This window comes from Coregonus lavaretus (assembly GCF_964263955.1).
Source record: "Coregonus lavaretus genome assembly, contig: HAP1_SCAFFOLD_1037, whole genome shotgun sequence".
Classification (NCBI taxonomy): Eukaryota; Metazoa; Chordata; class Actinopteri; order Salmoniformes; family Salmonidae; genus Coregonus; species Coregonus lavaretus.
The window spans coordinates 9581-81669 of NW_028162998.1; the positions used below are offsets into that span (position 1 = coordinate 9581).

The following is a 72089-nucleotide window of genomic DNA, read 5'->3' on the forward strand; positions in this document are numbered from 1 at the left end:
GGAGCTGGAGCCTAGCAGCAGAGTATTGGAGACTGGAGCTGGAGCCTAGCAGCAGAGTATTGGGGACTGGAGCTGTAGCCTAGCAGCAGAGTATTGGGGACTGGAGCTGTAGCCTAGCAGCAGAGTATTGGGGACTGGAGCTGTAGCCTAGCAGCAGAGTATTTGGGACTGGAGCTGTAACCTAGCAGCAGAGTATTTGGGACTGTATCACAAGGAAGAGAGTGAGAATATCCTTTAGGCCCAAGATAATATACAGGAAGTATTTCCCTAGGTGCTACAAGACAAAAAAAAACGGGCCTGACTGACTGATATCTGATAGAAGACATATTGGTGAGATTAACATCTAGGGTACAATCCCTGACAAATCAGAGAGACCCGTAGGGCTATAGATGGTTGGGCCCATGGGAAAACAAGCTAAGTTAATTAGCTGACGTGACTGCTAGCTTGCTAGCTGGTGTCAACGGGAGGTCATGTGAAGTGAAATACTCCCACCAAAAAACACTTTGTCACTCCCACTGTTGTGTTGCTTTTATGAGAAAGCGCTGTCATGATGGACGATGTTTTGAACATGGTCTCTGAATGCCCGTGGGATAGAGTACACATAGGCACCTGTACAAGCTAGCTTGTATTGGGTTTCATAGTGTGGGTGTCAGTCAACTAAACAAACAGAGACCAAGCATGTAACTCAGTTAGTAAACCTATTTGTTTTGAGGAAGGGGCAAACAGGATTTGCATGTGTGTGTGTGTGTGTGCTTTTTTACGTTTGTGTGTTTGTGTGTGTGTGTGTGTGTGTGTGTGTTTGTGTGTGTTTACGTATGTGTGTGTTTACGTGTCTGTGTTAGAGTAGACCTCCATCGTCCATCGCTCACACATACTGAAAGCTGGGAATTAAAGTCAGTAATCATTATAATCATGTAATTGAGCATGGACAAAACAACACAACAACTAAGAGGAAACCTTTACAGCCTCTCATCATGAGGGTGTCCATTTTAGAACAAATACCCTTTCAGACTGAGGGGGATGCAAACAACAGTCCACACCTACACACACACACACACACACACACCTACATACACACACACACACACACACACACACACAGACAGACACACACAGACACACACACACACACACACACACACACACAGACAGACACACACAGACACACACACAGACACACACACATACACACACTGAGGGGTTGAACAGGGTCCCTGTTAACAACACATGACAGCCAAAAGAGAAAGAACAGAGTTGATTTACACACCTGTTTGAAATGGGGTTTGGGGTCAAAAGGGTGTAGGGAGTATGACACTAAAACAAAAGAGTACTTTTGAGGGCTTGTGGGGGGTCAAAGATAGGAATTTAGGGATGTAAAAAGGCCTGTAGAGTGAAAGCTCTTTATACGTCTCAATTGTAACAGAGGTGAATCTGAAGGGTAGTCCATGTTTTAGATCAGAAGACTTTAATGCAAATCAAATCAATCCAATTTTATTAGTCACATGCTTCATAAACAACAGGTGTAGACTAACAGTGAAATGCTTACTTACAGGCCCTTCCCAACAATGCAGAGAGAAAGAAAATAGACAAATAAAATAAAAGTAATAACACTGTAGATACACAATGAGTAACAATAACCTGGCTATATACACAGGTACCAGTACCGAGTTGATGTGCAGGGGTACGAGGTAATTGAGGTAGATATGTACATATAACTAGGAATAAAGTGACAGATTGTAAACAGTAGCAGCAGCATATGTGACAAGTCATGTGATGAGTTCTCTCTCTCCCTCACTGTCTCTCTCTCGCTTTCTCTCTCTGTCTCTCTCTCCCTCTCAGTGAGTTAAAATCTTGGTAGCTAGCTAACGGACAGATGTTAGCTAATTACCCATGAACACCCACTGCTGTATGTGTCCTCGGAGGAGAATGATGTGAATCGCTGACATTTACCAAAATGTCACTGAGGTTTTGCAGGGAAGTAATAATAAAGTTTGTTTTATATTGTTTCAATGTATCTCTCTTTCTCTCTCTTTCTTTCTCTCTCGCTCTCTCCCCCCTCTCTCTCTCTTTCTCCCCCCCCCCCCCCCTCTCTCTCTCTATGTATATCTCTCTGTGTATCTATCTCTCTCTCAGTTGAAGGTTTCATTTCATCAATGCTTCTAATATGTCCCTTCCATGGAGACACTGAAGTGTGAGGATGACAAAAAAATTACGCAAAAACGGGTCAGGAAACAAGAGGCTTCTGGTAAATTCACCAGCGGTGGCCAAAATGATGGGATCCTGGCCTCCCGAGTGGCGCAGCTGTCTAAGGCACTGCATCGCAGTGTTGCGGCGTCACTACAGCCTGGGGTTCGATCCCAGGCTGTGTCACAACCGGCCGTGACCGGGAGTCCCATATGGCGGTGCACAATTGGCCCAGCGTCGTCCGGGTTAGGGGAATGTTTGGCCGGGGGGGGCTTTACTTGGCTCATTGCGCTCTAGCGACTCCTTGTGGCGGGCCGGGCGCCTGCAGGCTGACTTTGATCGTCAGTTGAACGGTGTTTCCTCCGACACATTGGTGCAGCTGGCTTCCGGGTTAAGCGAGCGGGTGTTAAGGAGCGTGGCTTGGTGGGTCATGTTTCGGAGGACGCATGACTCATCCTTCGCCTCTCCCGAGCCCGTTGGGGAGTTGCAGAGATGAGACAAGATCGTAATCACGAAATTGGGGAGAAAAAGCAGGTAAAAATTACACACACACAAAAAATGATGATGGGTTCCTGAGACTAAATGCCAACCACCTACTCAGACATTAACAGCGATTGTTTTCCCAACATAATTACTGAAGGTGTATCATGTCCCCAGTTTCCATTACAGCCTACTGTTTTTAATCAAAACAAGTTAATTGATATGGCGTTGACTCATTTAATGTATTTTGACAAAAATTCCGGTCTGGAAATTTCTTTTTTTTTTTTTACTAATATCCCCAATTGAGATAGCATTTAAACACTTTTAGGGCCAATCTGAAATGGCCCCCTATTTTCTAGTGCAATAGTATAATCCCTATAGTGCACTACTAGGATGCCATTTCAACAGTCTGAGTCTGTCCTTAGGGCTTGCTATAAGGGATGAGCTGGTTGTTATGGTCGCCAGTTAAGCCTTGAAGAATGAGCTGTAGTTATTGGAATAGTTGACCTGGGTTATCCACTGGTGCCCTGGTGTTGGGGGGATCCACCCTGCATGGTTTGTTAGTCATCTTCCATGGCTTAAGGCAAGGGTGTGTGTGGGAGTGTGTGTGTGTGTGTGTGTGTGTGTGTGTGTGTGTGTGTGTGTGTGTGTGCGTGTGTGCGTGCGTGTGTGTGTGTGTGTGTGAGTGTGTAAGCTAGGATCCCTTGTTTTGACACAGGAATTACCCTTTAATTAAAGAACATAGAGCTTGTTTTAATTTAAATGATAACTTGAAAGGGAACGGTTGACCCGTGTCATAAGAGGAGGGCTGAATGGTTGTAAACGGCATGATTCCACCCCTTAATAATATAATAATAATACGCCATTTAGCAGACGCTTTTATCCAAAGCGACTTACAGTCATGCGTGCATACATTTTTTTTTTGTGTGTATGTACCCCTTGGTGGTGGGTCAGTTGTGTGTGCGTGTGTGTGTGTATGTGTGTGTGTGTGTGTGTGTGTGTGTGTGTGTGTGTGTGTGTGTGTGTGTGTGTGTGTTTTGTATACGGCATGGGTCCACACCTGAGTGAGTCAGTGGTGTGTCTTTGGCTTCTTCGGGCACCACTCAATCAGCCCCAAGCTATGGCCTTCTCATAAGCCTTTCTCCAACACTGGGAGAGTCTGTCTGTCTGTCAGTCTACTCTACCGATTGAAAGTCTGACTCCTATGATTTGGGATATTCCATTGTTCCATCTTGGATACCTGATTGGTCAAACATTGGACTTTATATTACAATGAACAAACTGAACCTATTTACCTCGAAACACAAGGAAGTTATACTCATAGAATTAGGAATTAGAACTCCTATATAGGCTACTCATATATAGGCCTACTAATATTATGGAGCGTTTTTTTATAGATCCATTCATTTTGCAAATGCAACACCTTCAAACAAGGCCACTGAGGCAGACCAGACCAGGGCAGGGCAGCTAGCTCTGTCCCTCAAATGGCTTCCGTCCTTTCCTTCCTCTTTTCCCTCTACGCAGCAGGCGGTGATAGAGAGGGGACGGACACTGTAGTGGTTCCCTTGTGCGTTGGACTTCAACGTTTTCTCTGTGAACCTTACTTCAAACACCCATGGCCCACTGCTGCTGCTTTGAAGTGGTGTGTGTGTGTGTGTGTGTGTGTGTGTGTGTGTGTGTGTGTGTGTGTGTGTGTGTGTGTGTGTGTGTGTGTGTTTAAAGTAGATTTCAGAGAGGAGAGAGCTCTGTCTCAACATGTAGGCTACGTACCGGTAAAAAGAACTATCTTGTGCTGTAAAAAGCTAAAAGGCTACTGGGAAATGGGGAAAGAATCAAGGGTAATCAGTTCAATCCATTCCAGGCAGTCACACACAAAAATTGAGTAATTTTCCCTCTTTTTCAAAGGAATTCTCCTTCCGGGTTGAAGTTCAAGAAGACTGGAGTTTTTTCTAGCCTATTCATTTACATTTTAGTCATTTAGCAGACACTCTTATCCAGAGCGACTTACAGTTAGTGAGTGCATTCATTTTTCAGACTTATTCAGGCAGGCAATACATGTTATACACACCTGGACCTGGTCCAGAAAGACAACAATAGTCTGAATGTAGACAATATGAATGGGTGTGTGTGACCTATCCTCTCAATTGCTGATAATATTAAAGTAATCCTTCATTCACATGACCTTAGTGATGTGAACAAAACAAAACAGCCTACATGAGTCACAAAGAAGATGAACACCAAAATATAATCGTATTACATACAGTGCTTATAGCCACCTTATACACCAACTCGAATAGTTTTCATTCTGTTGCTATCATAAAGAAATATTTCAGTAATATTGTCTGTAGTCCACAAAATATGGGGGCCAAAGAAGAGACGTAGAGACAACCGTTGGCAGGAACCTACCTTGAAAGGCCGGCGTTAGGACCATGCGGCATGCATCAGACAGAGGCAGGCTTTCCGTGTACCCAATGCGCAACAATCCTCCAAGCACCGTTTCGTGCAATATAACCTGCGTTCATAAAAGCCCTATCACCACCAACAAGCAAAGCAGGCTCTACTGCTAGCTGCCTTTCTGTTTATTTTCCTCCAGGAAAAGTAGCCAGCAAAGCAGCCTAAGTGAACGAAAATGGCCAGAAGTGATAGGCAGAAAAGAGAGTTGAAGAGCGAATATGTGTTTTTGGACTCCGAAACGTCTATGGATCAGCAAGATTTTGATATGTCTAGTTGCTCTATTAATGACGTCTTCAACTCCAGAGACGGCGCTTCTTCTCCATTGAGTCAGATTGATACTTTTCTGAAAAACGTTCAAGTTTTGCTGGAAGCAGCAAGTTTTATCGAGAACGCCGAGAGGAAGGATGGAAGTAAGTTTATTTGTGTAACGGTTTTCTCCCAGTAATATTCAGGGAAACAAGAGTTTCATTGTCAACAGACGCGAGACAACAAAGGGCTGAGTTCATTCAACTGATCTACTTATTATTCTCATGCATGCATTATTATGCACGCGCACTGATATTGCACTAATAGCCTAATATTATGAATGTAATACATTATCTATTACTTTCCCTGTAGTCTAGATTTCTGATATGATTAAGATATATAATTTTGTGTATGTTTTTCTACCCCTCAAAAGCATAATTTGCTTTGCACCTGCTCACTGGAACAATTTAATTATTTAACCTAAATTCCTATTTCACCATATATTCCTATTTGACCATATAGGCCAGGCCACTGACGAAGCCTAGATTTATTAAACCCCATAATGGTTTTAGGTGTGGGTGCACAGAACATTTTGTTGGCCACCACTTTGAGAGTAGATATATTTTACCACAGCATCGCAGCGCCCTCCAACTCATTTTGGGGTGACGTCATAGTGCCCCCGCAGCCTCCTCGGTAGTCTAAACAGCTCGATTGTTTGGGGGGAGAGATAGGCCTATTGTTAGATGTTTGTACATATTTCAGATAGGATGCTTTTTCTCACTATTATGACGCTAGCCTAGAGCACCTGGTTTCAGTTGTATTGCTTTATATTTCTGTTCATTGTGCAATAGTTGCACAATCTGTAAATCTCAAGAAAGGGATTTTGTTGAATAGATGCTTGCATGCTTTATTATATTTTCTATAAAAAATACTTTCTTTAGTACACCATTTACGTATCAGGTTATTGCAAAAAGTTTAATATAATAAGTAAGTTTCAAAGTTAGAGTAAATTGATTACTATTCTCTTATTATCTAACAAACAATGATATCTTTCGTGCAACATTTTCATCTCTCCTTTTTTTCTACCCGATTGTTGTTGCTTCCTGATACTTGCGGGTTTTCCACATGGCGCGAAATCCCTTTGTGATTGGTCAAGTGCAAGTTCGCATGAGATGCCTGTCACAAGGTATCACCAATCGAGCGTCTCCTTTGCGGTGATGTAATTTGTTGCTGGGCCCGGCTTCAGTCAGCAGGTACACCCCCACTCTGGTGTTGATTCATGGGGCTTGCAGTCTTTTTTGCTAGAAATGAATGCGAAAGGAGATATGATCATCGGGAATAGCATACAGACCGGTTTTCAACTACAATCCAGTGGACAATATTCATGTTTGATGTCTTTAGTCTGGAGTGATCTGTAGCCCATTCCTGCTTTTAGACTCATTATAGGCCAGTTAATAACGTTTTAACATAATAACATAGGAATATCAGGCTATTAAAATAAGGCTTATTCATATAATGTAGTCTCTTTCCTTTACATTAACAATTAAAAGTAATTATTTAAATAACATGAAACATTGGAGGTGGACAGTAGTACATTGCAAAGTAGCATAGCAGCCATAGCATAGGGGTAATATTTTCAGCTTAGAAATCAATAGAATAAAGACTCAATATCCCATATAGCTTTGCGTCGAGACCAGCCCCCAGCTCGAGCTAGGTCTCCGTCCCTCAGCTGTGGAGCTAGGTAAACAAACTGGGAGGAGTGAACACAGGCAGCAGCAGGGACTTTGCAGGCTTTGGGCTTTCGGTGGAAATGTTATGTAGTTTATATCCATTTTGTAACATTTTTAACTGTTTTTCCTGAATACTTTTAATACTTTGCTACACTCGTTTTTCGATTTTTTAACGGCTGAAAACCTGACTGAATAGGCTGCAGCTAGCTAGCTGTGTTGTATAAGACTAGGAATATTTTTTTCGACAAGGCTTTTAATTCCAGATCCAGCAAACAAATTAGCTAACAAACAAGACATTTCTGAAGTAACGTTTTGTGTTATACTCAACGAGGAACAATTATTCCGATTTTGGATCGTGAAACGCAATAATACCTGTCTTTGAAATAGTATCACAAGTTGTAGAAACGTTTAGCTAACGTTCGCTAGCTCTAGCAGAATGACGGCAGTGCAGTTGATGAACATCCAGAGGTTATTGGAAGCAGCAGAATATCTAGAAAGGAGGGAGAGAGGTATGCAAAAAATAAAATAACGTTAGGCATTTGTGGTTAGATTCGTTTAATTTGATTATGTAGGTTCATTTGTGTATTTTCAGAGTTTTAAAAACATTTGCTTGTCATGTTTGACAACTTTAAAATACACCACAGACAAATGTAGCTAGGCTATGTCAGTGACAGTGTTCTGTGTGTGTTGTTGCTGTTTTCAAGCGTCATCACCGAAAACAAACGATTAATTCCGTTAACGGTAGATGTGTGGTGGGTGGCAAGAGTTGCACAATTTATTCGGATGATCTAGCACCAACATTGTATATTTTTTCCCGTTGTTTACAAAATGTTGCATATGGTGGGGGACGGTCCAACTTGCCTTAACCACAATTTTATTTCAACAGAGTGTGAACACGGATATGCATCGACGTTTCCGTCGTCCATTCAGAACACGAACTACCAGAGGCAAAAGAAATTTCGAAACAAGAAGTTCCACAATAACCATAACAGGTAAGAAAAACGGCACTTTTGTTGATCAATAGCTTCGAGCTTGCATGCCATGCCAATGTGTTATTTGCCTGGGTATTTATGTTGATCTAAACAAATGAATTAACTGTCATTCAGTTGCATTTCTCTATAATAAGCTGAATGATCGATAACAATGCTGCCATAATGTGTTATCACTCGACTGTCAGTGCAACGTTGTAGCCTATTGACTGGTAAAACAAGCCTAGATGTGGTTGCCACAACACCACTTGAGGGTCTTAACCTACTTCTGCCCTCTTTTGCAGCATGTAAGCCCACTTATAGAACATCATGGCATGTTATATGCAGGAGTTAACATGTATTCAGAGAAATTGTCCAAGCATAAAATATACACGTGGATTAAAAACCGTGTAGCCTACAGAGAGTGAATGTTAGGGCACTCTTTGCTTTGGGCATGGGGTAGCACTAACAGCTGGAGCTCGCTATCATCAGCTGATTGTCAAACTGATGGAGGTTAGGGACTGGGAGAAATTTGCAGATGGAAAAACCGACTAACACCATGGGTTTTGAATTATTTTATGTACAAAACAAATAATAATTGGTTATAATATAGTCGTTATTACAGTCTTACAACTGATTCCCATTTACAGTGTCGAAACATTTGTTAATACTATATGTTGTTATACTCTTCCCAAGCTATAATATTTGGTTAGTTTTGTCCCCAACCCTGATGGAAAAAAGCTCCTATTTGCGGCTGGTGTTGTATGCAGGCACGAGCAAGGTGAATACATAGAACCTTTTAAAAGACTGTCGATGTGGCTTTGTGATTTTTTCCCCATTTGTATGTGTAATCTGATTATAACAAAAAATCTATGCAGTTTAATCTAATGTATAAACGTTAGCCTGCACTTCAATAGCTGATGTATTTGAGAATGACGTTCTACAAAGCCTTAGACAAGATTGATACTACTGCCGTAATGCTCTTTCAGAGGAAAATGCATTGAAGGCTAGATTCTGTATAGACTATAATAGCGTAGGTGGTCTTATCGGTTAAGACCATGGACATACTATTGTCCTCTACTTATACAGTCGTCTTACCATAGACAGCCAGCCGTGATTCAATCCGACTGAGAGACTGAGAGCCTTTTTCATCTTAAACTTGAGAGGAATTAAAAACAGGAACAAACATTTTACTCACAGCTATAGTGTAGCCAAGTTATGCATGGCAATGATAGTGATCAGATTGGCTGATCTCACACTCTCTGTCCCTCTTTCACCCTATAGAGCAGGGCCATGTTTATCTCACCGTTGTGTGTGGCAGGGATCCTCCATTCCTCCATTCAAGTCATCTGCATCTGTTGAGCTATTGCTACAGACATTCTGATCGCACTCTGATAGCTGATTTGATGTGTCCTGTAGCCTACCGTAGAGGGTGATTATACACTATTGTCTACTGTATAGGCTAGTGCAGCGTTTCCCAAACAGGGTCCTCGGGACCCAAGGGGTGCATGTTTTGGTTTTTGCCCTAACACTACACAGCTGACTCAAATTATCAAAGCTTGATGAATATTTGAATCCGCTGTGCAGTGCTAGGGCAAAAACAAAAAAACGTGCACCCCTTGGGAAACCCTGGGCTAGTGTGTTTACGAGTGTTAACCCATATAGGAGATCTAGGCCTATCTGGCTTGATCTCTTCTAATCAAATCAAATCAAATTTGATTGGTCACATACACGAGTTTAGCAGATGTTATTGCGGGTGTAGCGAAATGCTTGTGCTTCTAGCTCCGTCAGTGCAGTAATATCTGACAATTTCACAACATATACCCAATACACACAAAACTAGTAAGGAATGGGATTTGAGGATATATACATATATGGACAAGCAATGACAGAGCGGCATGGACTAAGATACATTAGAATATTATAGAATAGAATGCAGTATATACATATGAGATGAGTAGTGCAAGATATGTAAACATTATTAAAGTGACTAGTGTTCCATTTCTTAAAGTGGCCAGTGATTTCAATAGTAAGCAGCAACCTCTAATGTGCTAGTGATGGCTATTTAACAGTCTGATGCCTTAAGATACAAGCTGTTTTTCATTCTCTCGGTCCCAGCTTTGATGCACCTGTACTGACCTCGCCTTCTGGATGATAGCGGGGTGAACAGGCAGTGGCTCTGGTGGTTGATGTCCTTGATGATCTTTTTGGCCTTCCTGTGACATCCGGTGCTGTATGTGTCTTAGAGGGCGGGTAGTTTACATGGAGCAGCTCCAGGTCTCCATATAAAGATGTACTGTGGGGTTGTTGGTTGATCCGTGGTCCTCTGTAGCTCAATTGGTAGAGCACGGCGCTTGTAACGCCACGGTAGTGGGTTCGATCCACGGGACCACCCATACACAAAAAAAAAAAAATTATGCACGCATGACTGTAAGTCGCTTTGGATAAAAGCGTCTGCTAAATGGCATATTATTATTATTTATATTTATCCTTCCTCCACGGGGAGGCTGCTGCAGACCAGGGTTCAAATACTATTCGAAACCATTTATATCGTTTTAGAGTTTACTCTAACCTGCTTGGAGTAGGGATGGGCATTTGAAATTATTTCACTATTCAAATATCATATCATGATTTATTTTCCTCAGATATCCTGATAGTCGAAATTCTAAATAATCTTCACCAATCAGAATGATGCAAAATGCCACAACAGCAGAGAGTGCACAGTTGTTTCTTAAAAATACTATAAGAGAAGTAGTCAATTTCTCCTCAACCATGAAAGACTATAATGCATGTTGTTGATGTTAGTTCTATGTGTGTAGTTAAAGGGATACATCAGGATTTTGGCAGAGGCCCTTTATCTACTTCCCCAGAGTCATATGGTGGATGCCTGGTGCATACCATTGTTATGGCTCTGTGTCTAGAATGAAGGAAGTTGGAGGTAGTTTCTCAAGCCAATGCTATCTAGCGTTAGCAATTGTGCTAGCGCTAATTAGCAACTTCCATCAAACTGCACACAGAGACATAAAAATGGTATCCATGAGTTCATCTGACTCTGGGGAAATAGATAAAGGGCCTCATTGCCAAAATCCCAAAGTATCCCTTTAAGGGCAAGGCTTGCTACTGTGATTGTTCATCTGGGGCTGTGATAAATTGTGCCAACCCTGTAAAACACATTCCAGCTCATCTTTCATCCCCCTGTAGGGAATATCTGACATTAAGTAACATCATCCAATTATTTACACTTTAACCCATATGATTGGTGGGACGGTAGCGTCCTCATAGCCACCATTAGAACAACGCAACAGCAGCAAACACAGAGTTTGTCTGCACCCCTTTAATATCTCTCCATCATTTTTTACAGGGGAGAAATAAACTTGCAGGAGCATGACGTTTTAACATTGTATATGAGAAGGCTTTGTACAGTTTATGAGCTGAGCTGTAAATTGTGTGGTATTTACACTAATAAATGGTGGCAGGCTCTGGCTCCTGGCTGGCTGGTGGTCTATTGGCTCTATAGATAAAAACGGTTTAGATTAATCAAGATAGGCTTGTGGGTGTAGGGTAGGGTGTGGTGGGTGTAGGGTGTGTCTCTGTGTGTGTGTAGCCTAATATACGGAGTCCGGCACGGTTGTTTATTTATAGCACGGAGTTGCAAAATGTTTCGGAGGAGGATGTCGTTTTTCTACATAATTATTTACAGTACAGGAAATTGGTTACATCTTAGGTCCTTGCTAGGCTGTGATGGCAAGCTTAGCAGAGACCGGCTTCTCTGGTCCTTGTTAATGAGAAATGACTGTCACAGTTCAGTTGTTAACCCAGTCTTGCATACACAATAAGCACAAGAGCAGCAGCGGTGGTAATGTATTCTAATGGAGACATATGGTGTTTTTATGTACATTAATAATTAAATGTAAAATAAAATAAAAAGGATTTGGAGTCGCTCTGAAGAGGCACCAACTCCCAGAATCCCTTGTAACCTGGCAGCGTCTCTTTTCCTCCCTCTCTGTCGTTCTTTCTTTCTCCTTACTCTCTTCCTCATCCCTTGTTCCGTGTAGCTAAACAGTGGTCTATCCTATCAGGTCAGCCTCTGCAGGAGGATGCCATTTTTGTGTGTGAAAATTTCGCAACAGTAATAGTTCCCCTCCAATAAAGAGAAGTGCCCATATGACCTGGGAACCAATAATTGGTTCCTCCCTGCGGCGAGTGGGTTGAGGAGTTTGTTTAAAAAGACACACACACACACACTCTCATACACACACACACTGGGCGGGCAGGCAGGCCATTTAGGCCGTAGCAGGAGGGCCTGATTATCTTCAGTGTGTTGCCATACAAAGAGGCTCTTAGGGAACCAGATGAATCACTTTGCATTATTAACACAGCACTGAGTCTGAGGCCTGACACATACACACGCCACACTCTCAGGCAGCCATACACATGGGGCTACATGGGGCTATGCAGTGTTGGAGGAGGAGGTTGAAGTGTGTGACGAAACAGGCCCTTTGTATGGGACTGAAGCCTGGCCGGGCATATCAACCATACTCACAGTGCATAGTGCACACTGACTCTCAGGCACAGTCTTAGTATTGCACCTCGCAGTCCAGCCAATCTGTGTGTGTGTGTGTGTGTGTGTGTGTGTGTGTGTGTAGGAGTTTAGTACAGTACCTCTCCATTGGGATTAATTGATCAATACAATTCATTCTGATCAGACCAAGTCAAAGTAAGTGCAGTGTACCAGCAATATACTGTTCCCCTCAACTGAATCCATGGATGTTTGTTGAAATAGATACGCCTATTGACTTCTGAAATGAAGCTTTTGTAATTATTGATGTGTTGAAATGTCACAGGTCTTTGCAATGTGTTGGTTCCTTGGTTAACAAGTTCCTTTCTTGTTTTTCTGTTTGCAGGTCCACACATAATGAGTTGGAGAAGAACAGGTGAGTTGGTCTTTCATTTTCATACTTATTACACTTAAAACAAAAAGTCAACTTGTCCAAATATATACGGAAAAGTCCAACTAGCCCTTCAAATTGCACTGCAAAATCACTTGCTCTTAGCCTGCCAGTTTGTAGCTTTCCACCAGGCAACTTTCCCCAGCAACAGGTTATTAAAGCAAAAGGAAGATTTGACCTAGTTCCTCTTAATCTAAGGATATTCTCTCTCTCTCTCTCTGCCTCTCTCTCTCTGCCTCTCTCTCTCTGCCCTCTCTCTCTCTGCCACTCTCTCTTTCTTTCTTTCTCTCTCTTGCTTCCTCTCTCTGTTCTCTCTCTTTCTGCTCTCTCTCTCTCTCTCTCTCCCTTTCTCTCTCTGTCCTCTGTCTCTCTACACTCTCTCTCTCTCCACCTCTATCTCTGCCCTCTCTCTCTTTGCCCTCCCTCCCCCTCTATGTTGAGTCTCCACTCTACAATACATTGGGTTCACCACTCTACAGTACATTGGGTTCACCACTCTACAGTACATTGGGTTACGCAATGGAGCCATTGCTAAGGGCTTTGAGTTACACGGTTACGGCCAGGCAGGGCAGGGTAGGGTGCAAGCACAGCAGACTGGGCCCGAAACCAGAGACATTTTCAGTGTCTCAAATGGCACCCTATTCCCTACATAGTGCACTACTTTTGACCAGGACCCATAGTGCACTATATATGGAATAGGGTGCCATTTGGGGACGCAAGCCAATTGTTCAAATAGTTTCTGGAGTGCATGTTATGCAAGTTTCTTATTTTTTTTGCTCGTCAATTGCATAGAAGTTAGGCTTGCTAGTTTACACCGCAACAAGTAGGCCTAGCTATTTGAAGTTTCACTCTCCTGTCCTTTCGCAGGGTAGGTGTTTTCAACTGTCTAAGCATATTTGGAGAAACTTCTGCTATTTTTGGCATTTTCCCAAACTCACTCACCACTGATCTGAAGCAGAGGAATGTGGGGCATTGGAGGTTACTGAGGGTGAGAGCGGCTGCGTCTGAAATGGCACCCTATTCCCTATAAAGTGCACTACTTTTGATCAGGGCCCGTAGGGTACTATATAGGGAATAAGGTGCAATTTGGGCCCTGGTTTAAAGTAGTGCACTGCATAGTGAATAGGGTGCCATTTCAGACACACCCAGGGTTTTATGGCTGCTTTGTACAGACAGAAGACAGTGGATTCTTAGAAGCCCTTATCAGATTTGGAGTTCAACCACCCACATTGGAGTGTTTAGGCTTCATCAATCGCCTGAGAGGAGAGGAAGGTCTGAAAGGGTTCACTTGGAAACCATCAATAATACAAGGCTAGACTGAAGGATTTATAGTCAAAACAAGCCCACTCATTTCCTAATGTAGCCTCTCTTTAGTCTACGCACAATGAAAGGAATGAATCCATTTCATTACATACCACCTCGTTATTTATTTTGTGACTTTTCTAAATGACAGGGACATTGGGAGAGGAGATGTGTTGGTTGACCAATTAACTAGTTAAATATAGACAAGGTTATGATGTGTCATCTCATCTCATGACTGTTCTGTGTTCTAATGACACCATCCTGCCACAGAGACTGGTTCTGGCAGATAGCGCCCTAATGGTTTTGCATCGTCAGTGCTGACGCATCGTGTGGCACTGGTGGCTCTGTGTGGGTTGTGGCCGAGATAAGTGATGAGGGTAGGAGGAGCGAGGAGACGTACAGATGTAGAATCTTAATATGAGCCAGCCGGAAAATAATCCTGCAGCAACCGAAAATGTGAATTATTATGTGGATTATAATTAATGGACGTTTTTGTAGGGGAAATCAAGTCTGAAATGTCAAAGTGGAAATGACAAACTTCAGAAGCCATTTTAAACCTCAAATACACTACAAGTAAAAAAATGTCCTGCGTTGCAGGAAAGTTCTCCTGCAAAAGGTTGATCAAATGAAGATCCTACATCTGTAGGCCTTTACTGATGTAACTAACTGCTGTGCTTGCCTAGCTGGTTGGGAACATCCCGTGCTTAATGCATTATGCTAAAACAGCACTGTAGCAGCCAAGTGCACCTGTTAGTTGCTGTTGACAAGGTTTTCAACCTACCACATGACATTTAGACCTAGGCCACAGTGAGTGGTGTTGTTGCTGGGCAGATTAAACCTAAAACAAATCAATATTAGAGAAATTAGTTTCATTCATGGAGGAATCATAATCCGGCCCTTTAAGAAAAAACATTCAAAAATCTGAATCACAAGCATACAGTTAATCTCATTTGCTGTAAGCAAATACCATACTTTATATGTCACGGGCCTACTAAACCCGTTTGGCATTGAATTGTCCAAGCCAGCCCTGCTGCACTCTGGTTTCTGGAATGGAACACTCACCAGTTCCATTCCATTTTGTCAAGTTTATCAAATGGACTAGTTCCATTCCATTGTTCTTGCTACCGCAGCAGGCCCGTGAGGTGATATCCCTGTAGTGACAAAGCCGTGCTGCAGACAGAGATGACAGGGTAGAAGATGAGAGACCTGAAACCCAGAAACCACATTCCAGATGCTCACATACCATCAGGCCTCCACTGCCACCAGACTAGATAACACGTCGGTTTCACCCTCTTTGATTATTTAGCAGTCTCTTATAAACCAGGTCGCTCATACATGAAGACGTGAAATTATAGCCTACTGCATTAGAGCTAGAGTTTACACTGGTTGGTTTAGCTTGTTTGTTAGTGTATGCTGGGTGCTTCCCAACGTCCATTAACATTACGCAAAACAAATAGTACCTAAGACAAATTATACCATTAGATTGTTTGTGGGGTGCTTCCTTGCTAGAGCAGTATGTGAGTGAGCATTTTGCTAACCAAATAGCCTAGCCCCTAAAACACCACTTAGTATTTTACTAACCAAACCCTACCATTAGCTTGTTTCCTATGCGTGATGCTAGGCTAAGTATTGTATGTACAGTATACATGCTGCTAGTGAGGGATTCAATGAGCGTAGTCCCTATTGAACCAGCTGTGTGTTCAACTGGCCATGTTGTTTTATGCTGTCTCTGTTTATGGGTAATCAAGAGGGCCAGGCTTTTACTCTGGGACATAAATCTAGAGATGCCGTCTCCCTCACCCCTCACTATTCTTTTAATAGTGTGTATCAGGCCTATAATACACAAGACAATAATACAACTCCTAAATTATATTGCTGCTGGTGGTTGGGTGTCTCTAGTCTCTCTGCCGCTGATAGAATTATATTAGTTTTTCCGCTCGACACTCTATGACAAGGGGTTGTGCAAACAGACTCTCTCTTAAACACCTTTCAGCAAGGGATGTCTATGATATATTAAGGGTACAATCTGCAATATTTAGTGCAGTTCGATTCCAATTTCAATTACCCACTACCCATTGGGCTCTATGTGTTCTCTGGAAAATAATGCAACTCCGTGAAAGGTGAGTTCCACTCCGCTGGCGCGTCGTGTCGTGGAACACACCTTCCACGTCGTTCATTATTTTCCATAGAATGCATAGCCCCTCATTGATTATCCCTTACGTATCAGAAGGTGAATGCACCAATTTGTAAGTCGCTCTGGATAAGAGCGTCTGCTAAATGACGTAAATGTAAATGTATTGCATTCAATTGAACATAACTTCAGAAGAACCTCATGTCTTCTCTCATCTGATCATTCTGAATGACTTTAGAGGAGCAGAATAAGACCATGAAACACAATACCAAAGTCGTGACTTCACTCTGAAAGCTGTTTTGGTTTTGGCCCAGGCTTTAGGACCCTGAGGTGCTCAGGTCTACATCCTTCATGGTGTGTGAGAGCGGAGTTTGTCCCAATTCTCCTCCGACCATAGCAACAACAATACCCACCCCACCCTCCCTGTTGTCAGGCCTTGCAGCCAGGCCCAAACTGGACCCAGTTGGGGTTCGTCCCAAATGGCAACCTATTCCCTATATAGTGCACTACTTTTGACCGGCTCTGGTCAAAAGCAGTGCACTAAATAGGGAATAGGGTGCGGTTTGGGACTCATTCGTTCTTAGCCAACCAACGTGATGCCTTGTAAGCTTTTCTTGGCTCAGAAAAGCAGCTTAAGGGACTTGATCTTTGGTCTGGCGAGCGCAGCAGAGCCAGAGTGGAGCACAGCGGAGCACAGCGGAGTCAGGGTGGAGCACGCACACGTGCTGGGGGCTGGAGCACGTTCCCCTCTGGTCAGCCAGATCCGCTACGCTAGGCGAGGCTATGCTAACCGCTAACTTCTATTTTGGTAAAAGCGTTAACTAGCTGTTTGCTAGCAGTTAGCATTAGCGACGCTAGCAGTAATATTCCGTTATAGGAGTTAGTTAGCGGTTAGCATTAGCATAGCGTAGCGTTAGTTGATCTGGCTGTGAGAGGGTGCAATAGTAACAGTAACTGGGTGAGGGTGAATAGAGACGGAAAACACCTGTCTCACGAAGGGCCTGACTCTGAAGGACACATATTTAGCCAACCGCGTGCACTAATCCACTCACATACACAAACCTAGATGTACTGTGTACACACGGTCCTACATCAGCTCATTACACACTCCGTGTAGGAGACACAAGAGAATCTCTAGGTCATCCTCGTTACGCACGTCTTCCTAACTGTCCTATATTCTCCCTCTGCTGAGTCGTTCTGTAAGAACACACTGGTTTAGTGAACACACACACACCCTCCAGCTGGATTAGGTGCCGGTCACTCGTCCTTACCTGACCTTTGACTCAGGATATCTTTGCACATCCTTGTTGTGCCCTTATACAGGGGATGTTTGTGTTTATACAGGATATTTGCATTAGCACGTACAGCATTCCAAGATGTGCAGGATATGGGAGGGTCAGTTTGTTTCGGGGATTACACACTCATGTTTGTTTAGAAGGATAGAAATAGAAGTGTTTTGATTGTATTTGGAATATCTCCCTGATAAGACAGTGCTTTCGATCAAATCAACATCTCTCCCTCTTTACCCTTTTACCACAACTAATAAAACTCCTTATGTGGTGGTATTTTCTCACCCACCCCATAACGATAGTGGGTCACGCTTCTTGACAAACGAAACCCACATCCCAAGTGGCTGTTTAGTAGGAGTGTTCCAGGATGGAATGCACTAATGTTCCGTCCTCTCCCCTACTGCTGCTGCTGCTAGTCTAGAACTTTGTCCCAAATGGCACCCTATTCCCTATGGGCCCTGGTCAAAAGTAGTGCACTACATAGGGAATCGGGTGCTATTTGGGACGCACCCTAGAGCAGCGTGTCAATCGGTTAGCATTCCAGCTAACCAAATCATCCAACCTAAAAGGAAGAACTAGAAGCCTGTTGGAACTGAACCATCTCGATTACATTTGTCTGGGGTCTATATTTAGACTGCTAGAGGGAAAACTGCTCAGTTTCGACCAATCATGGCTTGTTAAGGACGGATGCCCTCCAATCAAAATGCGGTATCTTCTGACGACATCATATCCTTCCTGGTTGGTTTGTGTGGATGGTGGAGTGTCATTGTTTACAGTTAGTGTTCCGTAACAGGGACAGAGCTAGCTTATAGGGTCCTGGGTTTGTGAACTACTGTACCTAGCCACTGTTACAAGGCATGGTTAAGTGGATCTGCTTTTAGGATTTGAGGCGGGGGTGGGGAGACAGCTGTGTGTGTGTGTACAGTATTAGCATAAACCAGAGCAGAGTGAGAGGAGAGAGGATATCAGGGATAGCAGAAGGACAGTCGTGCCCCAGAAGCCAACATCTGGTTGGTTGGATGTTGGAGGGATCTCCCTCGGTTTTATCTGTTTCAGCCCAACGTGGTGTTTTAGGACAGTAAAGCCTTCTGGTTATTGGAGTTTAATCCAATGCTCCTCTGACCTCAGGTCACTATAGAAGGGGGGATGGAGGCATGGGAAGTGATGGAGGGATGGGAAGTGATGGAGGGATGGGAAGTGATGGAGGGATGGGAAGTGATGGAGGGATGGGAAGTGATGGAGGGATGGGAAGTGATGGAGGGATGGATCATGGATGGGGAATGATAGAGAAAAGAAAGAGATGAAGGGGAAGCAGGGAATGATAGAGGAGGGGATCCCCATGGAGGTAGGGACTAAGGAGGGGAAGCAGGGAACGATAGAGGAGGGGATCCCCATGGAGGTAGGGACTAAGGAGGGGAAGCAGGGAACGATAGAGGAGGGGATCCCCATGGAGGTAGGGACTAAGGAGGGGAAGCAGGGAACGATAGAGGAGGGGATCCCCATGGAGGTAGGGACTAAGGAGGGGAAGCAGGGAACGATAGAGGAGGGGATCCCCATGGAGGTAGGGACTAAGGAGGGGAAGCGACACTTCTTGTTTTGAGTAGTAGAGAGTCATCAAGCTTTGTGGACGCCAGAATCACATGATTCTGAGGTCATGTGATATTGGGGTCTGCTCTCTCTTTCTCTCTATCTCTCTCTCATTCTCTCCCCTCCCCCTCTCTATCTCTCTCCTCTCTCCACCCATCCCCTCCATCCCTCTCTCCAGTGGACCAGATTAAAAGCTACAGAGCAGAGCGATTTTAGGCACGTGTGAACTAATCCATGTGTGTGTTAGTTATGAGCCCCCAGTCCCAGTCTCACTGGGACCCTGCCTGCTAGAACCTACTGGACACTGCACAGCTGGCATAGCCTGCATAACCCCCTCCTCTACCTCCTCTTCCTCCAGTCATCCCCCACGCTGACTATTTCTAACTCTCTCTCTCTCTTTCTCTCTCAATTCAATTCAAAGGGCTTTATTGGCATGGGAAACATATGTTTACATTGCCAAAGCAAGTGAAATAGATAATTAAACAAGTATCTCTCTCTCTTTCACTCACTTGCTTTTTACTCTCTATCCATTTCATTCCACTCTCTCTCTTCTCTCCTCTCGCAATGCTTCCTTTTTAAACTTCCCCTCTCATCCCTCCCTCCCTCTCTGTGTTGCTGTGTTGCCATGCATCATTGCAGATGCCGCTCTGTGGTTTGGCATGGGTTCAGTGAGCAGGCGTGACGTGTAGTAGGACAGATCGACTACAGTGTATATCTGCCCAGCAATTATCGTACAATTGGATTTATTTACCAACCAACCCTCGTGTGTGTGTGTGTGTGTGTGTGTGTGTGTGTGTGTGTGTGTGTGTGTGTGTGTGTGTGTGTGTGTGTGTGTGTGTGTGTGTGTGTGTGTGTGTGTGTGTGTGTGTGTGTGTGTGTGTGTGTGTGTGTGTGTGTGTACGCCTCCTGAGTGGCGCAGTGGTCTAAGGCTAGCTGTGCCACTAGAGATCCTGGTTCGAATCCAGGCTCTGTCGTAGCCGGCCGCGACCGGGAGACCCATGGGGCGGCGCACAATTGGCCTAGCGTCGTCCAGGGTAGGGGAGGGAATGGCCGGCAGGGATGTAGCTCAGTTGATAGAGCATGGCGTTTGCAATGCCAGGGTTGTGGGTTCGATTCCCACGGGGGGTATGAAAAAATAAAATAATAATAATGTATGCACTCACTAACTGTAAGTCGCTCTGGATAAGAGCATCTGCTAAATGACTAAAATGTAAATGTTGTGTGTGTGTGTGCCTGCGTGAGTGAGTGAGTAAGTAATGTGGTGCAGGGTTCCCTGATATTCCAGATATCCCATGTTGATTTAACCCCTTTATACACCAGCTGGTTTTGAGTTCCACTGTGGTTCTAGACTAAACAACCCAGTGGTTGTCTGGATGGATCCACAGGATGTGCTGCTCACGACCAGACAATCATATCTCAAAGGAATGAAGAAGGAACTGATGTTAGTCCATGGAAGTCTAAAAAGGGCATTACTGAGAACCAGAAAACGAGAGAGAAACACACACACACACACACTCACACACACACTGAATACCACCATACCTACCCACTCATAGTGATAAATTCCACCCCCACAGAATAGCTACATCCCCAATGTTTCTCTGTCATTCCGACATGGAATATGGGTCACCATCCGACTTCATTCCGAGAGGGAATTCCGACTCCCCAGACTCACTAATCAGTCTCTAGGATCCCCAACGAGTGGAGTGGGCTGTCGCACACTTCTAGAGTGAACACATTCCACATTCCTTTCATTCTTCAGTGCTGTTAGTTACATATAACAATTGCCTGTCAGTTGTCTGCCTGTAGTGAAAACTCAAAGGACGATTGTCCTTATAGGATGTCCCCCACTCAGAAGAAGAAGACAGCGAAGGAGGGATCTCTCTCTCTCTCTCTCTCTCATTTACTCTCTCAAGTACCAGTCTAAGAGTCCCAAATCGTTTCTTTCTGTCAATAGCCAGCTAGACACGCTTCATGTCCTTGTGTTTCTGCTCTTTTGTCCTATTGGCTTATTGAGGGTTGTAACTATACAAGGATGTTGTCTATGTTATCTCAACCACTAAGAGCTGGAGCACTCTGTCTTTAGTAGCTAGCCCAGCTAGCAGCGCAACATTTCATACATTGCTGTAGGCTTCAGATGCTAGTTTCTGGGCAGATTACACAGAGATGGAAGAGTTAGACCTTTAATGACGGTCTCTCCCCGTCCCCCCCTCGCTCTCTCTCTCTTTCTCCATCTCTTTTTTTCCCCTCTCTGTTTCTCCCCACCTCTCCCTCCCCCGCAACGTATTGTATGCCACCCCCCCCTCTCCCTCTCCCTACATCCATCCCTCTCCCCCATCTGTCTATGTCTTATAATAGACAACAGCAAAGCGTCCTCCTGTCCTTTAGTGTAAAGACGCCATCGGCAGGACAGGCCTATATTCATCTGAGAGAGTAGTGTGTGTGTGTGTGTGTGTTTGTGTGTGTGTGTGTGTTTAAGCCCAGAAACGTGGCAGATCACCATGTCAACACTCACTGCTCGGCAAGATATTACAATCCACCACTCGCCAAGAATATCAATGTATTTCTTTATTTACATTCACCCCTGTCACTCGGATTTACATCCAATTTGCTTTGAGGGGGGACAGTGACACATCCTATTATCCTATGGGAAGGTGGCTCTGTGTCGATCAGCTGTATGGTCTGTTATTGGAATAGAATAAGTAGCCTATAACTAGGGAATCAAATAAGAATCCCAAAGTAATGAATTGAATCAAATGTTTAATTTGCTCTTTGATTATCATGGCAGTATGGTTCTTTAGAACATTTCGTTCCCTTTAGAAAATCATGTGGTTGCTACAAATAAAACATTTTATAAACTGGGTGGTTCGAGCCCTGAATGCTGATTGGCTGACAGCCGTGGTATATCAGACCGTATAACATGTATTTTTACTGCTCTAATTACGTTGGTAACCAGTTTATAATAGCAATAAGGCACCTCAGGGGTTTGTGGTATATGGCCAATATACCACACCCCCTTGTTCCTTATTGCTTAAATATAGTATTGGAAAAGGTCAATCTAGTACAGAACCTTGAAGTGACACTGACTGACTCTTCCTGGTGGGGTTGTCCTATGGGAAGGTGATATGTTGTGATGATGTTGCTTTTGGGAGTTAACCATGTGGGTGCTTTAAAAAAGACTAAGTGGGTGTTACTACCATGTGCTTTAAGCATCGAGAACAAACAGACTATTTGACCCCAGTCCAATAGGCTACATGACCTGTTCAGTCAGTTAGTTGGACAGGTGCTGCTGGTAGAACATGTGACCTGCACCATAGCAGTCATCATGTGACAGCACAGTAAGCAGTGGGCCTCATGAAAGAGAGAGGGAACACACACACACTGAACCACACAGGGCATCCTTACCATAAAAACAACATCTCCATTGTGTTGCTAGCGTAGCTAGATTCAACACTGGAGCCTGTGTTAGTGTGCATGTGTGTGTTTGTGACTGAGTATACAGTAAGCTATGTTAGTTGTGTGTTTTTATAAGACGGGTGGGCGTGCACGTGAGAGACAGCAGTGTTCATGTACTCACACGGCTGCACCGCCTGGTATGGCAACTGCTCGGCCTCCGACCGCAAGGCACTACAGAGGGTAGTGCATACTGCCCAGTACATCACTGGGGCCAAGTTTCCTGCCATCCAGGACCTCTATACAAGGCGGTGTCAGAGGAAGGCCCTAAAAATTGTCAAAGACTCCAGCCACCCTAGTCATAGACTGTTCTCTCTGCTACTGCACAGCAAGCGGTACCGGAGCGCCAAGTCTAGGTCCAAAAGGCTTCTTAACAGCTTCTACTCCCAAGCCATAAGACTCCTGAACAGCTAATCAAATGGGTACCTGGACTATTTGCATTGTCCCCCCACCCCTCTTTTACGCTGCTGCTACTCTCTGTTTATTATCTATGCATAGTCACTTTAATAACTCTACCTACATGTACATATTACCCCAATTACCTGGACTAACCTGTGCCCCCGCACATTGACTCTGTACCGGTACCCCCTGTATATATGTCACGTTCGTCGAGGAGTGAAGGAGACCAAGGCGCAGCGAGTGAAAAGAACATGTTGACTTTATTACTTAAAGCAACCAAAAACAACAAACCAAAGCGACGAATGTGAAGTCCAATAGTGACAAAGACTAAACAGGAACAAAAACCCACAACCCTCATGAGAACACAAACAGTTTAAATATGGCTCCCAATCAGAGATAACGAGCCGACAGCTGACACTCGTTACCTCCGATTGGGAGTCACACGACACCACAAATAACTCACCCAAAACACAACCAAACGAATACACCCTATACAACAAAACCCCACAACAAAACCCCACAAAACAAATACACCCTGGCTCAAATACAAAAGTCCCGGAGCCAGAGTGTCACAGTACCCCCCCCTAAAGGTGCGCACTCCGGGCGCACCAGCATACAGTCTAGGGGAGGGTCTGGGTGGGCGTCTGTCCACGGTGGCGGTTCTGGCCCTGGTCGTGGTCCCCACCCCACCTTAGTCACCACCCGCTTCCCTAGCCTCCTCCACATGACCACCCTCCAACTTACCCCACCTGGATTTAGGGGCAGCACCGGGCTAAGGGACCGCACCTGGCTAAGGGGCAGCACCGGACTAAGGGACAGCATCGGGCTAAGGGACAGCCCCGGACTCAATGGTGGATCCTGGCTGGCTGGCTCTGGCGGATCCTGGCTGGACGGCTCTGGCGGATCCTGGCTGGACGGCTCATGGCTGGCTGAAAGATCTGGCTGCTCATGGCTGGCTGACGGATCTGGCTGCTCATGGCTGGCTGACGGATCTGGCTGCTCATGGCTGGCTGACGGATCTGGCTGCTCATGGCTGGCTGACGGATCTGGCTGCTCATGGCTGGCGGAAGGCTCTGGCTGATCCTGTCTGGCGGAAGGCTCTGGCTGATCCTGTCTGGCGGAAGGCTCTAGCGGCTCCGGTCTGGCGGACGGCTTTGAAGGCTCATGGCAGACGGAAAGTTCAAGCGCCTTAGGGCAGACGGGCAGTTCAGGCCCCGTTGGGCAGACGGCCGACTCTGGCCGTCTGAGGCGCACCGTAGGCCTGGTGCGTGGTGCCGGAACTGGAGGTACCGGGCTGAGGACACGCATCTCAGGGCTAGTGCGGGGAGAAGCAACAGGGCATGCTGGACCCTGGGGACGCACATAAGGCCTAGTGCGGAGAGCAGGAACAGGGCATGCTGGACCCTGGGGACGCACATAAGGCCTAGTGCGGAGAGCAGCAACAGGACGCACAGGACTCGGGGGACACACAGGAGGCTTGGTGCGTGGTGTAGGCACTGGTGGGAAAAGGCTGGAGACACGCACCATACAGCTAGTGCGTGGAGGAGACACAGGGCTCTGCAGACGTACAGGAAGCCTAGTGCGTGGTGTAGGCCCTGGTGGTACTGGGCTGGAGCGGGGAGGTGGCGCCGGAAATACCGGACCGTGCAGGCTTACTGGCTCCCTTGAGCACTGAGCCTGACCAACCTTACCTGGGTTGATGCTCCCCGTCGCCCGACCAGTACGGGGAGGTGGAATAACCCGCACCGGCCTATGTGGGCGAACCGGGAACACCATGCGTAAGGCTGGTGCCATGTACGCCGGCCCGAGAAGACGCACTGGTAGCCGGATGCGTTGGGCCGGCTTCATGACATCTGGCTCAACGCTCACTCTAACCCGGCCGATACGTGGAGCTGGACTGTACCGAACCGGGCTATGCCTGCGTACAGGAGACACCATGCGCTCTACTGCGTAACACGGTGTCTGCCCGTACTCTCGCTCTCCACGGTAAGTCCAGGGAGTAGGCGCAGGTCTCCTACCTGACTTCGCCACACTCCCTTTTAGCCCCCCCCCAAGAAATTTTTGGGTAGTACCCACGGGCTTCCAGCCTTGACTCCGTGCTGCCTCCTCATACCGCCTCCTCTCGGCTTTAGCTGCCTCCAGCTCTTCACGAGGGCGGCGATATTCTCCCGGTTGTGCCCAAGGACCCTTTCCAGCCAGTATCTCCTCCCATGTCCATGAATCCTTTATAGGCGTCCATGAATCCTGTTGCCGCTTGACACGCTGCTTGGTCCTGTTACGGTGGGTTTTTCTGTCACGTTCGTCGAGGAGTGAAGGAGACCAAGGCGCAGCGAGTGAAAAGAACATGTTGACTTTATTACTTAAAGCAACCAAAAACAACAAACCAAAGCGACGAATGTGAAGTCCAATAGTGACAAAGACTAAACAGGAACAAAAACCCACAACCCTCATGAGAACACAAACAGTTTAAATATGGCTCCCAATCAGAGATAACGAGCCGACAGCTGACACTCGTTACCTCCGATTGGGAGTCACACGACACCACAAATAACTCACCCAAAACACAACCAAACGAATACACCCTATACAACAAAACCCCACAACAAAACCCCACAAAACAAATACACCCTGGCTCAAATACAAAAGTCCCGGAGCCAGAGTGTCACAATATAGCCTCCCTACTGTTATTTTACTGCTGCTCTTTAATTATTTGTTATTTGTCTATTTTTCTCCTTTTATATTTTTTACTTATCAATTTTTTACTTAACCAACAATGCAGTTTTAAGAAAATTAAGTGTTAAGGGCTTGTAAGTAAGCATTTCACTGTAAGGTCTACACCTGTTGTATTCGGCGCATGTGACGAATACAATTTGATTTTATGTAATATTTATGTAACATGTATGTGGGCTGTGTGAAGAGTGACTGCCACATGCATATTGAATTTCACCATCTGCAAAATGTACGGGGGTGGATCAACGCGCCGCACGTTTGGCCCATATATGAATTATATATTATTCCATATGATCTACAGAGGCATAAAGCGATTTCCCAAGAGTACACAGCTAAGCCAACAAGTCCTGTTTGATATTTTTAGAGCTTAAATTATAGATTTACCCTACACTTGAGTGTACAAAACATTAGGAACACCTGCTCTTTCCATGACATAGACTGACCAGGTGAATCCAGGTCAAAGTGATGATCCCTTATTGATGTCACCTGTTAAATCCACTTCAATCAGTATAGTTGAAGGGGAGGAGACAGGTTAAAGACAGATTTTTAAGCCTTGAGACATGGATTGTGTATGTGTGCCATTCAGAGGGTGAATGGGCAAGACAAAATATTTAAGTGCCTTTGAACGGGGTATGGTAGTAGGTGCCAGGCGCACCAGTTTGGGTGTGTCAAAACTGCAACGCTGCTGGGTTTTTCCCGTGTGTCTCAAGAATGGTCCACCACCCAAAGGACATCCAGCCAACTTCACATAACTGTGAGAAGCACTGCAGTCAACATGGGCCAGCATCTCTGTGGAATGCTTTGGACATCTTGTAGAGTCCATGCCCCGACGAATTGAGGCTGTTCTGAGGGCAAAACGGGTGGTGCAACTCAATATTAGGAAGGTGTTCCTAATGTTTTGTACACTCAGTGGATATTTCAATACCTTTCCGCTTCATTGAAATCATAGACAACATCTGTGTATGTTTGGTGTGTATAATCTGATTAGCTCTCAATATTACTGTTCAGAAAAATACCAATTTAAAATCTATTTGGATTTAGGCTGTGGCTTTTGTGCCTCAAATAAGGCAAGATAAAGCTGGAAAGAAAAGTGGTTGGATTTTATTTTTCTTCCTATCCCTGGAAAGAGAAATGGTGATATTGGTCAACGTAATGCTAACAAGACCATGTTCATAATGATCATGTGTGCGTCGCAAATGGCGCCGCCCTATTCCCTATGGTGTGCACTTCTTTTGACCAGCGCCTATAGGGTTCTGGTCAAAAGTAGTGCACTATGTAAGGAATAGGGTGCCATTTGGGGCGTAGTTCATAATGACCATGATGTCTCCATTTCCTGACTGCCTTGTCAGCTTTGAGATTTACCACCGAGCTCCACCAAGGATCTGTAATTAGTATAATATCATTGGATGCGTGCCAAATGGCACCCTGTTCACTACATAGTGCACTACTTTTGATCAGAGCCTGGTCAAAAGTAGTGCACTATGTAGGGAATAGGGTGCCATTTGGGATGCGGACTATGTGAAGGATCTGTAATTAGTATAATATCTATGTGAAGGGTCACGTGTCAGCTCGCTACATCAATAACTAGGTAATATGGGAGGTGGGGTTGAGGGGTTGAGGGTGTGGGGCCCAGTAGCGATGGGATCTGTCTTGATTAATGAGGAATTAGTGTTTTAATGACATTACCCTCTATTTATAGGCCTACATCATTGAAATGGACCTACCGCTAAACCAATATATACCGTCCTGATCACATCCTTCAAATGTATGGAGTGCTATCTGTAAACAGGGTCTGAACTGCCCCTTTAAAGACCTATGAAATGTATATCATACATCTTGGATGGCCCGTGCCATAAAGTCATTAATTATTTAAGACTTATTCAAAAGTTCCAGGAAATCTAGGCCAGCTATAGTGTATTGCTCCTTTCTCTCTCTGCTTCATGATGTGTGTTCCACAAAATACTGTATAATCAGAACTAGCAGGACTTTGTCCTCAGCCAGATCAGTGTTTTACCCATGAAAAAAAGGACATTTCTACAATAAGCTCTTTCTTGTTTGTTTTGGGGTTATTAGACTACACCTTGGCTCTAGGTTTTCCCTGTGTTTGTTTTGGGGTTATTAGACTACACCTTGGCTCTAGGTTTTCCCTGTGTTTGTTTTGGGGTTATTAGACTACACCTTGGCTCTAGGTTTTCCCTGTGTTTGTTTTGGGGTTATTAGACCACACCTTGGCTCTAGGTTGTCCCTGTGTTTGTTTTGGGGTTATTAGACCACACCTTGGCTCTAGGTTGTCCCTGTGTTTGTTTTGGGGTTATTAGACCACACCTTGGCTCTAGGTTGTCCCTGTGTTTGTTTTGGGGTTATTAGACCACACCTTGGCTCTAGGTTGTCCCTGTGTTTGTTTTGGGGTTATTAGACTACACCTTGGCTCTAGGTTGTCCCTGTGTTTGTTTTGGGGTTATTAGACTACACCTTGGCTCTAGGTTGTCCCTGTGTTTGTTTTGGGGTTATTAGACCACACCTTGGCTCTAGGTTGTCCCTGTGTTTGTTTTGGGGTTATTAGACTACACCTTGGCTCTAGGTTGTCCCTGTGTTTGTTTTGGGGTTATTAGACTACACCTTGGCTCTAGGTTGTCCCTGTGTTTGTTTTGGGGTTATTAGACTACACCTTGGCTCTAGGTTGTCCCTGTGTTTGTTTTGGGGTTATTAGACTACACCTTGGCTCTAGGTTGTCCCTGTGTTTGTTTTGGGGTTATTAGACTACACCTTGGCTCTAGGTTTCCCCTGTGTTTGTTTTGGGGTTATTAGACTACACCTTGGCTCTAGGTTTTCCCTGTGTTTGTTTCTCAAACAAACCCACCTTTAATTAGCCTAAGCTGCAAAACATACTAAATCTACTATTGAAGCTATTCTATTAAACTGGGAGACAACACCCTGTGCTAATGCAGATAGAGCCAGACGTGATGCTGCAAGCCACAGACCAAAGTGAAACAGTCTACAAAAAAAGACCACTCACTACATCTAACCTCCCAAAGACCACTCACTACCTCTTCAGCCCCTAAAACGCCAGTTACCTCACAACCATAATGTAACAGTCTATAGAAAGACCACTCACTACCTCTACTACAGCCTCCGTAGCTGGAGAAGGTGACGGTTCAAAAGAGTGGTGGTAAAAACTCCAACCACATTAAACGCTTGCTGCCTGTCGGTATGCACAGCTGAGCATCCTTTCAACCGGCTTTTTCAAGCTCTCTTCAAACCATTTTTCAACATCTTGTCAAGGCAGTTGTTCTTTTTTCCTTTCAAACTCTCTCTTGATCAGATGAAAGAGAGAAGGGTAAAAGAAGAACCTGTGGTGAGATGGAGGGATGAATAAAGGGAAAGAAGGAGTGCGTAGGTAAAGAGCTGTGAGCAGTGCTCGGGTCGATTCTGCCGTGTTACAAAAGAGGGTTTTGAAGTGCAGATGGCCTTTTTCTCTGAAGGGTTATCCCTTGTGTTGGAGGCAGGTTTGACGCATAGAAAAGAGAGCGAGATAGAATGGAGAGAGAGAGAGGTGGAGGTTAGAGAGCATGGAAGACCAACTCTCCACACAATTGTTTATTTTTACCATCATCATGCCATCAGGTTCACAAACTCCAACGTTATGCATCCATTTACCTTTGTTGTCATTCAATATCCTAGCTTTGATTTCCTGTGTGTGGGTTCTGAGTACAAGCCTTCGTGGTAGCATCAGCACGCTAGCAGCACATGTTATGTAATCTGCATGCTGCAGATGGGAGCCCCATTCACGTAAAGCTAACACTAGGTAATGCTATTCATAGGATGGATGACATGGAGAACAGGGCCCTTTGGCAGGCTAATGTTAGCACGTGTTCCAGGCTATCAATAGCTAAAGCAACAAGGCTCATTAGTGGGCTAATGCTAGCAAGCGCTAGGCTATTCATAGGAGTGGAGCTAATGCTATCCAACCCCCTGCAGTGCTAAATTAGCTTAGCAGGCTATCTATATCCAGCACACTACTGACACTGAGGTTAGCGTCCTGTCATGATCCTTCCTGTAGCTAACGCTGGTGTGTGTAGTGTTGCAGTGTCCTACCACTGCAAATTAAATCCATTGCCATTTATGTAACGAGATATGCTTTTCTAAGAACCACTAAGGAAATACAGCTAGGCCTAGCAGGGTTGGGGTTCATTCCATTGCATTCAGGAAGTAAACAGAAATTCTAATTCACATTGTTACTCATAGTATTGGACATGTTTGCTATTTTGTGCTCAGGAGGCCCCAAAGGAGATTATGGTGCAGAATGCCTATATTTAAAGTCCCACTCAGGTATTTAAGCCCACAAACAACTCATTCATTCTTTGTCACCTATTAGGCCTTAAGCCCAGGTCTTTGACCCGACCGATACACAACCGCCCAGCATGCTTTAGGAATTACGACCATTAACTCTTAAACCTAACTGGTAAACAACTGTGCTCTAAAGGCTTAGGACCATATAACCATTGGTGGACATTTTGTATGGACAGTGACATAATTATAGGGACATACTTCTCTATCTCGTTCTCGCTCACTCTCTCTATTTCTCTCTGTTTGTCTCTGCCTCTGTCGATCTCAGTCTCTACCTCTCCGTCAATCTCTACATCTCTATTTTCTCTCTTTCTCCTTCCTCCTCTCTCGATCTCTCTGTCCCTCTCCCTCCCCCCATCTGTTTCCATCTCCATTGCTCTCTGGAGGAGGGGAGAGAAGAGAGGAAGGAGAGGGACATTGACCTTAGTTACATTGACCTTAGTTACATTGACCTTAGTTACATTGACCTTAGTTACATTGACCTTGCATGTGTAGAAATCAAGGCTGAGAAATGTGCTTTGAGATGTCATCATATTGGTGTGGAGGTGTCTGTGGTTAGCTGCTGTGACACGTATCAGAATAGGCCTATGAATTCAAACTACATCCACACATCTTCTATGTGTGAAAGAAAAGGAGGCCATGGCTAAATAGGCCTACAGTAATTGTGGTTAACTAGCCTAGCCTACTCATGAAGATTAACCTTCACTTGAGACAGATAGACAGATAGGTCTGTGAACGGTGCCTGCTGTCTTCCCCTCCCTGCCTCCCTCCTTCTCTCTCTCCTCCCTCCTCCCTCCCTCCAGTAAGTGAGGGTTATCTAGGGTCAGCTGCTGAGACTGCAGTAGGGTGCATGGTTGTCTTTATCAGTGAGAAGTGAAGTGTAGAGCGGTGGAGGATGGGGAGGATGGGGAGGAGGAAGTACAGGCCTGTAGAACTACTGTCTGGAGGAGCTCCATTCACCTCACACACTGTAGCCTGACAGGCATGTCTAGACTTGTCTAGGATACCTCTCCCTCCCTCCCTTATTTCTCTCAGTGAGTTGATCAATGAGATTGTGTGTGTGTGTGTGTGTGTGTGTGTGTGTGTGTGTGTGTGTGTGTGTGTTCAGCCAGCTCAGCCTTACTGATGTGCCACAGCCATCTTCCAGGTCAAATAGTGTGATAACCCAGAGGTCTCCAAACCTGTCTAACTGGCTTTTAACACTATACAAGCAGCACTCTCCCAGCCACGCTAGCCTGACCCTCATGTGGGTGCTAGCAAGCGAGCTAAGTAGTGCTACGTATCAACAGCCATTGTCAGCCAATCCAGTAGAGGTTGGAAGCTATGGTGAGCTTCGATTGGTCACTCACGTCGCGATATCCTAGAGGATATGAATAAAGTTCAGCCTTTCCCAACTTAAGTCCCGCCCTGTTCGGTTCCCTCGCCCATGCTCGCACCATTCAACGTTCCCCCCGCCCTGTTCGGTTCCCTCGCCCATGCTCGCACCGTTCAACGTTCCCCCCGCCCTGTTTGGTTCCCTCGCCCATGCTCGCACCGTTCAACGTTCCCCCCGCCCTGTTCGGTTCCCTCGCCCATGCTCGCACCGCTCAACGGTCCCCCCGCCCTGTTCGGTCCCCTCGCCCATGCTCGCACCGCTCAACGGTCCCCTCGCCCTGTTCGGTCCCCTCGCCCATGCTCGCACTGCTCAACGGTCCCCTCGCCCTGTTCGGTCCCCTCGCCCATGCTCGCACTGCTCAACGGTCCCCTCGCCCTGTTCGGTCCCCTCGCCCATGCTCGCACTGCTCAACGGTCCCCTCGCCCTGTTCGGTTCCCTCGTTTTCCTTCCATTTTAAGTGAATGGCTTCCGATGTTTCACCGTGCGATGCTGCTTCCTAGTGGAACCTCGGAGTAAGGCCCGAGGCACCGCTATACAGAGGACACCCACACACATGCTATAGATCAGAGAACAGAGATTCATCTGGATCGTAGTCCATCTCTGTGTAGACCTGCAGGGTCTGCTCTAGGATAACCGGGGGACTGATAAAGACTGAATGTGGGCTGGCATGCCCTGTGAATGGGGCTGATTACAGACTGAGACAGAGACAGACAGATATTTATCATATATAGAGACGTGTGTACGTTTGTGTGGGTGTGGGTGTGGGTGTGTGTGTGGGTGTGTGTGTGTGTGCATGCACCTTTATTATTTAAGTGCTATAAGCAGTGCTGCCCTCCCATTCCAAACACACATCCTACCCCCACACAACCCAGAGGCATAACGTTCACGTTCTTCACATAGTTGAACTCACACACAGAAACACACACACACACACAGAGAGAGAGAGGAGAGTCATTTCTGAGTAATTGCTGCAGTCTTTAGGTTGTAATCTAGCCTTAGGGCCGAGACACTTTCAGTGTCCTAGTCTGAGTAGCTTAATGCCCTAGGTTAGCTAGAAGACCCCTTCACTGCAGCTTAATGCCCTAGGTTAGCTAGAAGACCCCTTCACTGCAGCTTAATGCCCTAGATTAGCTAGAAGACCCCTTCACTGCAGCTTAATGCCCTAGGTTAGCTAAAAGACCCCTTCACTGCAGCTTAATGCCCTAGGTTAGCTAAAAGACCCCTTCACTGCAGCTTAATGCCCTATGTTAGCTAAAAGACCCCTTCACTGCAGCTTAATGCCCTAGGTTAGCTAGAAGACCCCTTCACTGCAGCTTAATGCCCTAGGTTAGCTAGAAGACCCCTTCACTGCAGCTTAATGCCCTAGGTTAGCTAGAAGACCCCTTCACTGCAACCCAATTGACAGGTTATTGTGTTACACCCTCCATGATCTCTCTCTACCTCTCAACTCACCCATTACCTAGATGTACTGTACAGTCCGACCTTCAGTAATGTAGTCTAGCTAGCTATCATTAGAATGAGGAAGAGGGGGAGGGAGAAATGAAGTTGGAAATGCCATTACACCTCTCTGTGTCATTTGAGATCGTGTGTGTTGTGGTGTAACTACGGCTCAGAGAATTTCATTTACATTTTAGTCATTTAGCATACGCTCTTATCCAGAGCGGACTTACAGTTAGTGCATTTATCTTAAGATAGCTAGGTGAGACAACCATTTCATGGTCAGGTCATGTGGTCAGGTTGACCTGACTACCTATAGGTTCCTTAGACACTACAGGAGTCTACAGCGATGGAGGGGGGAAGTAAAACTGAGTAGGGTGCAGGAAACACCATTACACCTCCTCTCTCTCTCTCTCTCTCTCTCTCTCTCTCTCTCTCTCTCTCTCTCTCTCTCTCTCTCTCTCTCTCTCTCTCTCTCTCTCTCTCTCTCTCTCTCTCTCTCTCTCTCTCTCTCTCTCTCTCTCTCTCTCTCTCTCTCTCTCTCTCTCTCTCTCTCTCTCTCTCTCTCTCTCTCTCTCTCTCTCTCTCTCTCTCTCTCAGTATCATCTGGACCAATGTGTTGTCTTGTTATCCATCTACTGTATCTGGCTCCTGAATCCTGTAATATCCTGTCTCTAACCTCTCTTTCTCTCTCTCTCTCTCTCTCTGTGTGTTCCTGTCTTCTTCCAGACGAGCCCACCTGCGTCTGTGTTTGGAGAGGTTGAAGGCCCTCATCCCTCTGGGAAAAGACTGTAACCGCCACACCACCCTGGGACTGCTCAACAAAGCCAAATCACATATTAAGGTAGCTATACTGCCCGGACACATGCAAACTTATGACCTCTTCAAATGCTTTAAACATGTATGACAAATGTTTGACATTTTCCATTGATTGATTTGAAGTTGTATGAAGCTTTACTATTGTAACACAAACAACACATTTGACTAGTAACCAATGATCCCTCTAAGCTGCATGTGTGCCCCCGGGACTGCCGCGCAGAAGAAATATCACCCCGCGCAGAGAAGCACAAGATTGAATTTCACTCAACTTTCTAGAGTTCTCCCCGTTAGTTTACACTCAACGTTTCCCTTTTTTGGGGAATTGTGATCGAATCAATGCAATTATTATTAGCCACTTTCATTGCAACATTATTTGGAGACGGTCTTGAATAAGCTAAGTAGCCAATAGGGTAGCATAATTTGTCTGATTCTCTGTAATAATGGTATGGGAATAATAATGCATTTTATTTTGTAAAGTGGTTTCTTGCATCAAACAACACATCAAAATGTTCAGGATAAACAGGTTAATGTCGAGCCCTGCATGTTTTGTGTTCAAAAGTCTCATGGAATGTTGGCCTACGTTGAACACCACACATTGGCTGCTACTGTAGGCTGAATGATATGATGTTATGTGATGCATATTCTCCATAGTTTTTTATGGTAGTCCTACATTATGATCAAATAGCCTCAGTAGCCTACTTGGCCACTGTTAAAACTGTAACCTAAAGCAGGTACAGCCTCAGTGTTCACAATAAACGCGCGCTGGAAGTTGCACAGAACTTTCACAATGTTTAAGTTTGCGCTCAGCAGACCTGAAATTTGCTCACTGGCGGAATTTCTTTGGAGGAAACCTTGCTAGTAATGACAAACATGTTGCTTGGGTATGAAACTATGGCCGTGCAGCTTCCCCACTACTAACAGCCACCTGAATGAGATTAGTATGGAGATGGAGATCAATGACATTGGCCCTGACAATGACACAGAAACATGGAAGGAATGGCTGCATTGTTGTTGCATGTCTCTCTTTCTCTCACTCGCTCTTTCTCTCACTCTCACTCTCTCTATCTTTCTGTCTCCCCCCTCTCTCTCTCTATCTCTTTCACTCCCCCCCCCCCTCTCTCTCTCTCTCACTGTGCTCTAGCTGTCAGCTCTAGTCTTTATCAAGTATTGACGTGACTCTGTGTAACAGCAGTAGTAAACAAAACACTGATACAAGATAAACAACGGCAAGTCTGGAAAGACAGATAGTTGGTTCTGTGTTGGACTGTTGGGTGATTTCCCTTCCAAAGGTTAGAGTTAGCCTAGTTCAGGAGACAGGATACTAAAGCCTGTTGCTGACATTGTTATAGCGTTTGGAGAATTGATTGGAGGTTTCATTGACTCCTCTATCTCTCATCCTCTTCCCAGTTTTTTGACTACTTCCTTATTTATATTTACATTTTAGTCATTTAGCAGACACTCTTATCCAGAGCGACTTACAGTTAGTGAATACATATCTATTTATACTGGCCCCCCGTGGGAATCGAACCCACAACCCTGGCGTTGCAAATGCCATGCTCTATCAACTGAGCTACATCCCTGCCGGCCATTCCCTCCCCTACCCTGGACGACGCTGGGCCAATTGTGCGCCGCCCATGAGTCTCCCGGTCGCGGCCGGCTGCGACAGAGCCTGGATTCGAACCAGGATCTCTAGTGGCACAGTTAGCACTGCGATGCAGTGCCTTAGACCACTGCGCCACTTATCTCTATCTCTCCCTCCACCCCCCTCTCCCACTGTCACTATCCCTCTGAGAATATCTTCTCCATCAACCTTGCCCGCTAAAATAAACATTCAAATCAATTCATAACCACATTCATCTCTTTCTTCTCTCCTATAGAAACTTGAACACACCTGGTAAAATATACATTTTAAATAGATAAAGGAACACAGAGGATAGCAACTCGTCATCGCTCTGTGGGTGTGGTGGGGGCGGTGGCAGGTGCTCTTTGGAAACGGGTATACAAATACATTTTGTTCAAGATAAATAAACACACTTTCTCTCTCCCTTCTCTTCTCTCCTCTCTCCCTCCTCTCCTCTCTTCTCCCCCTCTTCTAGAAACTTGAAGAGGCGGAACGTAAGAGCCGTAACCAGCTGGACAGTCTGGAGAGGGAGCAGAGGCACCTCCAGCGCCAGTTGGACCTACTGCAGGGGGGCACTGGGGCCGGGGTAGGAGGCACTGGGCCGGGGGAGGGAGAGAGGATACGCATGGACAGCGTGGGCTCCACCATCTGCTCCTCCGAGCGCTCCGACTCTGACCAAGGTGAGCGACCGTGAACGCCAATAAGGATCTTTGTCAGATTTGAGTTTTTATTTCAATGTATCACACACATAAGCACAGCAGTTAAAGAGACATTTGGACTTTGCACACTAGTTCCCTATTCTTAGGATAACTAGAATGATTTGTTTCTGCACAGAAATCCACCAAACTTCTCAGTTTAGTAGTGTTCCTGTTAAGTTCCAAGAAGCTCTTGTTTAGAGTGTATTATTCTAACGTTCTGCTCTTCTCTCTCTCTCTCTCTCTCTCTCTCTCTCTCTCTCTCTCTCTCTCTCGCTTTCTCACCTCCCTCCCCCTCGACAGAGGAGATTGAGGTGGACGTGGAGTCTACAGAGTTCTCGGAGCACGGGGAGCTGGACTCGGTTTCTACGGCCTCCACCAGCGATCTAGACGACCACAGCAGCCTCCAGAGTCTAGCCAGCGACGAGGGCTACTCCAGCTGCAGCATCCTCAAACTCTCCTCAGCCTTCTCAGGATCCTCCTCATAGGAGATGGCTGTTGGGTGTAGACTCCTCCCCCCCCGGCTCCAATCTGCAACCTCGGGGGCTCCACCAACATCCAAAGTCCAACCACCTGAACCTTGCCAGCGGCGAAGGTTACGAGAGCGAACGTTACTCCAGTGTCCTCGTCAAACTCGCCGCCTTCTCCGACCGGCCAATTAGAGTTGTCTCCACCCCCGGCTCCAACCTGCAAAAACCTTGGCCTTCAAACTCCATCCACCTGTTGTGTATCGTCATGTAACCCATCTACATGTATCATCGCCGACTACGCCATCGCCATGGCATCCCTCAAGTGGCGCCCTGACGTCCTTCTAACTTCCTGCCTTTTCAGGCAACTACTTCCTGTCTGTAACCCCTCCCCTTCGCACCATCCGTCGCTCTGCTCCAACTCGCTGCTGAACCAACAACCCACAGTCCGAGATGAACCCCCCTTGGAACCCCTCAACCCACCCTCCGTCCCAAGCAGAAGGTCCAACCCCCCGCCTCGTCCTGATTAACAGGTACATGAAGAACAGAGATGGATCCAAACACAGAACCAACCAACCTTTATTTTGATGATCTGAATAAGAGCAATGGTTTTAAATTAGATTTTTACTTGAGTGGCTTTATGAATGGTTGAAAATGAAGATGAAAAATGATTTATTTTCACGAATAAGCTGGGATCAGCATTATCTTGATTTTATTGCAGACATAATCGAAGGGAATAGATCTCTTTTTTTAAATCAAACAATTGATTAAGTTATTTTAGAACAAAAAAACAACCCCATATTTTAGCATCAGAAATGCACTTAAATTTCTAATATATATTAGAATGTTTTATGATGAGTTTTATGAGTTTTAAAACCCTGTTTGGTTCTATGTGTTTGCGTGTTTGCTCTGGTCTTGTGTGCGAAGTCAAGTGAATGTTCTGCTAGAATTAAAAACAAATTTGGGAACAAGTTGTAATTTGGACACAGACTGTGGAATGTCAAGAAGTCTACATGCCATATCAACACATTTTGGCCCTTGAACGACGTCCTTTTTATTTTAAATTCCTTGTCTTTGTGTTTTTTTTTACCACTGCGCAACCACACCACAGCATCCAACAGACACTTGAAATGGTGCTACGTGAAACAACAACAACAACAACAAACCCATCAACAACGCAGATCAAACGCTTGTACAACCAACAATCCTTGTCTGCCATGTCATACAGGACGTTTCCATCCAAACGAATGGAATAAAAAAAATACATGCATTATATACATTCCCATGGAACGTGGGTGGTGCTCGATGTGGAAATACATCTTAAAATGTGTTTTTACAACAAAGCAGCTACCACAACAAGCTATCCTGCACTTGCCTACCATATAGCTGTCTATAGAAACAAATCGGCACAATTTAAAAAGAAAGAATGCTAAGGAACTTTGGACTATAGAGACAACATCATCCTTTCTCTCTATCCAGCAGTAACAAGCAATAACTATTTCTAGTAGTTTTCTGATTTTTTTTCCGACCATTTGAGCTCCTCCTGTTTTTTCCCACTCTTTTCCAAGGCAACAGACCTGTGGCCGTCCAAAAAAGCTAATTCAACTTGCTTTGTTTTTTGTACATAATTAGATAGCTTACAAATAGCTTAATAAATGAACAATGATAAAAGGAGTGTAAAAAAAAAAGAAGAAAACTTGTGGATAGAAAAAAAATATTGCCTCTGTTGCTGTTTTTGACCTTGTGTTTTTGTGCATTTTAAATTATATTTTTAAAAAGATTTATTCTACTTATTCTCTCAAGAGTGTGACTGGCAAGCAGTCAGTCAGTCGTCGACGTGGCAAGGATTGGACAGTATTGCTTTGTTCATTTTGCTGGTTGAAACGTTCAAAAGTTACCATTCTGTAGCTGTCCCACTCTCCACCAAGAGGAGAAGTTACACTTCACAATACTTAACTTAAAGTTCAAGACACAACAACAAGAGAACAACAACTATATGGCTGTAATACAAAATGGCCGCCACCCCAGGACTACTTCTGTTCATAAATAAAGAGTTTGGGTGGCACTCTTATTTTTTCAAATGTGTTAGTTTTTTACTTTTATTTTGAAAAAACCTATATGGCATTCCACTGGTGGTATCTCGTGAGCTGTGGTAGAACTCGAGTCTGAAGTGACAACACCAAGGTTTATGATGATGTCATTGACTGTGTGTGTACATCCTTAGCCCTTGTTACTGAGGCGAACCCAACTTGCACTTTGAAAAGTCTTGTTTTCCACTGGTATTCACGTATCTCTTCATATGAAAGAACAATCCCCCCCTGACCCTTGAGTTTTTTAAAAGTTTATATATTTATTAGCCTATTTCTCCATCCCTCACAGAACCAACACACAAAAAAAAAAAAAGTTAACTTATTTTGTTTCTGTCTTATCTTATTATTCTCCTCCTTTTTTATGTTTTTAAGTGAAACAATGTCTGTCCCAAATGGCACCCTGTTCCCTACATAGTGCACTACTTTTGACTAGACTCTGTCAAAACTAGAGCACTAAGCAGGGAATAGGGTGCCATTTGGGACAAAGACATTGGTGAATCGTAGTGAAATCAGTCGGGATACCAGGCTAATGTTTTTCCATTATTTTCTGTTTTTGTTTTATTAGCCGGACACTTGAAATGTAATCAGCCCCCAAGCTGCTCCCAGTACTGAGCCTTGCCTCTTATGCATCCACGGTCGAGTTCCAAACTGACCCCAAGCTGTATGGTCATTTCTTCTCCTTTTCTGATAGGCTGGGTGGAGTTTTTGTCGTAACAGTTTACACCTATCCAATTATCCTAGAATTACCCCTAGGAGGGGATGGGGTGTAGGGTCAAGGGGTTGATTTTGGACTCAGCCTACAATAGCCAAGTCTAATTGGCAAATACTGAGCCAGCTACTATACAAAATGGGGGCTAACTAACTCCACACTCCTTTAGTAGGAGGACAAGTAGTAGTCTTTACTAGACTATGTTTTAGTCAACAAAATGTGTCTTACATTTACAAAAAGCCTCAGATTAATATTATTGAGAACAAAAGCCTATGGTTTCAATGAAGGACATCATTTAAGGTGTAAAGTTAGTGTAATCTTGCAGGATTTCATGATCTCATCTCTCGAGAGACTTGATTGGATCATTGGACGATGGTGCTTTCTCGATATAAACAAATAAGCCAAACAACCTCAGAACACCAACAGTGTCCTCTTCTTTCACAGGGGGGCAGATTACTTCACTCTTCCCACATTCATTTACACCTTTATCGTCTATCGCTTTTAGTTTGTCTTTTTTTAAAACTTGCACTATGAGTAAAAAAGGGCCCATATTTAATGAAAAACAGTGTTTTTCCCCAATACCCTCTCTCTCTTTTGTGTGTGTTGTCTGGTGTCCTTAGGGCGGCCATATAAGAGATACCTGCTTTTGGCTGTGTATGGCTAGCAGGATGTTGTTATATCCAGAGTTGGGGTCAATTCTAACTCAATTCCTATCTGTTGAGTTCAAGATGGGAATTTCTTGCCTGATATCCAAACTGAATACACGCTCCATTTCGCGGATGGAATTTAGATGGAATTGACGTCCACCCTGAATAATGTCACTCCAGTGTACTAGATATTGGTCTTATAGACACCGACTCGAAGGGAGAATGAATAGCCTGGGTCCCATATCTGTTTGTGCTGTCTTTCCAACTCCTATGGTCATTCTGGTCAAGACAGCACAAACAGATCTGGGAACCAGGCTAAAGCAGAATGGGTCAAAGTAGATACAGCTATTCCCACCTCCAAACAAGACAGACCTAGCCTGGGTTCAACCAGCATTCAGTCTGGTTTAACCAGGCTATAGGACAGACTATAGTCCCCTTGTTGTTCAGATGAACTCTGTGGCCATCAATCCTTTGTAGAACATGCTCTCTGATGATGATGATGATTCTCGCTGTGTAAGTTTGAAAATGCAATACTTACAATAAAACACCAAGATTGTCAAACCTGAACTTGTTGATTTTGTTATCCATCCATCCATCCATCCATCCATCCATCCTGCATTCATTTTGAGGAAGTCAGACACTTCTTATCGGTTGGGTTCCTGTCAGTCAGCCATACACTGAGTGTACAAAACATTTCCTTGACATAGACTGACCAGGTGAAAGCTATGATCCCTTATTGATGTCACCTGTTAAATCCACTTAAATCAGTGTGGATGAAGGGGCGGAGACGGGTTAAAGAAGGATTTTTAAGCCTTGAGACATGGATTGTGTATGTGTGCCATTCAGAGGGTGAATGGGCAAGACAAAATATCTAAGTGCCTTTGAATGGGGTATGGTAGTAGGTGCCAGGTGTACCGGTTTGTGTCAAGAACTGCAACGTTGCTGGGTATTTCACGCTCAACCGTTTCCCAACTTGACACAACTGTGGGAAGCATTGGAGTCCACATGGGCCAGCATCCCTGTGGAACGCTTTCGACACCTTGTAGAGTCCATGCCTCAACGAATTGAGGCTGTTCTGAGGGCAAAAGGGGGTGCAACTCAATATTAGGAAGGTGTTCTTAATGTTTTGTACACTCAGTGTATCTTAAAGGGTGAACTGGGTTAACAAGGTCCTGTGCAGATTACAGTATCTTAGTTTTGTCATATATTATATATACACTTTTGCCAGGCATTGTAAAGATCTGATAAACCTCTGCAGATATGCACAGATTTTGCATGACTGTCTGGAACGAGCCCAAATACGTGTCTCAAAGTTAACTGTGTAGATACACTATATATACAAAAGTATGTGAACACCCCTTCAAATTAGTGGATTCGGCCATTTCAGCCACACGCGTTGCTGACAGGTGTAGAAAATCGAGCACACAGCCATGCAATCTCCATAGACAAACATTGGCAGTAGAATGGCCTAACTGAAGAACTCAGTGACTTTCAACGTGGCACCGTCATATGATGCCACCTTTCCAACAAGTCAGTTCGTCCAATTTCTGCCCTGCTAGAGCTGCCCTGGTCTACTGTAAGTGCTGTTATTGTGAAGTGGAAAGGTCTAGATGCAACAATGGCTCAGCCTCACAAGCTCACAGAACGGGACCACTGAGTACTGAAGCACTACCGAGTTCCAAACTGCCTCTGGAAGAAACATCAGCACAAGAACTGTTCATCAGGAGCTTAATGAAATGGGTTTCCACGGCCGAGCAGCCGCACACAAGCCTAAGATCACCATACACAATGCCAAGCGTCGGCTGGAGTTGTGTAAAGCTCGCCGCCATTGGACTCTGGAGCAGTGGAAACGCGTTCTCTGGAGTGATGAATCACGCTTCAACACCTGGTAGTCCGACAAATTAATCTGGGTTTGGCGGATGCCAGGAGAACGCTACCTGCCCCAATGCATAGTGCCAACTGTAAAGTTTGGTAGAGGAGGAATAATGGTCTGGGGCTGTTTTTCATGGTTCGGTCTAGGCCCCTTAGTCCCAGTGAAGGGAAATCTTAACGCTACAGAATACAATTACATTCTAGACGATTCTGTGCTTCCAGCTTTGTGGCAACAGTTTGGGGAAGGCCCTTTCCTGTTTCACCATGACAATGCCCCTGTGCACAAAGCGATGTCCACACAGAAATGATTTGTCAAGATCAGTATTGAAGAACTTGACTGGCCTGCACAGAGCCCTGTCCTCAACCCCATCGAACACCTTTGGGATGATTTGGATTGCCGACTGCGAGCCAGGCCTAATCGCCCAACATCAGTGCCCGACCTCACTAATGCTCTTGTTGCTGAATGGGAGCAAGTCCCCGCAGCAATGTTCCAACATCTAGTGGAAAGCCTTCCCAGATGAGTGGCTGTTATAGCAGCAAAGGGGGGACCAACTCCATGTTAATGCCCATGATTTTGGAATGAGATGTTCGACGAGCAGGTGTCGACATACTTTTGGTCATGTAGTGTATATCATAAGATAGCTCAAATGTATGAACTCCATGTACTGTAATTCGCTTCAAGTTATAGTGTAGCTAGCTAGAGATTTAGTTTAGCCACTTGTGCCATGATTCTGTTGATGGCTTGTGGGGAGGGTTAGAGGCAATACAAACCACATGAACAAACCACATGAACATGATGTACTGCTACTACAACATATTGAAGTGGTCACATCTTGTGAAACATGGCTATGAAGAACCAAACCTCCCAAGAAGAGCTGAACTATAAAATAACAAAAGATGTTCCTTTGAGCTAGGCATAATTCTTCAAAAAGTTATATTATGTCTTGGGAAACACATATGGAGAATATATGGTGGCTGTTTCATAAACAATCCCCTATGTTGTAGGCCTATGTATAGGGCCAGGAATTTTTCAAAACTCAGGGTTCCTGACCCTACCTATCTGTATCATGTGTCCATATCAGTAGTAATATCTACCCCCAAGCCTTTAAGACTGCTAAATAGTTAACCAAATAGCTACCTGGACTATCGGCATTGACCCTTTTTTTGCACTAACTTTTTTGACTTGTCATATACGCTGCTGCTACTGTTTACGATTTGTCACTTTATTCCTAGTTATATGTGCATATCTACCTCAATTACCTCGTACCCCTGCACATCAACTCGGTACTGGTACCTGTGTATATAGCCAGGTTATCGTTACTCATTGTGTATCTACAGTGTTATTACTTTTATAATTACGTGTTTTACTTTTATTTTATTTGTCTATTTTCTTTCTCTCTGCATTGTTGGGAAGGGCCTGTAAGTAAGCATTTCACTGTTGTTTATGAAGCATGTGACGAATAACATTTGATTTGATCATGGACATCAACAATAAGAACCATTTTGTTTACGGTGTAACAGCAGGCTGTTATGCTGTGTAAATCCTCATGGGCCCCATACTTAAGTGGGTGCTGCCCCCTAGTGGTTGAATGTAGCTATGAACCTCTCATTTATACTGTGCGTTCGGAAAGTATTCAGACCCCTTGACTTTTTCCACATTTTGTTACGTTACAGCCTTCGTCTAAAATGGATTAAATCGTTTTTTCCCCCTCATCAATCTACACACAATACCCCACAATGGCAAAGCAAAAACAGTTTTTTTGAAATTTTTGCTAATTTATTACAAATAAAAAACGGAAATATCTTATTTACGTAAGTATTCAGACCCTTTGCTATGAGACTCAAAATTGAGCTCAGGTGCATCCTGTTTCCATTGATCATCCTTGAGATGTTTCTACAACTTGATTGGTCCACCTGTGGTAAATGCAATTGATTGGACATGATTTGGAAAGGCACACACCTGTCTATATAAGGTCCAACAGTTGACAGTGCATGTCAGCGCAAAAACCAAGCCATGAGGTCGAAGGAATTGTCCGTAGAGCTCAGAGACAGGATTGTGTCGAGGCACAGATCTGGGAAAGGGTACTAAAAAATGTCTTCAGCATTGAAGGTCCCCAAGAACACAGTGGCCTCCATCATTCTTAAATGGATGAAGTTTGCATTCCACCAAGACTCTTCCTAGAACTGGCTGCCTGGCCAAACAGAGAAATCGGAGGAGAAGGGCCTTGGTCGTGGAGTTGACCAAGAACCCGATGGTCACTCTGACAGAGCTCCAGAGTTCCTCTGTGGAGATGGGAGAACCTTCCAGAAGGACAACCTTCTCTACAGCACTCCTCCAATCAGGCCTTTATGGTAGAGTGGCCAGACGGAAGCCACTCCTCAGTAAAAGGCACATGACAGCCCGCTTGGAGTTTGCCAAAAGGCACCTAAAGACTCTCAGACCATGAGAAACAAGATTCTCTGGTCTGATGAAACCAAGATTGAACTCTTTGGCCTGAATGCCAAGCGTCACATCTGGAGGAAAACTGGCACCATCCCTACGGTGAAGCATGGTGGTGGCAGCATCATGTTGTGGGGATGTTTTTCAGCGGCAGGGACTGGGAGACTAGTCAGGATCGAGAGAAAGATGAACGGAGCAAAGTACAGAGAGATCCTTGATGGAAACCTGCTCCAGAGTGCTCTGGACCTCAGACTGGTGCGAAGGTTCACCTTCCAACAGGACAACGACCCTACGCACACAGCCAAGACAACAAAGGAGTGGCTTCGGGACAAGTCTCTGAATGTCCTTGCGTGGCCCAGCCAGAGCCCAGACTTGAACCCGATCGAAAATAGCTGTGCAGCGACACTCCCCATCCAACCTGACAGAGCTTGAGAGGATCTGCAGAGAAGAATGGGAGAAACTCCCCAAATACAGGTGTGCCAAGCTTGTAGCGTCATACCCAAGAAGACTCAAGGCTGTAATCGCTGCCAAAGGTGCTTCAACAAAGTACTGAGTAAAGGGTCTGAATCCTTAAGGAAATGTAACATTTCCAGTTTTTGCTTTGTCATTATCGGGTATTGTGTGTAGACTGATAAGGGGGGAAACGATTTAGTCCATTTTAGAATAAAGCTGTAACGTAACAACATTTGGAAAAAGTCAAGGGGTCTGAATACACTCTGACCTATATCCATCCTGCCCTGCCTTTCGAAATTTTTTGAAAGCCAAGTTAACAAACAGATCACCGACCATTTCGAATCCCACCATACCTTCTCCGCTATGCAATCCGGTTTCCGAGCTGGTCATGGGTGCACCTAGCCACGCTCAAGGTCCTAAACGATATTATAACCGGGATCGATAATAGACAGTATTGTGCCGCCGTCTTCATCGACCTGGCCAAGGCTTTCGACTCTGTCAACCACCGCATTCTTATTGGCAGACTAAATAGCCTTGGTTTCTCAAATGACTGCCTCGCCTGGTTCACCAACTACTTCTCAGATAGAGTTCAATGTGTCAAATCGGAGGGCCTGTTGTCTGGACCTATGGCAGTCTCTATGGGGGTGCCACAGGGTTCAAATCTTGGGCCGACTCTTTTCTCTGTGTATATCAATGATGTCGCTCTTGCTGCTGGTGACTCTCAGATCCACCTCTACGCAGACGACACCATTTTGTATACATCTGGCCCTTCATTGGACACTGTGTTAACAAACCTCCAAACGAGCTTCAATGCCATACAACACTCCTTCAGTAGCCTCCAACTGCTCTTAAACACTAGTAAAACTAAATGCATGCTCTTCAATCGACCCGCTCACCCGACTAGAATCACTACTCTCGACGGGTCTGACCTAGAGTATGTGGACAACTACAATTACCTAGGTGTCTGGTTAGACTGTAAACTCTCCTTCCAGACTCACATTAACAATCTCCAATCCAAAGTTAAATCTAGAATCGGCTTCCTATTTCGCAACAAAGCCTCCTTCGCTCATGCTGCCAAACATGCCCTCGTAAAACTGACTATCCTACCGATCCTTGACTTCGGCGATGTCATTTACAAAATAGCCTCCAACACTTTGGATATAGTTTATCACAGTGCCATCCGTTTTGTCACCAAAGCCCCATATACTACCCACCACTGTGACCTGTACGCTCTTGTTGGCTGGCCCTCACTACATATTCGTCGCTAAACCCACTGGCTCCAGGTCATCTATAAATCCCTTCTAGGCAAATCCCAGCCTTATTTTAGCTCATTGGTCACCATAGCAACACCCACCCGTAGTATGCGCTCCAGCAGGTATATCTCACTGGTCATCCCCAAAGCCAACACCTCCTTTGGCCGCCATTCCTTCCAGTTCTCTGCTGCCAATGACTGGAACGAATTGCAAAAATCTCTGAAGCTGGAGACTCTTATCTCCCTCACTAACTTTAAGCATCAGTTGTCAGAGCACCTTACCGATCACTGCACCTGTACACAGCCCATCTGAAATTAGCCCACCCAACTACCTCATCCCCATATTGTTATTTATTTTGCTCATTTGCACCCCAGTATCTCTATTTGCACATCATCTCTTGCACATCTATCATTCCAGTGTTAATACTAATTGTAATTATTTTGCACTATGGCCTATTTATTGCCTTACCTCCATAACTTGCTACATTTGCACACACTGTATATATATTTTCTGTTGTATTTTTGACTTTATGTTTTGTTTTACCCCATATGTAACTCAGTGTTGTTTTTATCGCACTGCTTTGCTTTATCTTGGCCAGGTCGCAGTTGTAAATGAGAACTTGTTCTCAACTGGCTTACCTGGATAAATAAAGGTTAAAAAATGAATGTCAGCAAATGTACTCTAATTTGAAAGCACTATCCTATTTATTCCAGCAGATGGTGCAAAAGCCTTGAGAATACTAGCTCTACTACACTGCATCCAGTAAACTGTTCGCTGGTCTCAATGAAAAAAGTAATGCTCCATATACTTTCAATGCATTTTTCAAGGTTTGTCAACTATTTACCCCAAAAAATAAACTGTGTTTGCCTACACCACTGATTGCATCCAAAGATTCCAGTTGATTTTCTCCCTAACGGCCAAACGCCTGCTCTGAGTCACAAACTATCGATCTGCACTATCGCTCTGCACACTGCATCATTAATTTGCTACTTCTGTAAACAATAATTATCTTTTGATTTCAACATTTGAATTTGATGGTGATTCATTGATTACCTGAGCAGAACTGTAAAATGTCAAGGACCAGCTTTTAGTTACAGACAATACACCTGTATTCTCAAGAACAAGGTAATCAACAATTAAACCCTGATCCACAATCAAATAAACACCTTGATCATTGCCTCTCAAACAACATGGTTTGATTGGTTTTGACTGAATCAAGGCATATCCATAGCCCAATAAAATTATGAATGAATTAGAATACATGTAGCTATTATATCTCTAACACTGCATATCTCTAATCTCAAATGATATGTTTCTAATTAGCTATGTTACATAGCTATGTCTAATTAGAATGCGTGGCCAGACGGCTCATTCATGTGATAACAAGAGGAGATCGATATATGAAATGTCACACGATTCTCTCTCTCCACTCCAGTTGAATTCCTTCTCCCTATGACTCATTCTCTGAGACTCATCTTCTTCTCCGTTTACCATTCCAGCAGCAAACACACACACTCCAGTTGAATTCCTTCTCCCTATGACTCATTCTCTGAGACTCATCTTCTTCTGTATTTACCGTTCCAGCAGCAAACCAATTATAGGACTGATAGGCCTGACAGCGGGGCGCACGTACACACACACACACACACACACACACACACACACACACACACACACACATGCATACACTGAGTGTGCAAAACATTAAGGACATCTGCTCTTTCCATGACATAGACTGACCAGGTGAATCCAGGTGAAAGCTATGATCCCTTATTGATGTCACTTGTTAAATCAGTGTAGATGAAGGGGAGGAGACAGGTTTAAGAAGGATTTTTAAGTCTTGAGACAATTGAGACATGGATTGTGTATGTGTGCCATTCAGAAGGTGAATGTGCAAGACAAAAGATTTAAGTGCCTTTGAGCGGGGTATGGTAGTAGGTGCCAGGCGCACCGGTTTGAGTGTATCAAGAACTGCAACGCTGCTGGGTTTTTCACGCTCAACTGTTTCCTGTGTGTATCAAGAATGGTCTACCACCCAAAGGACATCCAGCTAACTTGACACAACTGCGGGAAGTATTGGAGTCAACATAGGCCAGCATCCATGTGGAACACTTTCGACACCTTGTAGAGTCCGTGCCCCGACAAACTGAGTCTGTTCTGGGGGGGGGGGGGGGGGGGGGGGGCAACTCAATATCAGGAAGGTGTCCTTAATGGTTTGTACACAGTGTAAGTACATGTATGCCCACACAAACACATGCGCGCCTCATGACTCATACACACAGACGCAGCGTTGACATCAACAGACTTGTGTATGTGATGAGGAAAAGCAATTCCCTACAAGCTCAATATTAGAGAAAGTATCAAAATACATATCCAGCTGTCAGGCTTATTATCCACCCAGGGATTGGTGAGGTGGATGAAATATGAGATATTGATATTGGTTGGGGTTGTTATTGACTATGAAATAAGTAGAGAGGGAGGGAGGGAGGGAGGGAGGCAGGGAGGCAGGGAGGGAGGGAGGGAGGGAGAGAGAGAGCAGAGATGGGTGATGGAAGTAAGAGAAATACTATTTGCACATCATTATAACACTGTACATAGCCATAATATGACATTTGAAATGTCTATTCCTTTGAAACTTGTAGGTGTAATGTTTACTGTTCATTTTTGATTGTTTATTTCACTGTTGTTTATTATCTATTTCACTTTCTTTGGCAATGTAAACATATGTTTCAGAGTAATTCAATTGAATTGAAAGAGAGAAATAAAAAAAGGAGGAGAGAGAGTGAGAGAGAGAGAGAGAGGGAGAGATGGAAGCTGGGTTCCAATGATCTGCCTCTAGGTCGATGCCCGGACCTTGAATAAAGTCAAACTGTGTGTGTCTGCGTGCGCACGGTACGTACGTACGTACGTGGTTCAACGTAATTTCATTCAAATGACATGGAAACAGCGTTGGTTCAACCAGTGTGTGTCCATTGTGTAGCCACTATGGTATGAGAAATATTGCACTCATACATTAAGTAGAGAGTTTAGAAAAACCACCACCAAGGTTTTTTGTGGCTAAATGGATACTGGATACCAACACTCCAATAGATCAAATATATTTTTGTCTTTAATACATTTGAGTAAGGGCTGGATTCAATCTGTATCGCAGCAGTATCGCGGAAGATCCATGTTTTAGTTCAACTGAAATTTAAAGGCAAAGGATTCGCGGAGACTGTATTCACGGTAAACTCTGCATACGTCGGCTCAATCGTAAATTACCTTTAAATTTGAACGTTGATCTTCTGCGATTCTTCCGCGATATGGATTGAATCCAGCCCTTTGTTTTGGGTGGTAAATCAGCTCTGTATGGAAGTGTATTGTAGGGCTGTTGAGAGAGACCAGAGATGAGTCACCCCTCTCCTTCTCTCTACTCTCTTCTTCCCCTCTTACCTTCCCTTTCCTACTCCTGTCTTCCTGTCAGTTTCACAGCCTGACAGTTGGGTTGCCATGGAGAATCTATCCCCACTGGGTGGGTAGATTGATTATTTTCCCAGATTCTTTCCCAGTCCCACCCCACTGCGATGAGTTGGTCACGTTATCACTTTACACACAGCCAGTCATGTGATGTGGGTGTGTATAGGTGTGTATGACAGGGGGTGTCCTTACAGTCATATCAGAAAGAGGAACATGGTGGGAGGGAACTGGAAAGCCGTACTAGTCACAACAACAACTGGAGATGACTCTGATGACTGTCATTCATACTCAGAGGTTGAGTCAGACCCACATGGTTTATTGAATAGCAGGCTATATTTGCCAAAGGGGCTGGTTTGTTAAAAGGCCTATATATATCTCTCTTATTCTACACCTGGATATACTGTAGTAATAGTCTAGGTCACTGATTGTACACTTACCTGTCATACCAGGTATGTGGAAATACTTTTCAATGTATTCAAATGTAAATATTCCACATACATAATGACAGCTGGCGATAGAAATGATTCAGTGTTCCGTATGAGAGAGAGAGAGAGAGAGAGAGAGAGAGAGAGAGAGAGAGAGAGAGAGAGAGAGAGAGAGAGAGAGAGAGAGAGAGAGAGAGAGAGAGAGAGAGAGAGAGAGAGAGAGAGAGAGAGAGAGAGAGAGAGAGAGAGAGAGAGAGAGAGAGAGAGGAGAGAGAGAGAGAGAGAGGAGAGAGAGAGAGAGAGAGAGAGAGAGAGAGAAAAGGCATCCTCTTTCAACCCACTTCTTTTCTTTGAACCCACTAGAGAGAAGGAGTCACCACAGTAGTCACAATGCCACTGTGGCAGCAGGCTGGTGAAAATACACACACAACTGACCTTCACACTGTTTCACAAGGATGGGTGTTCTGCCTGTACATAAATAAAGAGGGTGAATAGAGAGCAGAAGACAGATAAAAGAACAAGAGCAAAAGGATGAAAGAGAGAAAATGAGAGAGAGCAAACGAGAGAAGAAAAGACTGAATGAGATGGAAAGAGAAAGAGAGAAGGACAATGATTCACCGTTAGTGTTAGAGGGCATGACAGGATATGCTGATATAGCGTCGACCCATCCCTTTAAACAACAAGTTTAGCCCTGACCTGGGTTCTGAGGCATCACCACAGGGCAGGGGAGGACAACAGCCTGAAGATCAACCCTTATTTTGTCACCTGAACCTAACTTGAACCTAAATAGCATGGTATTTTTAAAGAGAGAGTGCTCTGCCTTATGTTCATACTATATCATATTACACAAAGGCAGGGATTCAATCCCAATCCGTGTTATAGAGCACTTGACATTTAAAGGTAATTTCCCATTTTCGTGAATGTGGTAACATTGCCTTTAATACCCACATTGCCTTAAAGCGTGATTGGATTGCATCCCGGCCAAGATTGTAGTTCATACTGTATCATACAGTATGTACAGTACACTATTTTGGGCAGCACCTCTACTCCTGTTGTTTGAACCAATTGTCTTGTGTGTCACACACACACACACTACACACACACACACTTATCTACCAACTGAATATGTCATTAAGGCCAACACAAGATTACCAAATCAGCTAATCTTCAGGTTGACACACTAACATCTATATCGTTTCACGTGATCACTAACCTCCTATAGAGTTTCAACCCATAGGCAACAGTGAAGTAATGTCTGTGTGTGTGTGTGTGTGTGTGTGTGTGTGTGTGTGTGTGTGTGTGTGTGTGTGTGTGTGTGTGTGTGTGTGTCTGTGTGTGTGTGTGTGTGTGTGTGTCTTTCCTTCATCGTTCGACCTCTCAACACCAACCTCTATTACTTAACCACCAGTCATTGTTAATAACCGTTACAGTGACATTTCACATATCTCCTGAGCAATCTAAACACACACACACACACACACACACACACACACACACACACACACACACGCTTATCCTTATCTACCAACTTAATAGGTGAAGTGTGACTAAACTGTAGACTACATTCATGTCCTCCTACTGTGGAACTGAATTGTTCCACTGGTAAGAGCCTTTTCAAACTACAACAGTTATTCTAGAGGTTTTAAGAGAATGCCCTTGACTGTACCTTTTTTTACTTAACCCTAATAATGTGAACTTGTGAACTTGCTTCGTCTCTACCGCTTAATAAAATAAAATGTATTGTTCCACTGGTCTTAGCTTAGCCTTATTAGTACAGGTGTCTGTAGCTATAAACCTGCCTACCAATTAAGATATCTGTACAGCTGGCTACAGTGAGATTAGGACAATGACGGACAGACTAGGATGACTAATCTTCTGCTTTACTCTGAATCCTTGAGGATCTGCCCTGACACTGTGGTAGTGTGATTATTATGACACTGTGGTAGTGTGATTATTATGACACTGTGGTAGTGTGATTATTATGACGCTGTGGTAGTGTGATTATTATGTCACTGTGGTAGTGTGATTATTATGACACTGTGGTAGTGTGATTATTATGTCACTGTGGTAGTGTGATTATTATGACACTGTGGTAGTGTGATTATTATGACACTGTGGTAGTGTGATTATTATGTCACTGTGGTAGTGTGATTATTATGACACTGTGGTAGTGTGATTATTATGACACTGTGGTAGTGTGATTATTATGACACTGTGGTAGTGTGATTATTATGACACTGTGGTAGTGTGATTATTATGACACTGTGGTAGTGTGATTATTATGACACTGTGGTAGTGTGATTATTATGACACTGTGGTAGTGTGATTATTATGACACTGTGGTAGTGTGATTATTATGACACTGTGGTAGTGTGATTATTATGACACTGTGGTAGTGGGATTATTATGACACTGTGGTAGTGGGATTATTATGACACTGTGGTAGTGGGATTATTATGACACTGTGGTAGTGGGATTATTATGACACTGTGGTAGTGGGATTATTATGACACTGTGGTAGTGGGATTATTATGACACTGTGGTAGTGGGATTATTATGACACTGTGGTAGTGGGATTATTATGACACTGTGGTAGTGGGATTATTATGACACTGTGGTAGTGTGATTATTATGACACTGTGGTAGTGTGATTATTATGACACTGTGGTAGTGGGATTATTATGACACTGTGGTAGTGGGATTATTATGACACTGTGGTAGTGGGATTATTATGACACTGTGGTAGTGGGATTATTATGACACTGTGGTAGTGGGATTATTATGACACTGTGGTAGTGGGATTATTATGACACTGTGGTAGTGGGATTATTATGACACTGTGGTAGTGGGATTATTATTGCCCCCTGCAGTAAGGAGGGGATTTAAAGGCAGTAATTTGTCAGTCGCTCCATTCCAAACATTCCTTGTAAATCCCTGAACCATATAATATAAAAAAACAAGAACATCTCCGAACATTGTAAACCGGCTCTGATTGAATATTGGTCTGATGTTTTCATCTTGTGACAGACATCTACAGTATCGTCATCCACATCATCTTTCAGGCCCGCTAATGATGAATGAGCTGGGTGAGAAACAAAGCACGTGTCACATCTCTGCTTCTGGTGTCACACACACCACACACACACACACACAAACACACATACGCACATGCACGCACACTCTCGCTTTGATCTCAGCCCCCCTCTGCTACTCCATTTACGTGACCAACCGGAAATGCAGGGTGACTCACTCTGTGGTGTGAGTTGTGTATGTGTGTGTGTGTTTCTGTGTCTGTGTCACCACTGCCACAGCCTCATAGATGCCACCTCGCTAATACCCAGAATTATCTGTAATGTCTGAGAAAACCAAGTACCCAAAACATACTGTCTCTCTGCGCTTTCTCTTTGAAGCAGAAATATGGGTCAACAGGTTGTGTCCCAAATGCCACACTATTCCCTATATCAGTGGTTCCCAACTCCGGTCCTCAAGTACCCCTGACAAACATACATGATTCAACTCATTGAGGGCTTGATGATTAGTTGACAAGTTTAATCAGGTGTGCTTGTCCAGGGATACAATCAAAATGTGTACTGGAGGACTGGAGTTGGGAGCCACTGCCCTATGTATGCACTACCTTTGACCAGAGCCCTATGGCCCTATGGGCGCTGGTCAAAAGTAGTGCACTATATAGGGAGTAGGGTGCTATTTGGGATTTATGTCAGCCAGTCATCCAGTCAGCCAGGCAGAACCACAGTGACATAACATGATGACACCACCATTGTGGAGCGACTGGGTGACATTTGGAAGGGCTTCACAAGTTTCTAGGGTAATTGGAATGGGTCATTTCCTGTGACATCATCAAGCCAATTTGGCTCGTCAGGGTCACCATGCCATCACACCACACACAGACACACAGACAAACGCACCACACCACACACACCCTGCCATCTTCCACAGCCTCAGGCCTGTCATCCTTGTCCAGAGACCCGTTCTGTTCCCCCTCTTTCTGTCTTCTATTCTTTCTTGTGTATTTCACAAAGCTTTACAATAATAATAATAATAATTAATTTAATTTGTAAAGAGCTTTTCTCAGACCCAAGGTGCAAAAACATTAATAAATAATAATAATAATAAAAACAATCCAAAACACAGAACATAGAACTCAGACAACAATCTTCTACTATACAGGTATCGTCAGAGGACATGAGAACAGAATTAGCAGAAGGCGTCGTCAGATCTGGAGGACATGAGAACAGAATTAGCAGAAGGTGTCGTCAGATCTGGAGGACATGAGAACAGAATTAGCAGAAGGCGTCATCAGATCTGGAGGACATGAGAACAGAATTAGCAGAAGGCGTCGTCAGATCTGGAGGACATGAGAACAGAATTAGCAGAAGGTGTCGTCAGATCTGGAGGACATGAGAACAGAATTAGCAGAGGTGTCGTCAGATCTGGAGGACATGACAACAGAATTAGCAGAAGGTGTCATCAGATCTGGAGGACATGACAACAGAATTAGTAGAGGTGTCGTCAGATCTGGAGGACATGAGAACAGAATTAGCAGAAGGTGTCATCAGATCTGGAGGACATGACAACAGAATTAGCAGAAGGTGTCATCAGATCTGGAGGACATGACAACAGAATTAGCAGAGGTCATTGAGAGCTTTTCTGAACAGCACGGTCTTGAGCTGTGTCTTAAAGGAGGACAGAGACTCTGCAGCCATAATAGTGTCTGGAAGTGCGTTCCACAGCCACGGAGCCGCGCAACTGGAAGCCCTGTCACCCATAGTTATCAGTCTGCTGCAGGGCTGCTGAATGGAGACGGACCTGGAGGAGAGAAGGACTGACTCACTGTTGCTGGATTATGTATTCATGTAATTCTGTGTGTGTGTGTGTGTGTGTGTCTGTGTGTCTGTGTGTGTGTGTGTGTGTGTGTGTGTGTGTGTGTGTGTGTGTGTGTGTGTGTGTGTGTGTGTGTGCGTGCGTGCGTGCGTGCGTGCGTGCGTGCGTGCGTGTGCGTGTCTAATGTGTGAGTCAAACATTAGACAGAACCCCATCTTGTTCAGGCAAAACACATCAAACACAATCATTTCTCTATTGAGTCAAGTCACATATTGGATTTGGAATGGAGTCACCATTATAAAATATGTAACACATAGCATTAGCAATACCGTCATAACTTTGTTATAATAATGTAATACTGTAATCATTCTGTTATAGTCTTGTCTGGTTTGCAACATTAAAAGCTGACAGTGTTATGATCATATTAGAAAATAGTGCATTGGCCTTAATGGTAAAAACTTACGTATAAACTCAGCAAAAAAAATAAACGTCCTCTCACTGTCAACTGCGTTTATTTTCAGCAAACTTACCATGTGTAAATATTTGTATGAACATAACAAGATTCAACAACTGAGACATAAACTGAACAAGTTCCACAGACATGTGACTCACAGAAATTGATCAATGTGTCCCTGAACAAAGGGGGGGTCAAAATCCAAAGTAACAGTCAGTATCTGGTGTGGCCACCAGCTGCATTAAGTACTGCAGTGCATCTCCTCCTCATGGACTGCACCAGATTTGCCAGTTCTTGCTGTGAGATGTTACGCCACTCTTCCACCAAGGCACCTGCAAGTTCCCGGACATTTCTGAGGGGAATGGCCCTAGCCCTCACCCTCCGATCCAACAGGTCCCAGACGTGCTCAATGGGATTGAGATCCGGGCTCTTCGCTGGCCATGGCAGAACACTGACATTCCTGTCTTGCAGGAAATCACGCACAGAACGAGCAGTATGGCTGGTGGTATTGCAATGCTGGAGGGTCATGTCAGGATGAGCCTGCAGGAAGGGTACCACATGAGGGAGGAGGATGATGCTGTGACACACCGCCCCAGACCATGACGGACCCTCCACCTCCAAATCGATCCCGCTCCAGAGTAGAGGCCTCGGTGTAACGCTTATTCCTTCAACGATAAATGCGAATCCGACCATCACCCCTGGTGAGACAAAACCGCGACTCGTCAGTGAAGAGCACTTTTTGCCAGTCCTGTCTGGTCCAGCGACGGTGGGTTTGTGCCCATAGACGACGTTGTTGCCGGTGATGTCTGGTGAGGACCTGCCTACCAACAGGCCTACAAGCCCTCAGTCCAGCATCTCTCAGCCTATTGCGGACAGTCTGAGCACCGATGGAGGGATTGTGCGTTCCTGGTGTAACTCGGGCAGTTGTTGTTGCCATCCTGTACCTGTCCTGCGGGTGTTATGTTCGGATGTACCGATCCTGTGCAGGTGTTGTTACACGTGGTCTGCCACTGCGAGGACGATCACGTTCCACAGGTGCATTTTCATTAATTGTTTACGGTTCATTGAACAAGCATGGGAAACAGTGTTTAAACCCTTTACAATGAAGATCTGTGAAGTTATTTGGATTTTTACGAATTATCTTTGAAAGACAGGGTCCTGAAAAAGAGACGTTTCTTTTTTTGCTGAGTTTATATATGGAGCTTTTAATAAACATGGTGGGGAGATGGGGAAGAGATTCCTCTTGGAGAGAGCTGAGCCTGTTGTGATGTACGTTATCAGAGAGGGCTTTGGAAAAGTCATGCAGTTCATCTATTAACAGAGACCGTGGAATGACACGCACGCGCACACACACACACACAGACGTTTGTTTTACTATGCTTGTGGGGACCCAGAAATGTATTCCCGTTTACAATCCTATTTTCCCTAACCCCTAACCCTAACCTTAACCCCTAATCCCTAACCCTAACCTTAACTGTAAAACTGAACCTAACCCCTAACCTTAATCCTAACCCTAATTGTAACCCTAATCCCTTAACCTAACCCTAAGCCTAAAATACCCTTTTTCCTTGTGGGGACCGGCGAAATGTCCCCACTTGTCCAAATGTTCCTTGTTTTACTTCTGGTCCCCACATGGATAGTAATACCAAACCAAACAAAACCACACACACACACACACACTCTCTTGTGCATGCAGGTGCAGGAGAGAAGTGTGGTAGTGTATGAATCAGCCATCAGCAGCAGTATTGCACATTTTGTGTGTGTGGGCCCAACCTCTTCCACCTGTCCTGCCCAAAGCTACACAACCATAGGCACAATTGTCACAACTTCCTCTGAAGCTGCCTCCTCTCCTTGTTCGGGCAGGCTTCGGCGTTCGTCGTCACCGGCCTTCTAGCCACTGCCGCTCCTCTTCTCATCATTCCATTTGTTTTGTCTTGTTTTTCACACACACCTGGTTCATATCCCCTCATCAGTCCCTGTATAAGTATTCCCTCTGCCCCCAATGTCTTTGTGTGTGATTGTTTCCATGTGGAGGTGTCGATAGCTCGGTGGAGCATTATGTACCTTATCACCGGGATATTCACCCGTGTGTTTTGTTTTTCCCACCACGCCGTTAAGTTGCACTGTAGTTGTTTTACGCATTGCTGCGAACTGCTGTATTGGCCGAATAAACCATTATTCTGTGATTCACACCTCCTGCGCCTGACTCCGTCCAAATCACCCACGACAGAATCACACACCCAACAGCATGGAGTCAGCAGGTGCTGGGAGTATGCCTGGAGTCTTTGAGCGGGTCTGGGAATATTCCAACATGTTAGCCAGCTTGGGTGAAGCGATGGATCGGGTTCTCCAGGCCGTCTAGCGCCTGGAGAGGAGAGGAGAGGACCCGACCCTGCGGAACCAGCTGAGCGACCGGATCCAGCCACCCACACACCAGCACCCAGAGGTATTCACCTGTCTCGACCGAGGGAATACGACGGGACAACGGCCCGCTGCCAGGGTTTCCTCCTGCAGCTGGACCACTATTTCAACACCATCAGCCCTGCTCCCTCAGATCGGGAGAAGGTGTCCGCCCTTGTCTCCTGCCTCTCGGAGAAAGCCCTGGAGTAGGCCAACGCGGTCTGGAGTGAAGGAGGAGACACGTTGGACAACTACGGAGAGTTTGCTCGCCTCTTCCGGGCAGTCTTCGATCATCCCCCCGAAGGAAGAGAGGCGGGCGAGCATCTGGTCCATCAGAGGCAGGGGACGAGGACCGTGCAAGACTTTGCCCTGGAGTTTAGAACTCTAGCGGCTGGGTCCGGGTGGAACGAGCGGGCCCTCATCGACCACGCCCGAAGGGAGCTAGCCTGCCGGGATACCACATTGACCTTCAACCAACTGGTGGACATGGCCATCCGGTTGGACAACCTGCTTGCTTCGAGAGGACGTCCTGGAAGGGGCCTGCCCATTTCACCCCCCTTCAACCCGGATCACGTTCCGATGGAGCTGGGTGGTGCAGCATTCCGGGAGAATGGAGGACGACAGATCCCGTGTCACTCTTGTGGCAAGAGAGGACATTCTGCTGCACGATGTTGTCAGAGTTCTTCTGGTTCTGGAGGCAGAAGGCAGGGCACTCTCGCGTCACCCCAGGTAGCGTAAACCCACACTCGCTCAGAGCCCTTTGCTGCGCATTTCATCATCTACGTCAACTTCCCTGATTTACACTGTAGTTCCCCAGTGTAAGGCGCTGGTAGATTCAGGCGCAGCTGGGAACTTTATGGACAGGTCTTTAGCTCTTAGTCTATGTATTCCATTGGTTCCCCTGTCTATTCCATTACCCATCAAAGCACTTGACAGTCGACCATTAGGGTCAGGTGTTGTTAGGGAGGTTACAGCACCAGTCACGATGATTACGCAGGAGACCCATAATGAGCAAATCACGTTTCACATTACTGAGTCCCCTGATTTCCCTGTTGTGTTGGGCCTTCCCTGGCTAGCACTACACGACCCCACCTTTTCATGGCCACAGAGGGCTCTCATGGGGTGGTCGCGAGAGTGTCAGGGTAGGTGTCTCGCTGTTTCCGTTGGTGCGACCACGGTGGAAAGTCCAGACAATACCTCCACCGTGCGCAATCTTCCCGAATACCTCGATTTAGCGCACGCGTTTTCCAATAACGCAGGCGACCAAATTACCACCCCATCGGGCGGGGGATTGCACGATAAACCTCCGGTTAGATGCTGTGTCGCCCAGGAGTTATGTATATCCCCTGTCGCAGGCGGAAACGGAGACTATGGAAACATACGTCTCTGAGTCCCTGCGTCAGGGGTTCATACGTCCCTCCACCTCACCCACCTGCTCGAGTTTCTTTTTCGTGAAGAAGAAAGACGGGGGTCTGCGCCCTTGCATTGATTTCTGTGCACTTAATAAAACTACCATTCGCTATAGTTATCCTCTACCCCTCATTTCCTCTGTGATCGAATCAATGCATGGGGCGCGCTTCTTCACGAAATTGGATGTCAGGAGTGCGTATAACCTGGTGCATGTCCGGGAAGGGGACGAGTGGAAGACAGCATTTAGCACACCCTCGGGGAATTATGAATACCTGGTGATGCCGTACGGGTTGATGAATGCTCCATCAGTCTTCCAGTCCTTTGTGAACGAGGTGTTTCGGGACATGCTTGGTCGTGGTGTGGTGGTCTACATCGATGACATCCTGGTGTATTCCGCTACGCGCGCCGAGCATGTGTCCCTGGTTCGCAGAGTGCTTGGCCGACTGTTGAAGCATGACCTGTATGCCAAGGCAGAAAAGTGTCTGTTCTTCCAGCAATCCGTCTCCTTCCTTGGATACCACATCACCACCTCAGGTGTGGAGATGGAGGGAGACCGCATTTCAGCGTTCTCACGGTAAGGAGGTGCAGCGCTTCATTGGCTTTGCCAATTACTATCAGAGGTTTATCCGGGGCTTTGTCAAGGTTGCAGCCCCCATCACCTCTCTGTTGAAGGGTGGGCCGTCCCGGCTCCGCTGGTCTGCTGAGGCTGACAGGGCTTTCAGTAACCTGAGGGCTCTGTTCACCTCAGCCCCGGTACTGGCCCATCCCGATCCATCATTGCCGTTCGTAGTGGAGGTGGATGCGTCCGAGGTAGGGGTAGGCACTGTCCTATCCCAACGCTCGGGCTCGCCAACCAAGCTTCGCCCCTGTGCCTTCTTCTCTAAAAAGCTCAGCCCGGCGGAGCAGAACTATGACATTGGTGATCGGGAGCTGTTGGCTGTTGTCAGAGCCCTGACAGCGTGGAGGCACTGGCTCGAGGGGTTGAAACACCCTTTCCTCGTCTGGACTGACCACCGTAACCTGGAGTACATCCAGGCAGCGAGGAGGCTGAACCCTCGCCAGGCCAGGTGGCCTTGTTCTTCACCCGGTTTGATTTCACACTGTCCTATATACCAGGCACTAAGAACGTGAAGGCAGACGCACTATCACGGCTGTACGACACAGAGGAGAGGCCCATTGACAACACCCCCATACTCCCGACCTCCTGCATTGTGGCGCCGGTGGTATGGGTGGTGGACGCGGACATAGAGCGGGCGTTACACACAGAGCCATCTTCACCTCAGTGCCCAGCTGGGTCATCTTATCTATTGGGCACACACGTCCCCCTCCTCTGGTCACCCAGGCATCGGCCGTACAGTGCGCTGCCTGACCGAGAAGTACTGGTGGCCTACCTTGGCTAAGGACGTGAGGGTGTATGTCTCCTCCTGCTCGGTGTGCGCCCAGAGTAAGGCACCTAGGCACCTTCCAGCGGATAAGTTACATCCCTTACCAGTTCCACAATGGCCATGGTCCCACTTATCCATTGATGTCCTAACTGATCTTCCCCTCTCTCAGGGTAACACCCCCATCCTGGTCATTGTGGACCGTTTCTCTAAAACCTGCCACCTCCTTCCTCTGCCCGGTCTCCCCACGGCCCTGCAAACTGCGGAAACCCTGTTTACTCATGTCTTCCGGCACTACGCGGTGCCAGAGGACATAGTGTCTGACCGGGGTCCCCAGTTTACGTCCAGGTTCTGGAAGGCGTTCATGGAACGTCTATGGGTCTTGGTCAGCCTGACCTCTTGGTCACCCCGAATCTAATGGGCAAGTGGAACAGGTGAATCAGGATGTGGGTAGGTTCCTGCGGTCCTACTGCCAGGACTGGCCGGGGGAGTGGTCGGTGTTCTTGCCATGGGCCGAATATGCCCAGAACTCTCTCCGCCACTCCTCCACTCACCTGTCACCATTTCAGTGTGTTTTAGGGTATCAGCCGGTCCTGGCACCGTGGCATCAGAGCCAGACCGAAGCTCCAGCAGTGGACGATTGGTTTCGGCACGCGAGGGAGACGTGGAATGCCGCCCACGTCCACCTCCAGCGTGCCGTGTGTCGTCAGAAGGCCAATGCTGACTGCCACCGCAGTGAGGCCCCGGTCTTTGTACCGGGTGATCGGGCCTGGCCTTCTCGACTGAGCCTGCGGTTTGTGGGGCCGTTCAAAGTGCTGAGGAGAGTTAACGAGGTTACGTATAGGTTGCTGCTCCCTCCTGATTACCGTATTAACCCCTCGTTTCATGTATTTCTCCTCAGGCCGGTGGTGGCTGGTCCTCTCCAGGAGTCTGAGGTATGGGAGGTCCGTCCGCCCCCTCTAGACATCGAGGGGGCCCCGGCGTACTCTGTCCGTTCCATCCTGGATTCGGGGGGTACTGTCACGGCTTCCTCCGAAGCTGCCTCCTCTCTTTGTTCGGGCAGGCTTCGGCATTCGTCGTTACCGGCCATCTAGCCACTGTCGCTCCTCTTCTCATCATTCCATTTGTTTTTTCCCAGTACGCCGTTAGGTCGCACTGTAGTTGTTTTACGCATTGCTGCGAACTGCTGTATTGGCCGAATAAACCATTATTCTGTGATTTACACCTCCTGCGCCTGACTCCGTCCAAATCCCCCACTACAACAATATACTACCATAGGCACAATATACTACCATACGGACAATATACTATCAATATACCAATATACTACCAAACGGACAATGTACTATCAATATACTACCATACGGACAATATACTACCAAAAGGACAATATACTATCAATATACTACCATATGGACAACATACTATCCATATACTACGATACGGACAATATACTTACAATATACTACCATACGTACAATATACTACCATACGTACAATATACTACCAATATACTACCATACGGACAATGTACTACCAATATAGTACCATATGAACAATATACTACCATACGGACAATATACTACCGTACGGACAATATACTACCAATATACTACTATACAGACAATATACTACCAATATACTACCATACGGACAATATACTACCATACGGACAATATACTACCATATGGACAATATACTATCAAAATACCAATATACTACCATACGGACAATATACTACCAATATAGTACCATACGGACAATATACTACCATACGGACAATATACTACCGTACGGACAATATACTACCAATATACTACCATACGGACAATATACTACCATACGGACAATATACTACCAATATACTACCATACGGACAATATACTACCAATATACTACCATACAGACAATATACTACCGTACAGACAATATACTACCATACGGACAATATACTACCAATATACTACCATACAGACAATATACTACCGTATGGACAATATACTACCATACGGACAATATACTGTACTACCAATATACTAATCTACGGACAAAATACTACCATACGGACAATATGCTACCAATATACTACCATATGGACAATCTACTACCAATATACTACCATACAGACAATATACTACCGTACGGACAATATACTACCATGCGGACAATATACTGAACTACCAATATACTAATATACAGACAATATAATACCATACGGACAATATACGGACAATATACTACCATACAGACAATATACTACCAATATACTACCATGCAGACAATATACACTGCTCAAAAAAATAAAGGGAACACTTAAACAACACAATGTAAGTCAATCACACTCGTTTGTGAAATCAAACTGTCCACTTAGGAAGCAACGCTGATTGACAATACATTTCACATGCTGTTGTGCAAATGGAATAGAGAACAGGTGGAAATTATAGGCAATTAGCAAGACACCCCCAATAAAGAAGTGGTTCTGCAGGTGGTGACCACAGACCACTTCTCAGTTCCTATGCTTCCTGGCTGATGTTTTGGTAACTTTTGAATGCTGGCGGTGCTTTCACTCTAGTGGTAGCATGAGACGGAGTCTACAACCCACACAAGTGGCTCAGGTAGTGCAGCTCATCCAGGATGGCACATCAATGCGAGCTGTGGCAAGAAGGTTTGCTGTGTCTGTCAGCGTAGTGTCCAGAGCATGGAGGCGCTACCAGGAGACAGGCCAGTACATCAGGAGACGTGGAGGAGGCCGTAGGAGGGCAACAACCCAGCAGCAGGACCGCTACCTCCGCCTTTGTGCAAGGAGGAGCAGGAGGAGCACTGCCAGAGCCCTGCAAAATGACCAGCAGGCCACAAATGTGCATGTGTCTGCTCAAACGGTCAGAAACAGACTCCATGAGGGTGGTATGAGGGCCCGACGTCCACAGGTGGGGGTTGTGCTTACAGCCCAACACCGTGCAGGATGTTTGGCATTTGCCAGAGAACACCAAGATTGGCAAATTCGCCACTGGCGCCCTGTGCTCTTCACATGTGACAGACGTGACAGAGTCTGGAGACGCCGTGGAGAACGTTCTGCTGCCTGCAACATCCTCCAGCATGACCGGTTTGGCGGTGGGTCAGTCATGGTGTGGGGTGGCATTTCTTTGGGGGGCCGCACAGCCCTCCATGTGCTCGCCAGAGGTAGCCTGACTGCCATTAGGTACCGAGATGAGATCCTCAGACCCCTTGTGAGACCATATGCTGGTGCGGTTGGCCCTGGGTTCCTCCTAATGCAAGACAATGCTAGACCTCATGTGGCTGGAGTGTGTCAGCAGTTCCTGCAAGAGGAAGGCATTGATGCTATGGACTGGCCCGCCCGTTCCCCAGACCTGAATCCAATTGAGCACATCTGGGACATCATGTCTCGCTCCATCCACCAATGCCACGTTGCACCACAGACTGTCCAGGAGTTGGCGGATGCTTTAGTCCAGGTCTGGGAGGAGATCCCTCAGGAGACCATCCGCCACCTCATCAGGAGCATGCCCAGGCGTTGTAGGGAGGTCATACAGGCATGTGGAGGCCACACACACTACTGAGCCTCATTTTGACTTGTTTTAAGGACATTACATCAAAGTTGGATCAGCCTGTAGTGTGGTTTTCCACTTAAATTTTGAGGGTGACTCCAAATCCAGACCTCCATGGGTTGATAAATTTGATTTCCATTGATAATTGTTGTGTGATTTTGTTGTCAGCACATTCAACTATGTAAAGAAAAAAGTATTTAATAAGATTATTTCATTCATTCAGATCTAGGATGTGTTGTTTAAGTGTTCCCTTTATTTTTTTGAGCAGTGTACTACCGTATGGACAATATACTACCATACGGACAATATACCACCAATATACTACCATACGGACAATATACTACCAATATACTACCATACAGACAATATACTACTGTGCGAACAATATACTACCATACGAACAAAATACTACCAATATACTACCATATGGACAATATACTACAATACGGAAGCAGGGAGCTCAAAATAGACATCTTTCATTCTGCTGTTACTTCCATCCCTGAGGTTCTGGAGGTGGGTTATCCTCCCCTCTCTCTTCCCCCAGGAGAGACCCAGGTAAAGATGTCTCTCTGAGTTGCATTGACTCATCCAGCTGACTCATCCAGCTGGTTTGACATATCGGTAGGCCCTTGGGGGGGCATGGTTCCTGGTTCCTGCCTGGGAGTGTTAACGCAGGTAGACTTGCTTACACAGATCATGTCAGGTGACTAGGTAGAGAAAGGAGAGAGTTCCTATAACTTACAGGAAGATGTTACTGACAGATATCGTCTTCACAGGTGAATTAGAATACGGATAGATTTCCAGTAAAAGGGGTGCGGTCTATGGCGGCATTGGCAGGGTATGTAATCGGATTACAAAAAAACTTTAACTGTAATCAGTTACATTACCAGCTAAAATATTGTAATCAGAAAGGATGTTTGCGTGGAAAAAATCCATTATGACACCTTTCTGTTTTCTCAATGACATTCAATTCAGCATTGAAGAAAGGCGCAAGTTTAAGTTTGTTCCACCTGAGCGAGTCTTACCACAAGTCAGAGACCACTATGATGTCAGAGACCACTATGATGTCAGAGACCACTATGATGACACACCAAATGTGTTTGATGGATCCTTTTTGTCTTGTTCTAATGGCTTTTAAGGGGAAAGTGACTGAAAGATTACGTTACTGAGTTTGGGCAATCCAAAAGTTACATTACTGATTACAATTTTGTGCAGGTAACTAGTAACTGTACAGATTACATTTAGAAAGTAACCTACCCAACCCTGGGCGTTGGCCAATGACATGCAGAGGTATGGTGGCTTAGTCTTGATTGGCCACAACCACAAGTCTGTCCACACTGGTATTGTCATCATGAACACCTCTATGAATAAGAGACGTGTCAACCAATAAATAAATAGTGATGGTTGTTCAATCATTTTTGAAGCTTTGAAAAACTGAATTTGGGTTGCAAAGATCAGTCCCTGATCCAAGCGAAGTGGCTGAGATTGTGCAAGCCTACTTTGGACCCACATCCACCCAGGCCCACATCTCTTCTCCACTGTGCCCCACCAGAGTGTCTCGATGCTGGGGGAAGGAAGCCAGAGCTGGTAGGTCCATTGCCAGGAGCTCCGTGTGTGTGTGTGTGTGTGCCACTATGCCATGAGTCAAACATAAGACAGAACCCCCATCTTGTTCAGGCAAAACACATCAAACACAATCATTTCCTTTGAGTCAAGTCACATATCGGAACAGAGTCACCGTGATCAAATTTGCGACATAGCGTTGGCGTTGTTATAAATGTGCAATAATAATGCAATAATGGTATAACAATATTGTAATCCCTTTGTACTGTCTGGCTGACAACATTAAATGCTAACAGTGTTCTGCCCATCCATGTTGGGCAAATACACACATAATCCTGTCTGGTTTGCAACACTAAAAGCTTACAGTGTTATGATCATATTACAGAAGAGTGCATTGTCCTCAATGGTCATCACCTACACACACACGCATGCACACACACACACGAGCGCACGCATGTACGCACGCACACACACCTATATATGAGGGTCTTTTAATAAATAGGGCAGGGAGATGAGGAAGAGATGTATTACAGAGCTGAGCCTGTTGAGATGTGCGTCATCAGAGAGGGCTTTGGAGGAGTCATGCAGTCATATATTGACGGAGACCACGGAATGACACACACACATGGAAGAACACCTGCGTGAACACACGGTCGAAACAATGCAAACACACACACACACACACACTCTTGCGCATGGAGGTGCAGGAGAGACACGTGGTAGTGTATGAATCAGCCATCAGCAGCACTATTGCACATTGTGCATGTGTGGGCCCAACCTCTTCCACCAGGTGTTCATTTTGACACTCGTTTTTAGATTTAGTCTTGTGCTAGTCATTTTGACTAAAATATCATTACGTCTTAGTCACATTTTTGTCATTTGAATATTGATTTAACTATTGTCAAAACGATGAAAACAATGGGCCATTTTAGTCAACTAAATGCCCTTTCATTTTAATACCCTTTCATTTTAGAGAGAGAGAGAGAAAGAGAGAGAGAGAGAGAGAGAGAGAGAGAGAGAGAGAGAGAGAGAGAGAGAGAGAGAGAGAGAGAGAGAGAGAGAGAGAGAGTTGGCGTAAAGTATTGGCAGTAGTATGGGTTGCACCTCTGTCACTCTGTCGTGTCATCACCATTGTTATCAACGTTCCACAGATGCCGCAGCCACATGTCCAGAAGTAGAACGGGGGACAATGACTTTGAACGGGAGATAATGACTGTTTCACCCAGTGATGTAGTCGAGTCACGAGTCCATATGGCTGAAGTCCAATTCCCATTGTTCGAGTCCTGGTCCAAGTGCTCAAAATAAAGTTATTTACTCAGACAGATATAGAGTAGTGGTAAGAGACATTTAGTCAATAAACTGTTTCCTATACATTTTCCTTTGCAGATAGAAATTCCATGAAATTCCACTTTAGTCCTTATTCAACATGTCAGAGAGGCATGTTTGTTCTACATAGCATAATTCTATCTGAAAGTTCCAAAACGTTGCGTCCTGCTGAATGCGCCCCCAGGTTGTTAGCTATAGCTAGCTAATGAGGTAACATGACTGAACAAGGTGTAGCCTAAACAAATGGTTTCCGGTCCGCAAGTAGCCTTTTTTTTAGAACGGCCTGCGATATGCTTTATGAATGTAAACTGATGCAGGATATAAAGAAAAAAGCGTAGCGCCGGTATTATGGGTCATATCTTCTGAATGGTAATGGCTTGAATCAAGCCCTTTTCTCTGAGAAAAAGCAGGAGACTTGGCTAGTATGTTGGCCACAGAACCTTTTCTACATTCAAGGGAGAGAAAAACATAGCTAGACTGTTGTTTTACTATTAATCTTAATGCTGCCATTGTTTTTAATTTATTTTGTAAAGCAGCTAGTGTTTCTTAACCTGGTAAAGGGTATCTAGAAGGCTGGCGGTGACTGGTTAGCTACAGGGAAGCAAGAGAGTCGCATGCGCGAGGTGTATAGTTGGAGCCGGAGTGAAGCCTGTCTGCCTGTCTGCCAACACTCATCGCTTGCTCCCCCGCAGTTCACCAGCGGATGTAGGCTAGGCTGTGTGTTCCGGGTGTGGCGCATCCTTCCCACTGCTGAACAGAACTGTGCTGCGCATCTGTGCTGCTAATATGAACTGTGCTTATCACTGAAAAGCTCTCAATCTCTTGTCCAGTCATTTTAGTAGTCAGATTTGAGTCTCGTCTCGTTTTAGTCAACTGAAATGAAAAATCATTTTTGTTTAGTTATATTTTTTTCTGGGTCTATTTAGTCAGTTATAGTCTCGTCAATTGGCACTGAAAAATAGGTGTTTGACGAATATTCTAGTCACTATTGTTGTTGACGAAATTAACACTTCTTCCACCTCCCCTGCCCAAAGCTACACAACCATACGCATTACACACGCAGGAAGCTCGAAATAGCCCCTTTTCTCTCTCAATGGCCCTATCACACTTATCTTCTACACATCGCTGAGGGTTTGGAGATTGATCATTCTTCCCTTTCCTTCTCCAAGAGAGCCCAAGGTAACCAAGACGTCTCCCCCAGTTGGAGGCATCCCTCTTTGGGTTGACTCATCAGCAGGCCTGGGAGTATGGTTCCTGGATCCTGCCTGGGAATGTTAAGGCAGGTAGATTTTCTTACACATATAGCATTATCTCAGGTGAATAAGTACTAAGAGAGATTGCCAGTGAAAGCGTTGTGGTCTACAGAGGCGTTGGCCAATGACACGCAGAGGTAAGGTGGTTTAGTCACAGCTCTTGATTGACCACACCCACAAACAAGTCTGTCCTCGTCGTTATCCTTGCTATTGTCATCATGAATACCGGTAGGAAAACAGTCATCACAAATGTCAGCCAGAGCGCACATACTAATATGATTGCATGGTTTTCTCCCTGTATTTCCACACTATACTTCAAATCAGCACTTTTATATCTGGAGTGTTAATACACACTACCCCTTCTTCATTGTCACCACCCCGTTACAGCCAAGACTCTATCATCACATCTAACTAACAGCCAGGCATGCTGACTGCATATGTGGCCTCCTCTTCCTGCGTAACTCTCTGTTTCAGGCCAAGATATAGCCTGGTGCCAGATCTGTAGGAGCTCCAGCCAAACCCTGCCATGACACTGATAGTCAGAGCAGTTGGCTAAAACATACAGATCTGGGACCAGGCTAAATCAAACATATTATGCCATTGTATGGCATGACGGTGGTCAGTTAGTTGGCTAAAGTAAATAGAGATCTGGGACCAGGCTAGCTCTTGGCATGGCAACGTTGGCTAGAGCATATACTGATCTGGGACCAGGCTATATGATAGCATGAAAGGAGTTGGCTGAAACACACACAGATCTAGGACCAGGATAGCTTATTGCATGACAACAATAGCAGTTGACTACAGCACATACAGATCTAGGACCAGCCAAGCCCTGCCATGACACTATAGTCAGAGCAGTTGGCTAAAACATACAGATCTGGGACCAGCCAAATCCTGCCATGACACTGATAGTCAGAGCCATTGTATGGCGTGACGGTAGCCAGTTATTTGACTAAAGTATATACTGATATGGGACCAGCCAGAACCAGGCATGACAACGTTGGCTGTAGCACAAACAGATCTGGGACCAGTCTGGTTCTTGCCATGACATTGATAGACAGAGTTGGCTCAAGCAGAGACAGATCTGGGACCAGCCAGTGCCAGGCTGGTTCTTGGCAGGGCTGGGTGGCGGGTGGGAGAGCAGACGCCAGGCGACCGGGGGAACAGAACAGATTGGGGCAGATTATTCACTGTTGGCTGCAGTCAGCAGGCAGGATGTTATTACATAAACATGGAGCTCCTGGCCCTGGACCCACCCGCTCCGGCTTCCTTCCCCTAGCCTCGAGACACTCTGGTGGAGCATGGTGGAGAGAAGATGGGGACCTTGGTAGATGTGGGACATGGGACCAAAGTAGGCCTGCACAGTTTCAGACCAATTAGATCAGGGACTGAACTACGTTACCTAAATTCAGTTTGTCCAAAGCTTCAAATGGCAATATCTCTGAAGGTAAGGATGTGGTAGTCACTCATATAATATGTGTTTTAGCCATTCAGGTTTAGCCAGAATTGAATAGTATTCATATAGAATTGTCCTTAGGCGTTGATACGGAATCCCTCACACAGTAGCATAAGGTCATAGTTAGTTATCATTTACATATGGAAATGATTTGATGTTCTACATTGAATAATATGCAAATGATGGGAACTGGGAAGTCACACTCCTTCCCATTATTCAGGATATGCCTCAGCCTCAGGCCCAATACCATGATTATTCCTCATCATAAAATTATTTCCTAAACACTTGCGTATTTCCTATGTGCGCACATAAGACACACACCACACACCCCACCCTCACACACACACCCAGCCCAGATGTGTGAGCGCCGTGGTTTGACAAAACGGGTTTCACTACCACCTCAGCAGATTCCACCCTTGCAGTATGCTGAAAGGGGAGGGGCCTCACACCCTACCACTCACTGACAGGCCTAATATGTGAAGATGACTCATCTTCCAGTACTTCTACATACGTGTGTAAATAAATATTCCAGCTATTTTGTTATGGTTTATTTTTAACCTTCTCACCTAACATGTTTGGATATCTTTAGATACAACCTGTAGAGTGCAACCAGAATTATGTAGGTCAATGTACGGGCTAACTAGAATAACATACTGTGTTTAAAGATGAAATTGGAACCTGGAGGTCCCTGATCTAGAGGCCCACTTCAGTTGAAAGTAGCTGCACTACAAGGTACTGTATTGAAACATACATAGACTTCAGAATGAAATGGGCCTTGAGGGGCCCTTGTCTAAACTCTAAAGGCACAGTTTAGTTTAGGTCCAGAATGTTCCAGAGGCCCAAGGCACCACAGGCTTCTCCCAGCCATTTCCTGTCCTACAGGAAGTGCTGTTGTCACTCAGCACAGCTAGGACAGGAAGTGAACAGGAAGTGTGTCCTGGGCCAACAGGAAGCAGTTTCCTCCCGCATGCCAAACATTGTCCTTTTCTTCTACAGTCGGGGAAACTGATGTTTGGAAACCTCTCTTATCGCAGCCAGCAAGTTTTAGTGCTGAATCCACATTTTGTGTTGTTACGTGTGGATTGGAAAATATATTTGGAGTTACAGTTGGTTTGTTGGACGCCTTTTCATGGCTGGTTACGTGTGGGTTGGGAAATGTGGTCTAAGGCACTGCATCGCAGTGCTAGCTGTGCCACTAGAGATCCTGGTTCGAATCCAGGCTCTGTCGTAGCCGGCCGCGACCGGGAGACCCATGGGACGGCGCGCAATTGGCCAGCGTCGTCCAGGGTAGGGGAGGGAATGGCCGGCAGGGATGTAGCTCAGTTGGTAGAGCATGGCGTTTGCAACGCCAGGGTTGTGGGTTCGCTTCCCACGGGGGGCCAGTATAAAAAAATTAATAATGTATGCACTCACTAACTGTAAGTCGCTCTGGATAAGAGCGTCTGCTAAATGACGTAAATGTAAAATGTAAATGTATTGAGGGTGACTGTGGGTTTATAAGACAGTTCTAAAAAATCTTTCCAATCTTATTCTGGTTGCACAACTTTGTTAGTAATCACTGTGATGGAATACACCTTTCCTATAAAATGCTCTTTAACAGGAATCAACTCAAGCAAAACTGAAAGTCACCTCATATGATTAAAACGGGAAGTTTAACAGGTGTTCTAACCTCACCACAGAAACGAAATGTCTCTGTGTCACTTTGCATCTAAATAAAGGGGAAATACTTTTTTTTCCCTCATTGGGTAAAATTTGAAAGCACTGTTGAGACAAAGTAGCTTGTGCACACTGTCGGCTATAACAAGACTACCAGCTGGTATCTTCTGCTTTTTCCCACTTACACTACATTAGAATATCTCACCCTTTCACCCTCTCCATCCAAGCAGCCTACGTGTTTTTCAGCCTGAGAAGAGGATCTCACTAAAACACTGAACCAGCTCAGTTCTGGTAAATGTGACCTAAAATGGGCAGCGCCACTGAGGTCACCAACTTCCTTCTGATGATGGCAGCTGCTAATAAGTGTGTGTGTGTGTGTGTGCACGTCTGTTTGTGTGCGTCTGTGTGCACTTGTTTGCGTGCCTGTGTGCGTGCCTGCGTACGTACATGTCAGAGTGTACGTGAGTGTGTGAATGGCTGTCTGCAAGGCCAGTGAGTCACCGAGTAAAGCCCAGGCCTGGCCAAACAAGACGTTAATGAACCCGGGTGCCGTGGGCTGATAACATACGCATCTCCACATTATATGGGATTGGCTGACCAAAGTCAATAGGAATGGGGAAAATAGATGGGAGACTATCAGTAACATTTCAACTAACTATCTACTAACCCTAACCTTAACCCTTATCCTAACCCTAAACTTGACCCTTACCCTAACCTTAACACATACCCTAACCCTTATTCTAAACCTAACCCTAACCGTAACCATAACAAGCAGT

General features: G+C 45.3%; 1 protein-coding gene across 2 annotated transcripts; it reads left to right on the top strand.

Moving 5' to 3' along the window:
- The first annotated feature begins 5210 nt into the window (after nt 1–5210).
- LOC311118593 (max-interacting protein 1-like) lies at nt 5211–40676 on the top strand. Of its 2 annotated transcripts, none has more exons than XM_084193382.1 (6): nt 5211–5528; nt 7981–8086; nt 12967–12996; nt 33791–33905; nt 35977–36181; nt 36500–40676. In XM_084193382.1, the coding sequence occupies exons 1-6, from the start codon at nt 5294–5296 to the stop codon at nt 36682–36684; spliced, it is 876 nt and encodes a 291-aa protein (XP_084049508.1). In that variant the 5' UTR covers nt 5211–5293; the 3' UTR covers nt 36685–40676. The 2 variants fall into 2 exon arrangements, with proteins under 2 accessions (XP_084049508.1, XP_084049509.1); XM_084193383.1 differs by lacking the exon at nt 5211–5528 and adding an exon at nt 7146–7603.
- Nucleotides 40677–72089: the final 31413 nt, after the last annotated feature.

Bases quoted from the DNA above. Each gene is read 5' to 3' on its own strand.
- LOC311118593 (XM_084193382.1), top strand. From the start codon at position 5,294: ATGGCCAGAAGTGATAGGCAGAAAAGAGAGTTGAAGAGCGAATATGTG. The intron at 8,087-12,966 runs GTAAGAAAAACG...TTCTGTTTGCAG, and splicing joins TTCCACAATAACCATAACAG to GTCCACACATAATGAGTTGG. The intron at 12,997-33,790 runs GTGAGTTGGTCT...GTCTTCTTCCAG, and splicing joins AATGAGTTGGAGAAGAACAG to ACGAGCCCACCTGCGTCTGT.